Source organism: Strix uralensis, chromosome 21, assembly GCF_047716275.1.
Source record: "Strix uralensis isolate ZFMK-TIS-50842 chromosome 21, bStrUra1, whole genome shotgun sequence".
Classification (NCBI taxonomy): domain Eukaryota; kingdom Metazoa; phylum Chordata; class Aves; order Strigiformes; family Strigidae; genus Strix; species Strix uralensis.
In genome coordinates this window covers 341,367-412,510 of record NC_133992.1, presented here as the reverse complement: position 1 = coordinate 412,510, position 71,144 = coordinate 341,367, and the positions used below count along the sequence as shown (strand labels likewise).

At 45.3% G+C, this 71,144-nt stretch overlaps 1 protein-coding gene across 1 annotated transcript; it reads left to right on the top strand.

Moving 5' to 3' along the window:
* The first annotated feature begins 12,796 nt into the window (after positions 1-12,796).
* LOC141953196 (ankyrin repeat and MYND domain-containing protein 1-like) lies at positions 12,797-45,977 on the top strand. Its single transcript, XM_074891641.1, is given in 23 exon segments — positions 12,797-12,820; positions 13,033-13,179; positions 15,560-15,996; positions 16,709-16,925; positions 17,718-17,882; positions 18,916-18,974; positions 20,423-20,505; positions 20,543-20,622; positions 21,099-21,174; positions 21,177-21,238; positions 23,546-23,705; positions 24,331-24,440; positions 26,235-26,366; positions 27,232-27,345; positions 36,890-36,985; positions 37,769-37,932; positions 38,977-39,056; positions 39,751-39,839; positions 40,174-40,197; positions 41,088-41,261; positions 41,844-41,988; positions 44,718-44,898; positions 45,821-45,977. Coding segments are annotated over 23 exon segments (2,976 nt in total).
* The last annotated feature ends 25,167 nt before the right edge of the window (positions 45,978-71,144 follow it).

Below are 71,144 nucleotides of genomic sequence, written 5' to 3'. Positions count from 1 at the left end.
GAGTAGCAGGAACAGAAGCTGACCATGCATATGACAGGAGGAGGAATGGTATTTGACAGGTTCTGAAATAACTGAAATGACTGAAATAACCATCATGCCCAGTGAGAATTACAACTGAGTCAGTTGTCTCTGGGTAGTAAAGGATCAGACAGATCCATTTGTGGGGAGAAAAATCTCATTTTCTGGAAGGAAGGAGTTCAGAACTCCTTAAAAAAATACTGTAGAGACTTTGAATAACCTGCAGAAGTAGCAGTTTAAATTTCAGCCACAACTCTTGAAAATTTAATTTGATGTTGCTCAATAATCAAGAATCAAAAGACAGATGACACTTTTAGCCATCTGACTCAATAAAGCTCACTCAGGTGCCTGTTGCTCACATTGCAGCGTGCAGACCCCATGTGTGGCTGGAGGAAGATGCGAGAGTCTGTTGTGTGGAAGTGATCAGATTCAGATGTGCAGCAGAATCTGCTCCCACAGAAAGCTCAGAAGATGGGGGAAGTATTAACTTAGTTATCTGCTGTGCCCGAAAAATGTGTTCAGACATAGAAGGAACACACATTCAGTCATAGCACAGGCATGGAGCCAAATAGGAAAATGTAAAAATGCAGATGCAGTATTGCCAGTTGAATTTTCAAGACCAGATTGGACCAAAACCCCATCCAGTAGGAAGCCAAAATCACTTATTTCAAGCAAACATGGACTGCATGAAAATATGTGAATTCTTGAATTGCTCCTGGGTAACTGGGATTTGATCATTCAGTAAAAAAACCCACAACCATTGTACTAAAATTCCTAGCCACAAAAAGAGTTGTGCCATGATGAGGTGTTATGCTGACCCTTTTGGTGTTTCCACTGGGGTACGCTTTTTCTAGGCAGAGGAAAATAAGTGGGTTTAGATCCTTTCTCCTTGATCCTAGGTTAAAAAAGACTTATCTGCCCAGAGACGGGGCTAAATATAGTAGCTTGCAATTCATTCTGACCCTCATTTCCTGATCTTCTCCTTTCAGACAACTATCATCTGCTCACAGCGTTAATTCCTCTCCAGCCCCTGCCATTCATCAGCCAACACAGAAATCCCTCTGGCTTTGCAGGAGGACTTGTTCTGAGAGGAGGGATGAGGTTTCTGTGACAGCCAGTACTAGAAGGTGAGGGAATTTGGGGATGGAAAGAAAAGCAGCATCCATCTCTTGCTCTCTGTTTCCCTCCTCCCTGTTTTTCCCAAGATGAGGATTGGGGAATTCTCCTGGGAGCTGTGCCCACTCCCCTGGCCTCTGCCTTTGGATGCAGTCAGAGAGACAGTGGACACGAATGGCCATTAGCATCCCAGTTCGCCACCATGAACTCCCCTGGTCTCACGGTGGACCTTTTGCAGAGCATTTCAGCAAGGGAAAAGCGTTCATTTTCCTCTATGGCCAGATGTTATGTAGGGAAGCCCACTTGGAAATGGTCATACATCACCAGAGGTAAATAATGTTGTCCTTGAATGAAAAGTCTATCCTGCCTGGAGTGGCTCAGTGGCTCAGCCTGCTGATTCTACTGGATATAGCTCGGCAAGGATTTAAGCAGCTGGGGAAGGGAAGGGAAGGGAAGGGAAGGGAAGGGAAGGGAAGGGAAGGGAAGGGAAGGGAAGGGAAGGGAAGGGAAGGGAAGGGAAGGGAAGGGAAGGGAAGGGAAGGGAAGGGAAGGGAAGGGAAGGGAAGGGAAGGGAAGGGAGGGGAAGGGAGGGGAAGGGAAGGGAAGGGAAGGGAAGGGAAGGGAAGGGAAGGGAAGGGAAGGGAAGGGAAGGGAAGGGAAGGGAAGGGAAGGGAAGGGAAGGGAAGGGAAGGGAAGGGAAGGGAATTCCATTTAAACTGGAATCTGGGGAATCACTGAACCACCAAGCACTTCTGTAGGTTGCTGCACACTGACTTGAGTGAGGATCTTGCTCTCAGTCTTTATTTGAAAATGGATTTGTATTGACTGACAATGAATCCTCCTGTCCCCAGTACAGGACAGGAATCACTGAAGCCAGTCCAGATTTAGTCAGTGAAAGGTACAGCCTTCTCTCACTAATATTGTGCCATTATATCTGGCAGACCATAAATAGATGATTCTGAACTTGGATTTCATTCATCCTCATTATTAACTCATTCTCGCCACCAGCCCTCCCCCCTGCTCCAACATTTGCAGTGTTTGCAAATTTAACTGGGATGATGGAAGGCTGAAACAGTCTTCAGGGCTGATGGTCCCAGTGTATCCTTCAGGAAAAGCAAGTAACTAATTTTGCTCAAGATTCACAGTTTTTACTTCTGGAGACATAAAATGGCCACAGCTCTTGCACAGCCTGCAAATTGTGTATTCTGGAAGGAAGTGTGTTCTACTTCTAAAATCAAGTGGAGTTCCACTGGTCTCGGCTAGTAATGAAGTGATACATGTTGGCTGTGGTCACATGAAAACACAAACCCAGCAAGTTTTGCTTCCTCCCTTTCCAGCCACATCCCAAATATCTTCTCTCTTGCTCCTCCAGCACAGAGCACATAGAGAGGAGTCTTAGAAGCCTCAGCTATGTCCTCCTCCTCCAACAAAGCTGAGGTTTTTTGATCACACTTTTTTGGCTAATCCCATTTGTCCTTTAGTCCATGATTCCATCCTAGACAGACATGAGTTTTAAGAGCTTCCATAGTTAATCCAAAATGTGATTTGCATTTAGACCCAGGAACCAAACCACGTACATGGTCCTGTGAAGGGAGCATTGAACAGATCTTTTTTTCTTTCCCTAAAGGTGCAGATTCAGACAGTCAAGTCAATTTAACAGTGATATGCTGTCAGAGGAAACAGACTCCATTCCCTATTCCCCATCTTTAGCCATGATCATGCTGTTTTCCCTGTACATGAGATCCAGCACTCCTGTGCTCACAGGGTATGTCAGCTCAGTGGGTAAATGCAACAGCAAATTAGAACAGCCAGTGCACTCTCTGGCTGCATGAACACACACGATAGTAAAGGAGAAGCAGGTGAGTGCGTAGCCAACAGCAGAGGGAGATTTAATAAAAAATATCTAAAGTTTTCTGTGACTCTGATGTTCCTGTTGATTTTTGGAGCACTTTGTTACAGAGCTGCCAAGAGCTTTTTTATAAAAGCATATGATCAAGTGCCCCTGAATCGCAACTTCACACTCTCCTAGCAGCTGGCAATAGCATAAAATAATGAAATCAGGTGGTAGGTTTGTAATCAGGGCTAGCCCTCAATCACGACTGCAAGAGCAGCATTACTATAGGCAAAACTGGAGGTACAGACACAAAAGGACATTTCGATGCAATAGGGCTTGAGCTCTCCTCTGGTTCTTGACGTTCTTCTCTGGGCTCTCTAGAGATGGGAACACCCCTCCAAAGGATCCACACAAACTCCTGCCATTGCCCTGCTGTAGATGATGCCCTCTTGCAGAAACAACACCTGACCCCCTCAGCACTGAGATCTAGACACCAGTCCTGGTATTCTGATGACTAATGGCCTACAGTGTTTGCTGGAAACTTTCTGTGCAAATAGTGGATGTAAATAATTTTCCAGTGCGGCAAAATATGAATTCATCAATAATTAGAAAATGTGCTGGTACATGAAGAAACTTGCATGAAGCAACAAGTGGGTTTCCATTCAGTCCTTGACTGTTCCCTGATGGCTTACCCTGGTGAGCTGCTGCAGAGGATGGATGGGAACACGCAAGTATTCATGTTGCAGCTCTGGGGAGCCCCGTCTATGTGCACTATCCATGGCAGTCAAGATTCTTTGTAACCCCAGTAATAACTCAAATTAATCACAAAATGCTGAATACAAACAGTGTGTGGAACCTGTGACTTACCACTGAGAATCTGATTATGCTAGGGGAGTCTGAGAGCTTCGGGGAAGCCAGCCCTGGCAGAGAACACCACGGGCTTGTCATGGAGGTGGAGACACCCATCACCTCTGCAGTGCATTCAGGGTTGAACAGGTCTGGTAAAGTTCTTCAAATCCCACCAGGGAACAAATATGATTTTGGAAACATGATGTTCTATTTCCAAAACTGTTTTTTTTCCTCAGAATCACCATTTTGTAAGGAACTTCAGAACACCTAAGTTTCAAACAACAGATTATTGAAATTCAGCTAGCTCTTTCCTGGGGATGCTTCAAGGTACAGAAGATATTTCAAAATATGGTAGTTTACACCTTCTTTTCCAAATCTACCCACCCATCTGAAGAGCAACCTCCAGTTGGACTGTGGTATGAAATATGTGGTCTGAAGTGTCCTGTGAGCATGAGCTCTCTAGTAGTGTCACGCCATGAACCAAGACATACACCTCTCCAAAACCACAGACTCACTCACCTATGGTCACCGTTTGCTGAGATTCTCCCTCTCAAACACAGGGTTCCTGAGCTCTAATGACCAATTTTAGTAGCAAGCCATCTGTACATAGTCACGTCTTCTCTAAACCAGCATTTCCCTCAAACTTCAGCATAGTCCCAGTTCACCCAAAGGCCTTGCATGTTGCAAATTGGGTCCATCCAAGCCTTCAGTGGACTGCCTCTGCTTTGAGTTTAGGGTGCAGGTTTTTAATCTACTTGTTTGATGATTCCAACCTGATCCCTTGCTATCCCACTGCCATCATACTTCACTCTGTTTGGCTTAACTTAGGCAGAGACAGCAGCCCAGAGACAATGACATCTACTTTGCCAGCTGAAACCTGCATTTCAGCTCTCCAGAGCCACTTTCTGGCTTTCTTCTAGAAGGAGGAGAGCACCTTCTAATGTCTTTTCCATACAGAGGGAGCATATCAAAACCAACTGCAAACATACATAAACTCCTACCTTCCTTGTTTTGACAGTCTGTATTCTCGACTAAAAATCCACCTTGATTTCTTGCCAGATATAGCAAAGACAGACCATTCAATCAACTGTAACAAATTACTCTCTCTGAAATAGCAATCAAACCTGCAGTTACATAAAAGCATAATGATAATTTCTGTTTCAGCTTTAATGCCTTTCCCAGTGCCCTGTTCTACCATGAGCTTCACGTTGTCAATACCTGCCTGGTTGCTCTTAAATTTCTGCTTATTTGAGAAGAAGGATTTTTTGTGCATAAAGAAGTTAAACTGGAGAGTTCAATATGTACAAATCGTAATACTAAGGTATCTTAAAACCAACTGGTAAAAATAAGCAAAATAAAGCAGAGGGGATCATAGCTGAGTCCTCAAGACAATACGACAGTATAAATAAAATGTAAGGAAAAATTATTTTAAACATATCTTACATATGTTAAAATGCAATTAAAAAATTTATTACTGACGAGCAAAATAATGCCTTCTTTCCTGGAAGCTGGCAGTCATGTTGTTGAGGCTTCAGGGCCTTGCAATCCTAACAGTGAAAGTGCTGTGTCAAAATCACCCACTGAAGTGGTCATTTTCTGAAATTAAGGGATTTCAATATGCCAAGCCAGATCAGGATCAGGAGCCTTGAACTGAGAGCTTCCTCCTCTTGAAACCTAACGAGGCGGTCCTGCTGAACATAGGATTTCCAGCCTCATAAAATCCACGCCTGTGTAGACTCATGCCTGTGTCACTCAGGTACAAGCTGCTCCTGTTTGAAGCTTCCCAGCAGGCTGCCATCTACACCCCCTGGCTGTTTTCAAGGATCAGAGGTAAGGACAGCAGTCACCTTCATTAGTGTATGGTCTGTTGCAATATTCATGGAGAAAGTGGCCAATACAATTTTGATTTCATTCAGCAAGGAAGAGCTCATCTCAGAGTATTTATTAGCAATAGCTTCTTAAGAAAAAACATGTTTAAATAATATCCTTAATGTAATGCATGCTCAGGCTAGCCTCTACAAGTACCTTCTGTTCTTCCCACCCAGGCCTCATCCACTACAGGAATGTTCTGGGCTCATTGCTGAAGCTTTCTAGGCAGTTCAGTTATTATTATTCCAAAAGGAAATACATGATGGTGTAGAAAATGTCACATAGTGTTCAAATGTCTCCTTCATCTTCTAGAAAAGAAAAGGTTACTTTTTATATCACAACATGGCTCACTGTTATTCTGTGGAAAGGCGGATTAACCCTTGCACGAATAAGAATGACTTGCCAGGAAATAGAAAATCAAACTATTTCTAGGAGTGCTCACTATCATTAATTTTACTGGTTTATACTGGTGTAAATTCCCAAATTATTCACTTCCAGGGTAACTGCAAGACATATCTCCTCCCTAGATTTTAAAGAGAGAAGTACACTGAGGACAAGGTTTGCTGCTTGCAGTATGTTTTGGAATAAGGTTTTGGTTTTCCTTGACTTTTTGTTATGAAAGCTGCTGTTGTTTAGCAACAGCCCTGCTGAATTCCTCACCCTGGGGACTGGTGGTGGAAACACAAACTTAACCAGACACTCCCCAGCACTCTGGTTGTACTACAGTGCTCAGAAATTACCAGAAGAGGTGGTCTACAGCAGCAAGAATAACTAAAAAATGAGAAATTAATCCCTCTAAATAGTCTAAGTAAGTGTATGGCAGCATCCCTTAATAGCATGGTACAAGACCTCTCACTGGAGAAGATATGTGCTCTCTGGGAGGTGCAGCTAAGCAGAGGAATGCCAGTGAAGAATCTTTTGTCAGTCTGGGGGCATCAGTAAGATTTAGCTTTCATTTGCTCCAGTCTCAGAAGTCCAGCTTGTCAGCCTGGGCAACAAGCTACATGCTGCTTCGTAGTTAGAGGATGTGTGCTTTCTGTTTGGAACACCTGGATTTCTTCTTTAAAATTAGGATAAAAAAAAAAAAGTTATTTCTTTGTGTGGGAGTATTTTATGAAAGATTGCAAAGGGGCTGAAACCAAAATAGCACTTGTCTCCTAGAAGAGTTAACCTTGCAAGCCATGTGCACTCTAAAGGGTCTAAAGGAAGGCTATCTGCTTTATCCTAGCTCAATTTCAGCATAAAGTAGTAATGAAGTATTCAATAAAAATGGTAATTGCAGTTGTCTGAGCAAAACTGGCTTTTGAGATACCGGCTCCTTCTATTTTACAGGATTTAAGCTCCTTGCTTAGGAGCTTTGCTTGTCTTGGCTTTGGAAGGTTTCCTAGTGTTATGAAATGTGGAGAGAACATCTAATATCTCCTTGCAGTACCTGAATGGAAACTTCCAAGCAGCAGCTTGTAATTTTTACTGGAATCACTCTAACTCTTCCTCAGAATACTCTCCTCAATGACCAAAATCCTCTCCTTACAGCCCCTACAATTTCCCACCAGCACTCCCTGTCTCCAAATCCTCCTTGAAATGTTGCTAAATCTCCTCATCCCCAAACCTCTCTACAGTTCATACAACAACCTTCGCAAGCCCTCTACCTGTGTTCCTGGTTCCCATTTATTTGGTTTAGAGCTCTTGGTTAGCTAATTAGTTATTTAGAGCATGTGCTGATAAGACTCTCTGGCCTTCAGAAGACATAAGGGCACAGTTTCATGGTTTCCCTGCAGGCAGCGGTTGTTTGGGTCTATCTCCTATTTTCACAAACCAGCTTTAATTCTTGAGGGATGGGGAAACAGAAGAACTGACAAGGGTTCAAGCAGACACACAGATGGCTGTGCACTCGGAGCTGCTTACTTCATACATACCCAAGACTGCATGATTAGCTGGTCCTTCAGAGTCAGGGAGCTTTACAGATGAAAGAGACTGGCCAGGCAAGAATGGCATGAATACAAGGAGGCATAGGCAGAAACTTGAGGAGAGTCAAACTAGAGAAATTCTGGCCACCTGAGTGGCACAGTGCTGTGAACCGCTGCTGCCTGGTTCCTTGTGCTCGCCCTGGGCAGCTCTGCAGGGTCCTGGCACCCTTGCTGTGTTCCCACATAACTTCTGACTTGTAGAAGGCTAGGAAATGGTTCTTGACTGGAGATATTAACACAAAAATTATCTCTTTCTTGAGGAAGGAGTTTTTTAACGAATGCATACCTAGAACTGCTGATTAGCAAAGAGCTAGTGACCTTACAAAGCTGGAGCACTGGAAGCGGAGGGTGCAGTGTCAACATAGGCTGCGTGCCCTGAGGAGCATTAAGAACCGAAAACGAGCACAAAGTGATGCTTCAACTAATCAAAAGTATAGTTTGCTCCCAGCGGCATTTTGAACTTAGATATCCTTTTCCTTAGACATCTGTGCTGTGCTGTATTTGTTCATTCACCCAGTATCAGTCTTCAAGGATTGGGGAAGGTCCTGCTGACTGAAAGACTGAAAGAAACTTTTAAGAAATGAAAGTTGTTTCAGAGTCCATCGATCAACTGTAAACCAGACTGGATTGGTTCAGTCCCCATGCTGATAACAGTTTGTTACCAAAAAAAGAAACCAACCACCACTTAATTCAGTCTGTTGTTCACTGGAAAACTACTGTTACAGTAAGCACTGACATCACTGATGAAGAGAATGAAATAAAAGAAAAATACAAGAGTGTTACACCTTGCCTAGAACAACTGGACTTTTTGAGAGCTCCCAAAGTTTTCTGAAATGCTGATATTAATCAAAATGCAAAGTATTCATTTTTGGCTTGATATATTGCTTTGAAATCTCACAGGCATTTTGTGATGAAAGTGTCAACTACTTTTACATTTTTTTTGTCACAGAGTTTGTAAAAAAAAAGGTTATTACAGCAACAAATTGTCATATTTGTACAGTGTGTTGATCCTAGAAGTGCCAGGGGTAACCTTTAAAGCTTACCTTAGGACAGGGTTCAGTCTCACCTCTCCCACTCTCAGGCTAATGCAGTTGTCACCAGACTACCAGGTTACTTCTACTGGTTGTACTTGCTGTCACCCCAGCTGCTAGAAAGAGCGTGACTGTCACTGGCAGGTAGGGTTATCTGCAGCGGGATCCTCAACAGGCAGAGGGATTCTTGTTTTTCCTCTTGGGATCCTTCTGTACTTCGCATTTAGCAGTCACTGCTCCATCTACTGGCCTGATTTCAAAAGAACAGACTCTGGCTGCGTTTTATAAGGGTCCTGACCTGCTCTGGTTGTATGGGGAGTATTTTGAAAATGTGATAGATATGACTTCTGTTTATCATGGTACCTTGTGCCAAGTCAGTATCTCTTTTTGACAGGGTAAATGACTCCCTGGAAAAGGGAGATGCAATATTTCTAATCTCTCTGGAATTCAGTAAAAGATTTGGTGCAGGGCAATGGAAAAAAATTATTTCTTTCAGTTAAAGTGGACATTTTTACAAATGCTGTAAGTGCTGGATATGGGGAGGGGGTGAGGAACTGAATAAATCAGAGTAACAAATATCAGTGTTCAAAGGGGTTCTGTATAGCTGACCGCAGGTGATCAGTGAACTCCTTGAGGATGAAGTGTGGGACTGATTTTGAGTAACATTTTCATTTCTACTCTTGACACCAAAAGAGGACCTCACCCAGAACTGTGTGCAGTATTTTCATCAGGCAAGAGGAACTCAGAGGGGAAGAGATGGTAACAGAAGAGAAAATGGATATGAAAGCCATTTATAATTCTGGCTAGACAGTGAGCTTATTGCTTTTTAAAAAAATAATGGTGCAAAAGATCTAACTGCTTTTACAATGCAACATGAACAATGTACTAAAAGAAAAAGACAAAAAAAAATTTATGAAATTCCAGCAGGTCTCTTCCAGTCCTGCATTTTTCTGTTAGGAATAAATTATCCCTAATTTCATTCTAATAAGATATAACCTCCCGTTACAACTTACAGTAGAAAATACTCCATATTTCTTGAAGGTATGTTTGTGATCTGTGTGATTTAAAATTCATACCAGATGATATGTTCAGCAGAAGTTAGCAGATGATGAGTGCCTTTCCACTTGTAAACATCTGAAGCAGACAGTTACTTATTAATTTCACACATTGTATTAATTGGATACATAATTGACTAAATATATAATGAATTATGGCAAGCAATATAGTATGCCTTGTGTTACCTAACAAGGAAAAAAGGGAAAAGAAGAGAGAGAGGTAGAAATAGAGATCACTGGTCCATGTTCCTGTGTCGGTCCTGCCAACGACGGTTCAAAGATGCATCTGTCTTCTTCACTTCACTTCTTCTTCCTTTTCAGTCCTTGCCCCCCCTCAATTTATACACACTTTCCTTGGGCCCCTCCCCTAGGTCGACCTACCTGTCTAGGTATCCCATGTATGGGGAGGAGTAAGGTGCTTCATGGGATGATGTAACTAGCATGATCTTGTTAATTTTCAGTAGCATATGCAGTGGTGTCAACTTTAACATGCATTTTGTGGATAATGAAGCAAAGGTCATTCACCAGACAAATGGCCCTCGAAACTTTACAAGATGCCCCAGAGCAGAGCCGTCCTGTCTCCACAGGGCTCCCCCCTCCAGCTGCATCCCATGCTGTCCAGGCAGCCTCACCAGCTCCAGCCTCCACATTACCCACCCCGTGGCTATAGTTTTATCACTTGTGACTGTTTGAGACATTCCTTGGCTCAGAGGGTCTCCGCTCTCGCCCCATGCCTTATCTTTACCAAGTCTTGTTCCTCTCAAGCTGTTTTTCTCAGTCATTGTTTCAGTGAGTTATAAGGCATCTCTCACATTCTGACATGTGGAATTCTGGAAATTAAACCAGGCACTGTGAAGTTTTTCATAAACAATCAAAAAAAAAAGTAATTACAAAAGCAGATCTAAAGCTTTGAAAGCTAAATTTTTCTTTAAACTCATTTCATGGATTTTGTGTTCAGTGGAGATTAAGGAAAAACTTCCATTTGTTTTACCATGAAATGACTTCACTTCAGATTGGCTGTGCTTTCATAGAAAATGGAGGCTTAAACTGATTAATTGGCTTCTCTAATAATGCTGTAAAATCTGGCACTTTCGAGGGTTTTGGTTAAATACAATTTGTTTTACAAAGACAACCCATAACCTAGCGGCAGGCCAGGGCCGAGTCCCGGCTTAGAGAAGGCTCCGGCTGCCCGGTGATGGGCTGATACCGATTCTGCAGATTTTCATGACGGCGGTTTGCGCTAAAATAATTCAGTCCCGCTCTACTTAACCCTGGGGGCTTGGCGTGCGTCAGGCAGATGGGAAAATTGTACGGGGCCGGCGCAGACAAGGTCGAGCAGTCGGCCAGGAGCGCTCAGCGCCCTGAGGAAGTGCGGGGCGGGCGGCGGCTGGGCGCGGGGGCCGGGGCTGGCAGAGGCGGGTGAGCAGAGCCGGGCACGGGCCGACCCGCCGGCCCTCCCGGGCGGCCTCGCCCGCACAGCCCCGCTGGGGCGGGGTCCTGGCCCTGGGGCCGTGCCTGGGCCGGGACGCGCTGCCCGCGGCGGGGCGGGCGCTGCTCGGGCCTCGAGCGCTGCTCGGGCCTCTGGCTCCGCCGCGCCTTCAGCCGGGCCCGGCGGGGCGGCCGCGCTGCTCGCCCCGGCGCCGCGGAGGGCCCCACCCTGCCCGTTCCGGGCGGGCCCGCCGGGGGACCCACGGCAACGCGCCGCCGGCCGACACGGAGCCTGGGATCACGGCGGCCGCGGCCGGGAGCGCTGCCGGGCGCTGCCATGGAGCTCCGCGCCGGGCCGCTTTCCAGAGGGGCGGCGAGGGCGGGCGGCTGCGGCCCGTGCGCTGGGCAGGGCCCGTCCCGCCGGCCGCCGGGCGCTGAGGTAACGCCCCGCCGGAGGCGCCTCCGCCGCCCGACCACGATCATCCCGCGGGCCCGGCCGCGCCTCCCGCCGCTGCGGGGTCCGGAGGCCGGCGGCGGGTCCTGCCCCCGCCTGTCCCGCCGGCGGCTGCTGGGGGCTTCGCTGCGGAGCCCCGGCCGGCCGCGGCCCGGCGGGAGGCGCTGGGCTCTGAGCGCAGGTTTCCCCGGGTCTGTCCCTCCCCGCCCGCCCTGTGGCGCTGCCGAACCAGGTAGTTCCAGCTTATTCCTGAGCAAGGCAAGCGCTTGCCTAGAGACCCTGTAATGTCCGAGAGCACCAGAGGAATCAGCCTTTGCTGCTTTTCCCAGGGTGTCTGTCACTCCACACCCAGGTTGGCATCACAAACAGTACTAAAACACAAACTGGGACACAAGTTTTCAGGTAATATTTGTCCTCAGTCTCACAGAAAATAGTAAGTGGTTGCTGTGAGTGCTGTCGCTGTTACACCCGTAATGTTCTGGTAGGGTTTTTTTAAGCCAAGGGTAGTCACTGCTTTTATGCCACAAAATAGCTGGACTGTCACAAGGTTCCAAATTTTATTATTATTTTTAATACACCAAGAAGGAGTAAGGAATTGAGATTTTACTTTAAGTGGGATTTTTTTGAATTGCCAAATCTTGATTAATTTATATAAAATATCTTCCAAATGTCTGGTTTTGCTTTAAAATAGTGAACGCCTTAAAGTGTTTGTGACTGAAATAAATGATGATAACATTTCAGTCAAGAACAGTCAGATGAGCAGGTTGGTAGCTAAGGTTTTCTTCACTGAAGAGATGGGGTTATGGACAACCTTTTGACTTGGCATCTGCACTTTCAAATCCAGCACTACGTTTACCTATGATACAAAATTTTGTCAGTGCTTTCTACTCAAGGGTAGTGCGAGTTTTGGAGTAGCAGTGATCTTCTAAGCAAGTGGTGTGTAAAGGTTTAATAATCCAGTCGCTTCACTTGCATCCGACAATTGATAACTTCATGGTTCTGCTGATTTCAAAACAAAATTGAATGCAGAATGCTAAATGTGTATTGGCATACTGCTCTGTATGAAAGCGGCTGAACTAGATGTTGGTTTAGCCTGTGTCATTTGGCAATGAATCCGAGGATATGAACGCTGAGATAAATCTGCTGAAGTAATCTGAAGTACTGATTGCTATGTGATGGAAGAGCTTCTAGAGAAATTGGTAAAATCCTGTCTGAGTTTTGAAGACAGTGACAAAAATGGGAGTTGAGACTGTGCCCAGTCTTTCTTAACTGTGTAACAGATTCCCCCTCTTCATGTGCCAGTTTCCTGCACATTGTTAGTCCCGCTCTGTTGCCGTAAGGAGGCGATTTCACTTACTTCTGTCCTGTCAGTTGTATCATTCTTGTTGTCTCACCCTCTTTTGGATTACAGAGATACGTGGGACAGTTCTATGTGGACCGCTGCCACGGCAAGGGGATTTGCTACTGGCCCAATGGTTCCAAATTGACAGGTGCTTTTTATCTTGGCCATATAGAAGGCTATGGGACCCTGGAATGGAAGGATGGCAAAAAATTTCAGGTAACTGGAAAAATGCTGTGCTAATACTGTGATTTCCTTGCCTTTCAAAGTCAGAATAAGTACAGGAGAACTTGAGTGTGGGTTTTTTCAAGCAACTCACTTAATATTTTGATTCTTTAGAGCAAAATCATCATGCTTTGATCTCCAGTGAGTTAGGGTGCTCTTTTCAACAGTGTAGCTTCTGCTGTACTCAACTTTTGCATGAGGAAATATTGAAAATAATCATAGAATCATTTAGGTTGGAAAAGACCCTTAAGATCATCAGGTCCAACTGTTAACCTAACACTACCAACTCCACCACTAAACCATGTCCCTAAATGCCACATCTACACTCTTTTAAATACTTCCAGCCACTCCTCCCCAAGCCTGTAGCGCTGCTGGGGGTTGTTGTGGCCCAAGGGCAGCACCCGGCATTTGGCCTTACTGAAACTCCTCCAGTTGGCCTCAGCCCATCGCTCCAGCCTGTCCAGGTCTCTCTGCAGAGCCTCCCTACCCTTGAGCAGATCAACACTCCCACCCAACTGGGTGTCGTCTGCAAACTGACTGAGGGGGCCCTCGATCCCCTTGTCCAGATCATTAAGATCTAGAACTGAACTGGCTCCAGTACTGAGCCCTGGGGTACACCAGCTGTGACTGGCTGCCAACTAGGTTTAACTCCATTCACCACCACTCTTTGGGCTCAGCCATCCAGTGAAGAGTACACCCATCCAAGCCATTAGCAGCCAATTTCTCCAGGAGAATGCTGAGGGCAATGGTGTCAAAGACATTACCTGAAGTCCAGGTAAACACCATCCACAGCCTTTCCTTCATCCACTAAGCAAGTCATCTTGTCACAGGAGATCAGGTTAGTCAAGCAGGACCTGCCTTTTCATAAACCTATGCTGACTGGGCCTGATTTGTCCTGTATGTGCGGTGTGATGGCACTCAGGATGATCCACTCCATAACTGACCCCGGCACTGAGGTCAGACTTGACAAGCCTGTAATTCCTCAGATCCTCCTTCCAGCTCTGTGATGTGATACCATCTGTCCAGAACTAAAAATCTGATGCCTGGAAAAGCTTCTTATTCTAGTACCTAACATACAAGATTTCAGTATTTATTCTCCTTTGATGAAGATCTTATTAGTTAGACAGTACTCTCAAAGGGCATATTAGGATGCCAGCTTCATTTTAAGAAACTGTGGAGATAGCAACCTGAAGTGTCCACGTAGTTGTCTGTTCTTCATCATTTTCCAACCTGATGTTGCTAGTAGAAGCTGGAAATCTTGTTTTCTAAGAGCTTGCAGTGTTCTGTTTTCTTAGAAGGTATATCCGAAGAGTCCTCAGCGTAGGGGAACACTGCTCACCCATTCCTACTGATCCCTGGTTATCTCTGCAATTCATCAAATAATCTAAAACATATAGAGAAACAACATAACAGTCTTTGCATTGAGGAGGTGATCAACAAGAACATAGCATTCTTGCTGAATGTTGACAATGTGGCACTAATTATGGATTTAGGAGAGTTTTAATCTGGGCATATGATGTATAATCTGGAGCTAGGGGAAAAATAGAGAAGCTTCAGATCATAACCATACTCAGAATTTTATTCTCACCAGTGGTAGCACTAGTTTGTCCCACTCCTTTATCTTTGTAGCTGAACAGCTCAATGTGAATTTGCTAATTTTTGCTCCAAATAGGTGTTTTGAGGTTGTGATAGCTTAGTGTGAACCTGTCTTGGACCATATGTGTGATCCAGATATGCATGAATCTGCTTAAATTTGGTATTGCTCATACCTTACCTACCATGGCTAAACTAGGATACCCTTATAGGAAGACTAAAACTCCTGTCCTGTAGTGCTTTATTTGCTACTGAGACTCTTCTGTTGGCACATCTTGTCATGCTTGCAAGGCTGAAGATATCCTAAATCTAGTTACCATTGTAAGAAAAGAAATAATCTGCCTTTTCCAGATTCTGTGTTTGTGTGTCAGATATGTTTGTTTTGATTAGGTAGGAAAATCTAACCAAAAATCTGTCCTGGCCTGAAAGACAGCAGCATGGCTAATGAATCTAATACTGGTCACACTAAAATGAAAAGAGAATCTTGCTCAGGCCCTAAAATCATCAGGAAGTTTCATCTGAACATTACATCCCACCGTAGTTAAATTTAGGGCCTTTCATTGTTCTTGTGCTGGAAGGTTTGTGTTTGCTATTATATGGACCAAAGTGAATAAATAGAAAGCTTTGCTGTTCAGATTGGCTTCAGCAATTATTGCTCTGTTAATAGAGTGTGGACCAGTAAGTCCAGAACCAGCCAGATTAGTTTAAATAGAAACTACACTTTAATTGTACAACTTGTTTGATCTCTGACTGATACTAATGAGTTTACTTGTTTCTTAAGGGGCTGTACAAACCTGATGAGTGATTTGGACCAGGGATTGAGAGCTGTCCAGATGGCTGTCAGGACGTTGGCTTGTGGCTCAGGGATCATCTAATTAAACCGTGTACTGAAGTACCTGTTTGGTTTTCTCTCTTGGATTATCCAGCACACTACAGATACTTTGATGACAATTCTCGAAAGAAGTATATTTCAGTTGAGGAAGACCCTTTTCTCCGTAGCTATAAACGTCTCCCTTTTGATGATAAGGATATTTTCCCTGAAGGAATGGTTGCATATTCTTGTAACACAGATGATCTTACTTTGACTCGCTCCTTCCTGGAAGAGTGTGATGCTTTGTATTTTCAGAACACCCCAAAGCTGCCTGAGGAGGACCATTGGCCTGTTGCAAATGTAACCCCTCTGCTAGTTAGAATGCAGATGCATGTTTATAAGCACAGGTAACTGTTGATGATTTGTTTATTATGTATGGATTTTTAGAAATTGTTATCCATGGGTGTTCGTTATTTTCAGGTTTATGTTGCAGGATAAAAGCTGCACTCCAGACTGGTTTTTATGGCCTTGAAATTACAAGTTGCCAGTGAGGATTTTTTTTTTTTTTTAAAAGAAACAAACAACATATTCATCTCTCAATTCACAAATTTTACTCCTTTAAGTTAAACATCGGTTTTGTTCTGATTACACCTATTAAAATAGTCTTATTACTCATTAACATGTCAGAGTTTCTGCAAGTCCAGTTTTTAAAGAAATTAGGCAAGGGCTGTAGAGACCTGTTCAGACCTTCCCTATTCTGAGAGTGTAGTGTCTTGTGTAGAGGTAGAAATATGGAGAAGCATAGTGCCAGATTTCTGAATGCACTGAAAATCTGGCAAGTGATCCCTTATTGTGCTTGTCTTGACTCTTGTTCTCTTTCAAGGCTATACAAAACATGCTGCAGCAAGTCTACAGCTAGTGGAACTGCCACCTGCACGTCAGTTTTTATGTAGCTCAGCATTTGTATGTGGAGATGCTCTTTGGGCCTGCAGAGTATTTCCTTATTTGCTGTCTTGATAGGAACACAAGCTACATATGCATATTTTATAGTCATAGTTAAAGCAGGTGATGGAAATTAAACCATAAACAAATGTGCTGCACTTCTTACTCCTTTTCTAGGCACTGTCAAATGGAGTTCGCTTCAGATGTCAACCTCATTCTCAGTGGAGCCCGCAGTACTTATGGGCCTCCAGGCCCCAGGGAACTTGCCTCAGAGCAGCTAATTCAGAAGGCAGCAAGAGGAGACTGTGATGGGGTCTCTGCAGTTCTGAGGAGTGGGCTTGCTCATCCAGACATAGCTGACAAACATGGATACACAGCACTTGCTGCTGCTGCTGCTGCTGTAAGACTCTAAGCATGACTCTTTACCACATGATGAGAACATTCCTGCTATAGTGGGCTGAATTAAATTTTTCTCTTGTTTCATTACATAGTGTGAAAGATATGTTAGTAAACAGGAAAAACAGAAAAGTGGTGTGGCATGAGTAGTGTCTGTAATGACTGGTAACATGCCAAACCCCACAGTAAATAAATATCTAAAAGAAGCTCTTCAGTAAATATTAGAGATTATTTCAAATGTCAGGTCTGATTTCAGGTTATGATTATGCAGTGGACTAGATCTATGTTCCTGGCTGTGACTGTGCCCTTACTATTTTTCCTCCTAGCTGAAATCAGATTCAGAGAGAGTTGTTTCGTTGCTGCTGAAAAGTGGTGGTGGCTAGAAACAACTTCAGTTTCTGTAGGAGGGGGGTGAAGTCCTGTCCCCCTCTGCCTTTTTATTCATGCCCTTTTCAGCTACCTCAGTACTTGGCATTCATTGTAAATAGCTAGCAAAATCTAGATAATAATTTAGAACACTGTATTTCTCCTGTAGCCATCTCAGTCACTTTTAGTCTCTTTCTGTGAACTCCTGAACTCCTGTGAAATCCAGTAGTTAAAAATTAGCTGAAAACTGCATGTTCTGAACCCAGTAAGTCATGGTTCAGTATTGTGTTCCTATTTTGTGTGAAATACAAATTTGAATTAGCTAAACAGTGTAGAGCTTTAAAACTGTGTTGTTAATTCTTTCTATGTCAAAAGCTAGAGGTGTGTACATATATGTGCAAGTATGGATGTTTCCCCTCTACAGGTTCATTCCCACAATGATGTTGTCAATCTTCTTCTTGATAATGGAGCTGATGTGAATAAGTGTAGTGATGAAGGATTATCTGCTCTCTCCATGTGCTTTATTCTCTTTTATCCTGAAGAATCCTTTAAGGGTAATATTGCTGAGAGAAGCTTGCACAGTTACAAGGTTCGTTTACTTCTAATCTAAAATGACAGGCTCATAATGTATTATTTCCTCAAGCTGTAAGCTTGCTTTTTAAATTTACTGTGTATACTCCCTAGGAAAAAGTCAGAACTTTTATGCATTTTGCACTCTGAGGGTGCAGCATGATCTCTGCTCTCAATCTCTCTGACTCAAAGGACCAAGCTCCAGTGCAGTTACAAGCTTACTCTGCAATTGAAATAAGGCACTGCATCAATAGCAGAGATGTGGGGCTGTGCTGGCCAGGTGTTTAGCACAATGAAGATGCAGTGGAACAGTTGATGGGACGTACAAAAGCATAAGTAGAACAATAGGATGTAGGTGATTCTCCTGGTACTGTGCAATCCTGCTGGCGTCATGGATGTGGCTTACTCACCATTGTACAAAGCAATTGTACTGTCAGAAGTCTGCTGACCCTTGGGGAGTGCTCTCAAAGGAAGAGTCATATCCCTGGCCTTCCTCCTGCCACAAAGAGAAACACCTGCTCTGGACTTCCTATGCAGGGACACAATATACATTTTGTAGAGAGGGGATCTTTCTGTGTTGGTTTGTGTCTGTCACAGCCTCTGAGGTTCCACAAGAGAAGTGTACATTGCTTTCATTTCTCCTCTGAGTTGAATATGCACCCAGATTTGGAAACATCAGCCTTGTAGATCCTAGTTCCATATTCTCATGCAAACTAATGCAGGTTGAAAATCTGTAACTGTCTTATTTCAGCATTTTTTTTTCTTCTAAATTAGGTGAAGTATACTGGAAGAAACTTTTAACTTTTCTAAACATGTTTTAGACAGGATGGAAATAGAACAAGAAAAATATTCTCTTATTTTAAGATTAAAAAACCCCCCACAAAACCTTAGTTACAAATGACTTCTAAATTATTGCCCTAACAGTTGTTAACAAAATTTCATTATCATTTTATGCTGTGCTGTGTTACTGCTCTGATGTGTTAATATTCTGAGTCATGCATTGGAAGATTTTTTAGTTTTTGTAACCTCTTTTTTTTTTTTAAATCTTTAAGTGGAATGAACAATCAGAATCCTCAGAAACAGTCAGTGTGGCTGAAGGCATAATCTCAGAGTAAGTCTCATGCACTATAAATGGGAGACCAACTCTCATAAACCCTTTTGTATAAAGAAGGTAACAGTATTTCACATATTTCACAGAATTGTGCATCCATTGCAGGGAAAGATATTTTTGTGTTTAACTGGCCAAATCTTGTTTTCATGCCAGTAGAAGCCACTCATTGTTTATACACTCCAAGGTAACTCATGTCAGCAGTGGGCAAAGGTTGCAGCTGAAAAGTGCAGTTCAAGCAAAGGTTGTCATGCTTGAACAACACAAGATTTCTTGTTAGCAGAGTATGAAAAGCTGCTAAATATGCAATGGACACTTGGAGTGTAGTGTAGTCATGAGGAAGGAGAATATATTCACTTTATTTCTTGAAGTCTTGACTACATATGAACTTGATAGTTGTCTTCTGCAAGTGTCTGTTTGGCAGTGGCAACTGAAATGTAGTCCAACTATTTTGCCTTTGTGGCTCTGAAAGGGCCACATTTTGCTTTTGGCTTTGCTTACAGAGCAGTCACCAAAGATGATGAAATTTTTGTGTTGGGTTTTATGGCAGTGTTGGTCATTTTGATATCTTAAAACTCTCAAACTGGAAGTTTTTGGCTGGCCTTCTTGCCTTCATCCCTTACATTTTACTTTTGTGGCACATCCTCCCGCCTCCCATGATTCTTGTCTGAAATATTGTGCATATTGCATGTTGTTCATTGGAATATAATGATCCATTGAATGCAGGGCTTGTGGGTAAAGCTGAGTTAATACCGTGTGTGAAAATGTGAGTGTCTGCTGAGAACACTTCGTGATGGAGTTCATGGGTGATTTCCAACTACTGTTTACCCTTTTTCTTTTTTCTGTTTTTTTGGTGGTGACAGATATTTTTTTAGGGGGTGTGTATGGATAGTTTGCCTCCATGGAAATGCAGATGGCACATGGAATATACTGTCCTAGTCTAGCATAGCTCATGTTCCAGCTTTTGTTTAAGGAAAATACTGCCTTTGGTTTTGTGGGATTGCATGAATGAGATGTGATTGAGGAAAGAACCTTCCAAGGAGTCTTCGATGGCAGGAGGAAGGAGTCTGTTTCTTTCACTAAACAAGTCTAAGACTAAATGTTTGCAAGTTGCACACGAGTGACTGGTGGAGATGCAGGGAACCTTGCCTAGCTTTGCCTGTCTGTTACCATGCAAGGGCTTTTCATAACAACAGGGACTGGTTTTGAGTGACACTCCTTTAGTTTAGAGGGCTGAGATACAGTGGCAGTGCTGTCCCCTCTTCAGGTCATAATGTTGTTGCCGTGGTGGTGTAGGGCAGTTGTGATGCAGCCCTAAAGACTGCCATGTCTTCCCTCTGCTAAGTGAGTTTTCATGTCTGTTACCTGGGAGTCATTTTAGTCCACCAGCTTTTAGAGTTTCCTTGGAAGGTGCTAATATGATATTCTGATATTTTCCATGTCAATTCTAGACGACAGAAGAGATGGGAAACAATCCAACTGCTGCTTCGTAGAGGTGCAGATGCCAATGCGTCATGGGTCCCACCACACCTCTGTTCTTTGCTGTTGACCAGCTTGACCAGCTTGACCAGCTTGACCAGCTGTGGATGCAGAAGCAGTGAAACTCCTCTTAGAAAGGGGAGCCAGGACTGATGTGCGGCTTCCATCCAAGGTTTTACTGGATTATAATTCATAATGTGGGATTCTAGATGTGTACTGCAGCTTCAGTGCCCTACTGTAAAATATCCTGCATGTCAGCATCAGCTTTAGAATGGCCAGAAAGCTGTTTAAAGCAATTATCCTGTTCAAAGATACTATTTTTTAATAGAAAGAGCTCAAGGCTCCTTACTCTCCAAGTATTTTTTTTCTTACCATGTTTCCTGGTTGCCAAGCTTGTGAGTGACTGGGGAATACTTGTGAAGCTGCTCCTCAAGCTGGTAATAGCTGTTGTGATATTTAGTAGGTTTGGTGTCCGGGACCTTTAGTGTTTCACAATCCTGTAACTCTATACTCTAGGTTTATGGTGGCTGTTTGTGAGGCACAGCATGTGGGAAGAGCGAGCTTGGATTATGCTTTGAAAAATATTTAGCACTATTTAAGTGTTGCTTGTGATAAACAGGAGTCTTAATGCTATGTTTATGTTTTCAGTTAGGGGGGTTAACTCCTCTCCACATAGCTGTGTCAATTCCTGGGGAGGAAGGAGTCCAGATAACACAATACTTCCTGATTCTGTCCCAGATCTTAATGCAAGGGCAGAAGATGGAAATGAGATATATGGTCCAGACAAGGTATGTTGCTTTTTGAGCTCATCTTCTTTCAACTGTTGAAATTCAGATTCCACGGAACCTAAGCAGGAAGTTGAGATTCCTGTCTGCTTGATTTCACAGTGAAATCTTTGCATTCCACTGAAAGCTTCTTTAAAAAAAAAAAAAAAAAAACAACCCAGCAGCCACTTGAGGGCTGTAGTATTGGGTTGCAGTAAACATACCCATCTGGGTTTGGTGCTCCACAACATTTGGCTATCATGCCTTATATAAGGCAGAGTTTAGAAGTCTCTTGTGTGTAGTCCACTGAAATGCCTGAAGATATGACTGCAGAAACAGATTCATCTGTGGTGGAACTTGCTTGTTTCATCCCCACGGACTTGGCCTAATACTTCCTTTCTTTCTTTATTTCTCTTTTCCTTGAACCTGGCTGTCTCTGCTAGATTCCTGCAGCATTTGCTGTGCCTCCAGGTTGCAGAAGATCAGCCTAGCAGTAGACTTTTTTGGTAGTATAGCACTTTCTAGTTAGAGTTGCCATTTTTGCTGATAATTCGCTACCGCTGATAGAGCTATACCAGCCATATGTGCTTCTTCTGGCATTTGTTACCTGAGAAATTACTTTAAGTTGTAGTAACAAAATCATGTAGCCACAGAACAGTTGAAAGATTGGAAAGGACCTCTGATGATTGTGTAGTACAATACCCCTGCTGAAAGCAGGATCAGTTATAACAGGTTGCTCAGGATCTAGGCCAATTAGGTTTTGAGTATCTCTAAGGGTGGAGACTTCACAACTTCCCTGGGCAACCTGTTCCAGTGGCAACACTTCTCCTAATGCAACCCAATGCTGTTGACCTTCTTTGCTGCAGGGGCACACCGCTGGTTTATGTTCAACTTGTCCACCAAGACCTCCAGGTCCTGTTCTAGAAGTTTTTTCCCGTCTGCATGTACTGGTGCCTGGAGTTATTCTTCCCTAGGTGCAGGGAATACAACAATTTCCTTTTGTTGAATTTAATAAAATTCCTCTCTGTCCAGTTCTCCAGCCTGTCCAGGTCTCTCTGAAAAGCAGCACAACCATGTGGTGCATTAAACCACACTTCCCCATTTTCTATCGTCTGTGTACTTGCTGAGGGTGTGCTGTGTCCCAGCATTGAGGTCATTAGTGAAGACATTAAATATTATTGGCCCCAGTGTCTGCCCCTGTGGTACAGCACAGCTGGACTTTGTGCTGCTGGTCACAACCCATGATCCTCCTCACTGTCCATTTGTTTAGTCCAAACTTCTTCAGCTTGTCTATGAGGGTGTTATGGGAGACAGCATTGAAAGCCTTGCTAAAGTCAAGGTAAACTACATTCACTGCTTTCCCATCTTTCACCAAACTGGCCATCTTATGCTAGAAGGCTATCAGGTTTGTCAGGCATGATTTCTCCTTTGCAAATACATGCTGACTGCTTCCAGTCACCTTCTCATCTGTAGTATGTCTGGAGACGGCTTCTCAGAAGATTTTTCCATCAGTTCCATAAGCTGAGGTGAGGCTGACCAGCTTGTAGTTCCCTGGTTCTTCCTTCCATTTTGCCAGAAATGCAAAGAAATTCCTCAGAAACCTCCCCTGCTCACCATGACCATTCAGAGGTAACCAGAGTGGTCTTGCAATGATACTGGCTGGCTCCCCAGCATACCATCAGGTCCTAATCAGTTAAAAAAGAAGTTGGCTTATGTAACTAGACTGATGAAATTTATCTGGTCATGACAAGGACTAAGGTGATTGCAGGACAGGGAGATTTAGATGGCTTTATCAGTTTGTATTTTAGTACTTTGTCCTTAAGTATTAAACAGGAGAACTTAAAAACTATTTATCAACAGGACTTAGTTACAGAATGCCCAGACACAGATTTACGTTCTCAAATATCACTTCTGTTTTTTATATTGATCTGGTGGCCCTATATTCATAGACATAAATGAATGACGTGAATGAGCTTGACTCAAGGCAAGCCCTTTGTATCTGAAAGCTTGCTTCTTCCCTCCACTCCCTTCACTGTATCGTTTGGCCCAGTAAAAGTTATTAGCATATATCTCTCAAATTTGACTTCCATAGATTTCTCCAGTGGTTTTATTAAACTTCTTAGTGTGCAGTGTGAAAGCAGTCTGGCAGATGAGACCTGAATGTAGAGAAGAAAGTAGAAAAAGGGTGGCAGTTGCTTTTGTGGGGCTGAACAACAAGTCTTGTCCATGATTGAGATCCAGATCAATGGGTGACCAGGCAGGTTTATTTTCTGTTAACTTGTCTTTAAGCTGTGTTGTAAATGTGGACATCATTTTGCTTAGATTCCTCAGCATCAAGCCAGAGGAGCCAACTTGAGAGGTGCTGTCACTCTGCAACTGAGAAATGAAGCAGGACCACCACAAGAGTACTTTTCCTCCTATAGTGGTCCTGTCACTGAAGAAGGTGGAAGGAGTGCGTTGCATATTGCATGCGAAAGAGAGGATAACAGTGAGGTAAAGATGATAGCACCTGAGGCTCTGCTCACAGGGAGTAGTTCTAAGATAATCTCAAATGACATAACTTGGTGGTGAAGACATTTCATTCCTCTAAGCAGCTGATTGAATACCAGAAATAAACTCTTTTTCTACTGACCTATTAGTGTTGTAGTGATTAAAAATCTATGAGCACTCGAGGAAAAAATGTTTCTTAAATCTTTGGAGTTCTGTTTGACAAGAGAAGCTCCTTTAGTCGAGTTTCCATTGGTTAATTGGCCATTAACTTAATCATCCACAAGGCCAATTTGAAGTTAGATGGTCTTAGTTTTGGCATGCACTAACCTCTGTGCACTTGATTTTGTACTATAGTAACATTCTTCTAGCAGATTTGGGATGTATACAGTTGGAGAAAAGTATTTGAGAGAGGAGACCTACTTCTTCAGAAGACACCACTATGCTTGGGGTTTTCAGTCATGAGGGAGTAGATGTCTATTTTTACTATTAATATAGTTTAGGTGAAAGGTTTGAATGTCTTTTATGCTGCTCATTTTATTAATTATACTGTTATTATTACATTTAATATTAAAAAGTTAACTTTATTGTGATCTAACTCTACCTTTTTCCACTGCCCTTGCCTACAAAACATGCCAGGGATGTTATCCGCCTCCTTTTAATGCATCACGCAAACCCAAACACATTGTGGAGTGGCCATTCACCACTTTCCTTAGCAATTGCCAGTGGGAATGACTTGGTGAGCATCTTTAAGTTCCTTCATATTTTGGGATGTACTTCTTCATTCATGTCTGCCTTCTCTGATGACAGCCAAATGACATAATGTATGGTTCTTGCAATCATACACTCTTAGTGAAAATAATAAAGTTTTTACTTTTATTTCAAACCTATGAATGTTTCATGAGCCGAACTAGAGGAGTACTAAAGGACAATAGTATGAGGTAGCCAGAAATATTTGTGTGGGACTCAGAAAGGACTAACATTTGGAGAACTGTGTTCATTTTATGAATCACAAGAACATTCAGTTCTCTTACAGGCTGCCTCCCTACCTGGAGCAACCCAACCAAACACCAGAAGACTTGCTTCTGGGTATAAGACAAAAGTGTAGCCATTGATGGTAAGAATTATGCTGTTCTGTGAAAAGATTAATGATCAGTCGTAGAAAGGATTTGGTTGTAACGAGGCTCAGCACTCCACAGATGAGGCTTATAGGTCACACAGTAGAATTCAGTGTGTGAAGTTAGCACCTGTCTTCCTGAGCAGGGGATGGGCTCCCTTCTGCCCACACTGGGCCCATAAGAGCAGGTCCACAGAAGATATGCAGCCAAAGCAGGTGATGAAGCAGATATGTCTGCAGTACTCCTGAATAGAGCTCGGTGTGGCCAGGCTCCTGGCTCATCTTTGTGGAAAGCAAGGCAGGAGAATAATGGGGTGAGAGTGGCACCCTGACTCCCCATGGAGCTCAGCTCTTGTGCAGCCAGCACACCAGGCCATGGCAAGAACACTTGTAAGGGGCAAATGTGACTGATTGCAGCCTAGCGGTCCAGATAGACTGAAAGGGGCAGGGTTGGAGTGTGATTTCTGCTTCCCTGTTTCCTTTTCTCCAGTACAAAAGCACACAAATAATCCAGAGAAGCATTGCTTTGGAAACACAGCTATGTGCAAAGCTAGGGGGAAACCCTTTTTAGTATCTTTGATGAAATCAACATTCGACCTTTTGTTCTGTCACTACAAAATTTATACTTTTCATAGGACAAATGGTAGGACATAATAGGAAATACCTGTTATGTGTTGCTATTCTTTAACTATATTCCTTCACTGAAAGGATATCAAATATCTATTAAAAAAACCCTGGATGCAATATAATATGGAGCTAGAGTGTGGCCTATGAAAGGGATTATAATAGAAGTGGCTACAACTGTATACAAAATTAAATAGATTCGGTATCAAGTGTTTGAACCTGAACCTTTTTCCTTACACCATCTTCATAATTTTTAAGACAGTTTTGGTATTTTTCAGGGCAAAAGTGGGGTTTTGCAACACAAAAAAATTTAAATTTCATGGTGTTGAATGATATGAAAAATCCTATATCCAACATCTTCTACTGCTTCTCCCACTTTCTCAGAGGCTAATGTCTGATGAACTAATGATCTAACAGGCTGCAATTGATCAACAACTAATCCTTATCTTTGTGGTAAAACATTTTTTTAAAAAAATACACTGTATGAATCAGACCAGGTGATTTTTAAAGCTACCCTCTCATGTCTTTGATACTGCTGTTTGGTCAAGTATTCCATGGTGACATTATGATTCATGCTAAAAGAAGTGAAAACTACTGTCCGATGGACTAAATTTTTGTGTGCAACTGAAGCTATGACAAATACTAGCAGATACTCCAAGTGTGCTGTGGTAAATACTGTAAAGCTCTAGGGTCTTGACTGATCTGGCTATGGTCCCACTTTCCTGCTGTAGAACAGTCAATAATGGCTTCTCTGGTCCCTAATTTGTCACATTTGTGTATGCACGTTTGCAGGCAGTGGTTGAACTCCTCAAACATGGGGCTGACCCAAATCTGCCGTTAAGTGGAGCAGTAAGAAGTGCCCTCTGTGCAGCTGTCAGTACAGCGTATGAACAGCAGAGAACGACAGCACAAAGGATTGCTTTGGTGAGATAACATCTGGCTGTCTGTTGGTTTTTTAAACTTCAGAAAAACAGTGATTTTTGTCAGATGCATTGAGTCCCCTTTCTCTTTAATGGATAAGCTGATTTTTTTTCCCAGAACAGTTAATTCATGTCTATTCTAAAAACTATTTGTTTCTGTCTTGAGAAACAGGGGTTTTGTGTGAAAATTAATTTTCATGTTTGAGTAAAGAGGATGATAACCTGCTTGTGTAGAAGAGGAAAAACTACATTAAAGTCAAATGGGATGGTTGTAGTGGCCATAGCCCTGTCAAATCTGACTGTTATGTTTATAAACACAAGCAGGGAAGGGAGATGCATTGTGTTTGGTTGTTATTGTAAAGTGGTCAGTACCACTTGTGACGAGTGCACTTTCTCATCTGTGATGAGGTCAATGGCAGCGTTTGGCCTTGTGAAAATTGGAGCTTTTCTCCTTAAGCCAGGGAGCACAGGGCTGATCTCATTCAGAGTGCAGGTGAAGAAGGCTGTAGCTGCGGGGTCTGGGAGCAATTTCCCCAGCTGGGTTCTGTTCTGCCCCCTCCCTCACTAGCTGTCCCTGCTTCACTTGTTGCTGCAAGATATCCAGAATATTCACTTGTTGCTGAGATATCCAGAAACAAATAGCAATTGCTTGCAAGAAGGTTTTACTTACAAAATGCATTTAGATTTGACAATTCATCATCACCTCTAAAGGGACAGAAGAAATGTATGGTTTGGTGCACAAAACAGAGGTTCTCACAAATAGAGGTTAAGCTCTGATGCTCAGTCCTGTCTCTCTAGCTGTGGTGTAAATGCAATTTTCTGGGAAGGTTTTCTTTTTGCTTGGATGTGTAATGATTTGATTTCTTCAGGTTGATAAGGTGCTTGAAGCTGGCGCAGATATCCTTGCACCAGTTACTCTTAGAGAAGGACAGAGAAAAGCTGTGGGAACAGTTGTTGACTATGCCTATTATAAATATTATCAGGTATGACTTCACTTCCCATATCTGAAAGTACTGTGCATTTGCATCCATTGAAATACATGGCCTGTTGCATCCTTATGAATTGTCTAGGGCCTTCTTCAGAAACTTTCATGGAAAACTGCTTTTTCTCTTCATTTGTTGTGAGACTCAGTTCAGTACCAAATGAAACATTAATCACTTAAAGTCTGAATACCTCTAATAGTTTTGCCTGTGAAGGCAATCCTTGCTGTCACATATTATAGTAAGGTTCCAATCATAGCCAGATTGGAAAGAGTTCCTCATAATCTTAAACCCAGGCATTAAAACTGAAAGTAATATGTGTTTCCATGAGGCTTCAATCAAATCAGGAGAAGTTATTATGGGTTATATATTATGGTAATTTTAGATCAATCTAGCTATGATTTAGATCCAATCAAGCTATGATTGGATATTATTGATCAAACTTTAAAACAATGGATTTCCTAAATAAAATATATATTTAAATAAAACACGCATTAAAATATGTATAATGTATTGTATATTATATATTGTATATAAACCAACTAAAATATGTATTTACTAAACAAATACATGGATTTACTAAAGTAGTCTTTAATCATTTATTAATCCCTTATAAAAAGAATCTTACTGTGAAATATAACTAATAAATTTCTGCCTGATGCTTTTTTTTCTGGATATATTTTTTTAAAAAAACTTCTAAAAGGCCTGGGATTTTGTGACAGTTCTAATTAGAACTAATGTAAGATTCTTTTTTTTTATAGCTTTCTTATTAACAAGAAAATTTACATGATAAGCAGATTGTTTATCTCTGGAACATAAACAGTAGTTCTTCTGAAAAGAAAAAAGTAGTGGTGCACCTTGTTCATGGAGCAGCCTGCTTAGAGCTGATGAGGGTTATTGCATCCCACGCTAATGTTCTATGTAGACATTAAGTTGTGATTTCTTTGCTTGCAATCGCAGCTGATCCTCAAACAGGAAAACAAATTAAGCAGTTTATAGCTGTAATCACAGGTCAAACTTGATTACCACACTCCAGGTACCTTCCTTACTTTCCTGCCTTGCTCTGGACTTTTGTCTGTACTCTCCTTGCTGGCACTCGCTACAGGAAAGCAGTATGGGGAACTGAGGAACATAATAGTGGACAAGCAGTGCCCCCTAGCTGTCTTTTCATTTCCAAGAAACTTTTTGGTGCTTCCAGAAGTGCTGGGAGAGAAGCACTCTGCAAGATGAGGACAGCTTCTAAGTACAAGGTCCTGCACCAGGGTCAGGGTAACCCCCAGTATTGATACAGGCTGGGGGTGAAGGGATTGAGGGCAGCCCTGTGGAGAAGAACTTGGTGGATGAAAAGCTGGACATGAACTGACAATGTGTGCTCGCAGCCCAGAAAGCCAGCTGTACCCTGGGCTGCATCAAGAGCAGTGTGGCCAGCAGGTCCAGGGAGGGGATTCTGCCCTCTCCTCTGCCTCATGAGACCCCCCTGCAGTGCTGTGGCCCGCTCTGGGGCCCCCAGCACAGGAAAGGCAAGGACCTGTGCGATGGTTTAGGCCCTGCCGGGGTCTGAGACCACGCGGCCGCTGCCCCTCCCCCACAAAGGGAGTGAAATACAAAGCCCCAAGACTGAAATAAGGAAAGGTTTAATACAACAGTGCAATAGCAACACAACAAACAACAACAGTAATAGTGATAGCAATTAACAGAGCAAAATAGCTACCAAATACAGCAGTGAGAGGAGCAGATGTACAAAACCCACACGTGCACCGCGCTCCCGCGCCAGGAAAAATGTGACCTGCCAGAATGTGACGTCCGCATGGTATCTGAATAACCCGGCTAGAGCTCCCCCCCCCCACTGCTGGGGAAACTTAACCCTATCCTGGTTAAACCAGGACATAATCCACCCCTTTATTCTATACCATGTGCGTCACATCCAGCTGCCACTTAGCAATTAGCATTGACAAGGAAAAATTAACAAAAACACAGTATAACTCACGGTGTGTTTTCACCCACAATCAAGTCCCCTTGTGGCACGCATCGGACCTCTCCTTCCTTCTGCATCACCCACCAGGTGCACCCAGGTCCTTGAGCAAAAACAATCCCGTGGATGAGTTTGCCTTTGCCCGGCACAGGACTAACCCAGACCATTTTTCCCAGCAGGTCCCTCATGCGCACCACAGGGACTCTATCCCCGTCCACAACACGTGGAAGTTTTGACTGAGCCGGGCCAGCTCGATTGGCAGATCCTCTTGTGTTGACTAACCAAGTGGCCTTTGTCAGATGTGTGTCCCAGTGTTTGAAGGTTCCACCCCCCATTGCTCTCAATGTAGTTTTTAACAGTCCATTGTAGCGCTCGATCTTCCCAGAGGCTGGTGTGTGGTAGGGGATGTGGTAGACCCACTCGATGCCATGTTCTTCTGCCCAGGCATCTATGAGGTTATTTCGGAAGTGAGTCCCGTTGTCCGACTCAATCCTCTCTGGGGTGCCGTGTTAACACAGGACTCGCTCTTCAAGGCCCAGGATGGTATTTCGGGCGGTGGCGTGGGACACTGGATAAGTTTCGAGCCACCCAGTGGTTGCTTCCACCATTGTGAGCACGTGGCGCTTGCCTCGGCGGGTCTGTGGCAGTGTGATGTAGTCGATCTGCCAGGCCTCTCCATATTTATATTTCATCCATCGATCTTCATTCCGCTGGGGCTTCACCCGTTTGGCTTGTTTGATTGCAGCACATGTCTCACATCCGTGGATGATCTCTGCGATGGTGTCAATGGTGAGGTCCACCCCTCAATCTCGAGCCCACCTATATGTTGCATCTCTGCCTTGGTGGCCCGAGGTCTCATGGGCCCACCGGGCTATGAACAGTTCACCTTTACGCTGCCAGTCCAAGTCCACCTGAGCCACCTCGATCTTAGCAGCTTGGTCCGCCTGGTGGTTATGTTGATATTCATCAGTGGCTCGACTCTTGGGTATATGGGCGTCCACATGGCGCACCTTCACAACAAGGTTCTCCACCCAGGCTGCAATGTCCTACCATACTTCAGCGGCCCAGATGGGTCTGCCCTTGCGTTGCCAGTTGTTCTGTTTCCATTGCTGCAACCACATCCACAGGGCACTTGCCATCACCCACGAGTCAGTGTAGATATAGAGCCTCGGCCACTTTTCTCGCTCAGCAATCTCCAAAGCCAATTGGATGGCTTTCACCTCTGTGAACTGGCTCGATTCACCTTGTCCCTCAACAGCTTCAGTGGTTTCTCGTGTGGGATGCCACACTGCAGCCTTCCATCGTTGATGTTTTCCCACAATGCGGCAAGACCCATCAGTGAACAGGGCATATTGTTTTTCTTCCTCTGGCAGCTCGTTATATGGTGGGGCCTCCTCAGCACGTTTCAGTTCCTGTTCTGGTGACATCCCAGAATCTTTGCTCTCTGGCCAGTTTGTGATCACCTCCACTATTCCTGGGTGGTTGGGGTTCCCTGTTCGAGACCGTTGTGTTATCAACGCAACCCATTTACTCCACGTGGCATCTGTTCGTGGTGTGTAGAGGAAACCTTTCCTTTGAACGTCCATCCCAGCACCGGCAGTCGGGGTGCCAGGAGGAGCTGTGTCTCAGTGCCAACCACTTCTGAGGCAGCCCAAACTCCTTCGTACGCTGCCAGTAGCTCCTTCTCAGTCAGGGTATAGTTAGCTTCAGAGCCTTTGTATCCCTGGCTCCAAAAGCCTAGAGGTCGGCCTTGGGATTCCCCAGGTGCTCTCTGCCAAAGGCTCCAGGAAGGGCCATTCTCCCTGGCTGCAGTGTAGAGCACGTTCTTAACCTCCTGCCCTGCCCGAGGGCCACTGCCTGGGTAACCTGCTTAATTTGTTCAAAGGCTTGTTGTTGCTCAGGGCCCCATTCAAAATCGTTCCTATTGCGGGTTACGTGGTAGAGAGGGCTCACAATCAGGGTGTGGTTTGGGATGTGCATCCTCCAGAACCCCACAGCGCCCAGGAAAGACTGAGTCTCCTTTTTAGTGGTTGGTGGGGCCATGGCTGTTATCTTGTTTATCACCTCCATTGGGATGTGGTGACGCCCATCTTGCCATTTTATTCCTAGGAACTGAATCTCCCTTCCAGGCCCCTTAACTTTCTGTCACTTGATGGCAAAACCAGCCTTCAGGAGGATTTCGATTATCTTCTTTCCTTTCTCAAAGACTTCCTCAGCTGTGTCCCCCCATACAATGATATCGTCAATGAACTGCAGGTGTTCCGGAGCCCCACCTTTCTCCAGGGCAGTATGGACCAGTCTATGGCAAATGGTGGAGCTGTGTTTCCACCCCTGGGGCAATCGATTCCAGGTGTACTGGATACCCCTCCAAGTGAACGCAAACTGTGGCCTGCACTCTGGTGCTATTGGGATGGAGAAGAACACGTTAGCGATGTCAGTCGTGGCGTACCACTTGGCTGCCTTCGACTCCAGCTCCTACTGGAGCTCTAGCATGTCCGGCACTGCAGCACTCATCGCTGGCGTAACTTCATTCAGGCCACGGTAGTCCACGGTCAGTCTCCATTCGCCATTAGGCTTTCTCACTGGCCATATAGGGCTGTTGAAAGGTGAATGAGTCTTGCTGATCACCTTCTGGCTTTCTAGTCGACGGATCAGCTGATGGATGGGGAGCACGGAATCTCGGTTAGTGCGGTACTGCCACCGGTGCACCGTCTTTGTAGCAGTTGGCACTCGCTGCTCTTCAACCTTAAGCAACCCCACCACCGAGGGGTCCTCTGAGAGGTCAGGTAAGGTGGACTATTGCTCAACCTCCTCCAGGGCAGCTATACCAAAGGCCCACGGGTACCCTTTTGGGTCTTTAAAGTACCGTCTCCTGAGGTAGTCTATACCTAGGATGCACGGGGCATCTGGGCCAGTCACAATGGGGTGCTTATGCCAGTCCTTCCCAGTTAAGCTTACTTCAGCTTCTAATAGGGTCAGCTGTTGGGATCCCCCTGTCACTCCGGAGATGCAGATGGGTTCAACCCCACTGTGGCTTGATGGCATCAGGGTGCACTGTGCACCAGTATCTACCAAGGCCTTATATTCTTGTGGGTCTGATGTGCCAGGCCATCGGATCCACACCTTCCAGTAAATCCGATTATCCCTTTCCTCCACCTGGCTGGAGGCAGGGCCCCTCTAATCCTGCTCAGCATCACTCACTTGTTCTAAGAGTGACTCCTGCAAGAATGACTCACTGGTCCCCTCAAGAGGGTCAGGCATAACGTTGGCCATTCTATTCTGTCTGGGGGATTTCCGACTGGACACTGGAGCCGCGTTTGTCTTGGAAGACTCCCCTTTCATGGTGGTCTTCCCTTTCAGCTGCTGTACTCGTGCAGCTAGGGCGGGAGTGGGCTGTCCATCCCACCTCCCCATGTTCTCCCCATGGTCGCGGAGGAAGAACCACAGGTGTGTACCTTCCACTGCCCTTCTCTTGGGTGGGGAAATGTCTGCTCCTAATGGCTGAGACATCGGCCCATGCAGGTGGAATGTAGGACATGTCCTCTTCCACTTTCTGGAGCCTCTGAGACAGTTCCTCTACAGCTGAAACCCAGGCATGTTGGGAGGAAGGGAGACTTCCCTCATATTGCCAGAACTGGCCAATCACTTCGTCCATTGTTTGAGTCTGGGTGTCTCACCACCAGGACGCTACTGCTAATGCTTTGGAATGTGCTTCTGGTGCACTTTGCAGGAACTTCTGCCACATCAACTGTGTGCAAGGGGCCTGATCTGGATGCATTGGTGACCGCTCATCATTCAGATCACCATAAACCGTATCAAACACAGCCAATTCCCTGAGGTTCTGAATGCCATTCTCCATGTTGGTCCACTTGCCTAACCGACATAGGACATCATCCTTGTAGGGGTACCTCTCCCTCACACTGAGCAGGAGTCGCCTCCAAAGGCTGAGGGTTTGAGTCTGTTTCCCTAGCGCTTTGTCAATGCCAGCCTCCCTGGACAAAGATCCCAGCTGCTTGGCCTCTCTCCCTTCCAGTTCCAAAACACCAGCTCCACTATCCCAGCATCGGAGCAGCCAGGTGAAAATCTGCTTGCCTGGAAGGCGGCTGAAATCCTTCCGCATATCTCGCAACTCACTCAGGGATAGAGATCGGATGATTACCTCCGGCTCTTCCTCCTGCGCTCGCGATGGGCCTGGCTCATCATCACCCTGTACACTGCAAGGGGATTTTTTGGTATATTTGGTTTTCCATATCAGGGCGACTGGTACTGGCACTGCTTGTCCCTCTGGCCCAGCTGCTGGGCTGGTGGAGGTGACTGGTACTGGCACTGCCTGTCCCCCTGGCCCAGCTGCTGTACCAGTAGGTTCACTTCCAGATCCTGCAGCCCTTTCTCCCCCTTGAGGGCAGTGAACAGCGTTAAAGATGACACGGGAGACATGGGCAAGCCCCCAGCACATCGCAGCAATTTGTGTCTCCCAGGGTTTGTCAGATTGGCAACACACCTTTTCCAAACACTCCACCTATCAGGAGGCCTATCAGGACTCTGCATTTGTTCAGGAGTGAAATCCCAAAACGTTGGGGGTGACCACTGACTCAGGCACTTGCCCATCTTTTCCCACACACCTTGCCACTCATAACTATCTGCCCTCGGGGCAGGTTTCCAGGTGGTGCTATTGTTGGAGAAGTACCACATGGCCCAAAACAAGATCTGGCAGACATTGAGAAAGCATTGTGCTGCAAGCACACTGGCCTGGGTGCTCCAGGGATAGCTGAAACTCTCAAAAACCGAGAGAATCTCTTCCCCTGGCTCACCCGTAGAGGGGATGAGACCCCTAACAAAGGCCCAGGCAGCAAACAGGTACTGGTTCACCCCCACAAGCAGTGATACAAGCACATTATAAGCAGTCTGCAGCCAGTACAGCAAAACAAGACCCTTGAGACATTTCCCACCAGTAACAAACCCCAGACTGGGAGCACACAGTGGGTATAAGGATTAATCCAGCCCCACCACACAAGCAAGCTGGCCAGCATTGCAAATGTTCCTTATCAAACAATACAAGTCAAACCAGAAAAAATGCACCTAACAGATTGCTCTAACACACCTTCTCCTTTTGTCCTTATCTCAACCCTCTCGTGCCCCACGTTGGGCGCCAAAAAGGCTGTGGTGGTTTAGGCCCTGCCGGGACCCGAGACCACACTGCCGCTGCCCCTCCCCCACCCTTGGACCGGACGGGGCAGGGAGTGAAATACAAACCCCGGGGTTGAGATAAGGAGAGGTTTAATACAACAGTGTAACAGCAACAAACCGAACAACAACAAGAACAAGAACAATAACAGTGATAACAATGAACAGAACAAGAGATATACTGCACAGATACAGCAGTGAGGGGACCGACCGAACAAAGGACGTCTCTGCTCTTCCCGCACTTGGGCGCCCGGACCTGACGTCAGCATGGTATTGAATAACCCGGCTAGAGCTCCCTCCCCACTGCTGGGGAAACTTAACCCTATCCTAGCTGAGCCAGGACAACTTTTCAGTGAGATTGAGAGTAAATCCATCTTGCAGGGTTTGGAAGAACTGTGGAATATCATCCATCAGGAATGCTTGACCAGAAGGAAGTGGGTTAGAGAAATGGATGAATCCCTCCTGAAGGTTGAAAAGAGTTGAGCTGATAAAGTGAGCTGTAGTCTTAATAGCTGTTAATTAAGCATAAGGTGATTATTTTCTGATAATTCTGGGTGCAGAGAGTAGCTTGCTTCCACAGGAGTGGAAACTCTGGTGGGGCAACTGAGGCACAGACTCTCCAGAAGTCCAGAAGGAAAAAGAGATTTTATTGTTACAACAGTACATACTTATGCTCTCAGATGCTGTCGGTAAAGCTCTTAGTTCATAGTCAACAAATCAGCAATTAGACAGCTATCAACCTTTTCTCCTATCAGCATCAGACCACTCTAACACGCGCTGTGCAGACCAATCACCCTCTCGTTCACGCGCTGTTCTCACAGCAGTAACTTCTCACAGTTCAGTACTTTTCCACAGCTCAGTGTTGCAGCTGTCCATTGTTTTTCCCTGCCACCTTGGCACAACACAGCAGTTTCTGATCTTTCTTCCAAGGCCTGTTTTTCATCAAAGCCTAGCTATTTCTCAGAGGCTGTGCGAGGCTGACAGGCCAATGTCTCCCACACATTGGACATCACAGTAAATGTTCAGATAAAAAAATAAGGATTTCCATGAGGAAATCCTTGCTGCTTTGTCCTTGCAGGCAAACAAAATCTGTCTGTGATACTTGTGTCAGTTTGTCCTGTCTTTGTAACGTAGACATGATGATAGGTCCAACCGTATCACCAGTAACTTTTCTGTTTGAGTAGTTATGAATGTGAGAGACGAGAAACCAGGCCTGTGAGAAACTAAGAAAAACAGCCTGAGAAAGCAAAAGTTGAGGCTGATCAAAGAAATGCCTCAAACACTCGCAAGACAAAACTATGAGTCACAGGGTGCATTCTGTGGAGGTCGAAGCTGATAAGGCTGCCCGAATAACACAAGATGGGACTGGAGGAGGGAGCCCTGTGAAGACAGGACAGCTCTGCTCTGGTGCACCTGGCCAAAACTTCAAGGGCCATCTGTCCGGTGAATGACCTTTGCTTCATTATCCACGAAATGCATATTAAAGTTAACACCCCTCAATATGCTAACAAGGGCTAACATGATCATGTTAATTACATCATCCCATGAAACACCTCACCCCTCCCCGTACATGGGATACGTAGGTATGGGGGTCGACCTAGGGGATGGACCCAAGGAAAGTGGGTATAAATCAAGAAGGGAAGGGGGGGGGGGCGCGGCCTGGGGAGAGAGAGTACAGGGAAGCGAAGAAGACAGATGCCAGCAAAAAAGACGGATGTCTCCCGTGCCTCCCGGAACCCTCGTCGGCAGGAGCAGCGCAGAAACCCAGACCGGTGATCTGTATTTCCCCATTCCCTCTATCTCCCTCTTTTCCCTTTCCTATTAAGCAATGCAAGGCATATTATATTGCTTGCCACAACTTGCTATATACTTAGCCAACTATCGTGTGTTCAATTAGTACATTGTGAGTAGTTAATAAATGTTTAGACTTGGAGACTTGTTGTCCGCTCCATTGGGGATTTGCGAATCTGAGTCATTTGTCCCCCTCGTCTGAGCGGGACGTGACAATGAAAAATACCAGAAATGACCACATCTGCTTAAATTTCGTGTCTGCTTGAAACAACCGCTGGTGGATTCACTACAGATATCTGACAGACAGTTGGTTTCATTTCTAAATTCAGATTGCAGGCTGTCTGCAGAGCAGTTATCACAGATATTAAAGAGAAATCAGTTGAGTGGTAACAAAGTGGAATGTTTTAGTTACTATTTTTATGAATGATTAAAAATTCAGTATTTAAGATAGGTGTTTTAATATTCACTTCTCAATCTGTCTATCAGCCAATTGAATTTATTTCAATGGGAAAAAATTGCCTTGTTCATATCAGTGCTTAGTTTAGGGAATTGACATTTGAGCTATACAGATTTTTTTTTTAAAATTCTCTTATTGCACAGATAACAGCTGTACTGAGGAAGTATGCTGTGATACTGGAGGAGATTGCCGCCTTCTTGTCAGATGACGTTTACAGGTTCATGAATTATGAGGCCATGGTGAATCTTTCATATCGAGAGTCTCTTTCTACCTGTGAGAAGATAGCAATCTGAACATTCCCAGAATGTCTTTTTTTCCAACTGAAATTCATTATTTCTACCTGCAATATATGAGCGATTTCTATTTTGCATGCCATTCTGTTACGGAGGCTCCCAAATGAGCAACCAACCACCAAAAATAAAAAATTAATTATTAACACACTTAACTAGCTCTCCGTAAATTACAGGTTCAAATGTCTGTGAGAGGAGAACAGCACAACTTTCTAGGGTTTAACGGCAACCCAAAGCGCATAACAAAGAACTCTATGGGGTTTAACAGCAACCCAAAACGCTCTATCACTCACCTAACAAGTGAGGGCTCTCAACCTCGAGGACCTGCTCAGGGCAGCGTCCTGACCCAAGGCACCTCGAGGAGTTTCCTTGGGCAGCGTCCTGACCCAAGAGGAGAGTCTTCGACCGCAGCGTGCTGCTCCAGGGGCAGAGCACAAAATGGCTCCCCCAGGGGACTCCATTTATACCGAGGCCGAATCTGATCTGTAGTCAAGAGCGGCTCCCATTGGCCAAAGGCCCCAATTACCGCGAAGCCCTGAGAACAAAGGCAGCCAGGAGCTGCTGTACTTCAGCAGCCAAGAAGCTCTGCTTTCATTGGGCGGATGCACCTGCCACACATTCTTTATCTTCTGTATTCTTTTTCCCTCATTTTACATAGATCAGGCAATTTATGGGGTTTTTTTTGCATGTTCTATGCTGCTTTTATTCCTGTTTTTATTGTTTAATATGCAGATGATTACCAGAGCCCTGCTGGCTAACCAGAGGGCAATTGCCAAGCTGTTCTTCAATCTAATGAAATCAGAGATGATGAAGGAATTATCACATCGATTGAAATGGCAAGACAGAGTCAAGGTCTGGAAGCTCATCCAAAAGAACTCTGTAGTTCACAGTTTCAGGTCAGAAATATTACAATTTTGGACTATGAATAACACAAAGTGACTAGTGTTCACTTGTGTTTTCTATAAGCAGTAGTATTTGATCATTTTTCCATTATAAAACTAAAAGGCTAAAAGAACTTGGCCTTCTTTTTTTTACCTGGTATGTGTAAAACCTCCTTTGTATTTGTGTTTCAAACATGAAGTTTTCCCAAACAGCTATTTACTTGAACATGTTCTTCCATCCTAAGAGAATTTATGGAAATTAAGAAATACTGAATCCCCCAACTGTGAAAACAGAAATGGAAAATATGATAACGCATCAGATTTTACTTAGTCAAAGGAGACTGGAGCTTTTGCAGCACCTTGGGTATGACAAAAGAGAGAAGAGGAACAAGGGAAAATAGAATTCTTTCTAGAGTTAATGAGGGAGTTGACTACAAAATGCACTTTGCTCCCTTTCAGTGTGTGACTGTACACTGCAGCAGTAAGGCTAAAGAAGAGCCTAAACTTCTTTAGTAAAGCTCTTTTTAATGGAAAAAATACATTCTTGGTTTTCAGTGCACTAGTTACGCTCAGTAGAGGCGATCAAAGGCTCGCAATGCAGAAACACAAAAGTAAATCTTACTAACAATTGAAATGTAGTAGAAAGGGGCAGACAAGGATGGGTAGTGAGATAAAAACTGGTGATCTTGCCAAGGCATTATTTGTGTGTGTGAGTTTAATTTGTATAATAAATTAAGAAAGGAGTCTTGATAGAAATCTAACGCTGCCATGTTTGGATGTCCATCCTAACAAGAAGATGATGATTTGGGTGCAATGCATTACAGTATTTACAGTTTTTCTTTTACAGTGTATGTAGCAAAAAGACAGATCACCGTTAGTTCCTTGTCAGTAAACAGGGACATTGAAAAACAGCAGCCATCTTGTTTTATTTTCATTGCTGATATGGCTGTAAATAAAATAAAGCACAGTAGTATGGTTACTCTGATTCATAATTTTATCCTTTAAGAACCGACTGGATTATACTTGAAGATATCTGACTTTTGTTTCCTGTTTCGATAGTGATTTGTTGCCTCCAACACACACGAAAGCTGACGTGGACGAATGGTATAGATCTTTGGTGAATGTAAACAAAAGTATGGGTAAGTTGGGAAATCATAAAAGCAGTCTGGAATACAAGCAATTCTTCCTTTCTTTTTTCCAGGCAGTAATGAATCTGACGGTTGCTTTGAAAGTACATGTTTGCTATATTCCTTGTTCCATCTGTTTCCATGTCCCTTCTAAGCCGCTCAGAGCTGGCAACACGACCAAAACAAGCTGGCTGCTGCCCCACCTGCCCTTTGGCAGCACAAGCCTTTTTGCATGATGAGATCCAGCAGGAACTGACTTGGTTAGAATTAACCTGGGGAAAACAGAAGGTTCATTTTAATGCAGATCAGTTCTCAGTCATCAAAAATACTCCTTTTTACCTCTTGGAGAATGAGAGGGGAAGAATTTGAGATGCTTCCTGTCTCCAGGTCCCATAGCGTGACTTCCCTCCGTGTGTCTACCTTCTCTTTCTCCAGAGCGCATCCTGTCTTAATGTTTGTAGCCTGTATAGTAGCAAAGAAGTTGATTGCAGTTGTAAATAACTCACTACTTTGAAACATAATGATAAAAAGATTTGGATTAAAACATCTTATTTTATTGGTTGATAGTGTCATACAAGTGTGAAGACACTACTGGGATGTATTACTTGTGCTGGGACTCAGCACAGGTCCTCTGTATGTTTCCATTTCACATTCCACTGTGAAATACAGAAATCTTTACAATGGCTTGTTCTTCCATATCCTTCAGATACCCACCATGCGCAGTCTGTGATGAAAATACGCCTCCAGTACGAGATGGTCCAGCAAAAATGTTTGGCGGAATTGCAGTTATGCAAGGTTAGTATCACAGCTTTGCAGATTCTTGGAAGGATTGTTGGTAACGGTATACAATGTGTTGTTTGAGGTTTGAGCATCCACCAAACATGGAGATAACAAGTGAAATTGCTTTTTAACCTCTGTCTTATTCTGTTAGAAAACTTACTGTCCGTTTTCTTTCACAGTAGCATGTGGTATTTGTACTAGGAACAAATGCCAGTAATGAAAGGAGTACTGTTCTGCGTTTAGGTAGAGGATTCAGGGTCACAACCCTCAGCCTTTGTGCTGAGTCTGCTGTATTTTGGGAAACAAATTCCACCTCTCTGCTTCAGTTTCTCCCTTTGTGTCCAAATAGAATTGTACTGCTTACTACCAGAATGTGAGGTCTGGCAGGTTGAATCTTTCTCTACACATTCACAAGAAAAGAAGAAACACTATGTTTAGCTACAGTCTCTAACAGCCACACAGTATTTGATGTTATATTATGTTCATGTCAGTAACTTAGAATTCTTTTCATTTAGAATAACCTGCTGAATCTGAATGTTTGCACAAAAAAAAAGAGGCTGAAGAAATTGTGAATTCTGAGTTATTTCATTTGGCTGAGAAACTTTTGAAGAAAGGTTTGAAGAAGAACTGGAACACATGGACAATTGTTTCTTACACCTACTTTTATTACTCTCTGGGAGTAGTCTGTTCTTCCTGCGCTGCTGCCTGAAATGCCGTCTGCATCTTAGGCTATTGGTGTCGTCTTAGAAAGAGGTTCACAGTGTGACTGAACACCTGACCCACGACTAAAAAATCTTTGGCGTGCCTCAAGGAGAACAGTTCATAATTGTTTGGTTTATATTTATGATGGGTTGTCAGGGATGAATTAGGTATAGCTCATCCGGCCTGGAGGCAGAGGAATAGATTGAAATGATCTCCCAAATTTCTTTCAGTCCTATCTCTTATAATTCTGTACGTGAAAACAGCTGGGCAGTTGTTCCTGAAATGATAGATGGCCAGAGACTTCAGGGCATATGCAGGATTTAGTGCTTTGCAGAACTAGAAGAATAGATGGAGTTTTGATAGCTCAGCTTCTAGAACAAAAATGTGCGTTCGTATCCAGTTTACTTGGACTATTTTTTCCTCTCCAAGTAGAAGAGACCATGTTGAGCACTGATAGCATACTTCTAGACAGCCTTTTAGCATGTCATATGTCCCCTTACTCAGTTATTTCACCTTCCAGTGAACAGTTTAATACTAACCATCTCACTTTCGTGTATTTAGAGAGACTTCAAGAAGCTGGCTAAACAGAATGAGCAGAGCTGTAGAGACTTGTACAGCTATTTTCAGGAGGCCATGGGTCTCTGGGACATCCATCAAGAGAAACTGTCCCAGCAGGAAGGTGAACTTCAGAAGAAGTTAGATGAATGCAGATGGAAACGGGATAACATAACACAGGTGTAAACCTAAAACCAAGGATGTGGTATGATGTAAAGAAAGGACTTCCTCATGCAGAGAACCCTCTGGAATTCAGAATACCTGGTATAAAATTTAAAATGTAATCTTTGACATTTATACTGGAATTTCTACAGGGTAGTTTCATTCTGTCAGGTACATATTTTGCTAACAGCTGGATTCACACTGAATGAGTGTTTGTATCTTACTCGTGACATGACAATGGTGATAGAGGTTATATTTTCTGTATTAAGTGGCTGCAAGTTTCTGTTGCTCATAAGGTCTTGTGCAGGTCTATATAGAGTCTTGTTTGTATGTCACATTCTCCTATTATGGGTATATCATGCAACTGGGGGTGGCAACGTCAAAGATGTTCATTATCTATGGAAGATCTTCATTATCTATGGAAGATCTTCATAACAGATGAGTTTTGGTAAGGTAGCTTCCCTTCTCGGTGTAGAATATATGTGCATCATTAAATTATTTGAATCCTAAATAGCTATGAGGCATCTTAGTAATTACTAAACCATTTTTACTGTTTTTTTTTTTTTGGGTTTTTTTGGGGTTTTTTTTATGTGGCCTTAGAGGATGGAAGCTAATCTGGATAGAATTTTGAATAAAATGAGAACAGCGAGCTCTGAGGAAAAGCTGAAGACTTATTTCAAGAAGGCCCTTTCTTCTTTAGATGACATTAGAGCTAGGTATGAATTTTGTAGTGCAAACTTAACAAGTAAAGCATGTTTGAATGTTGGTTGTACTACTTAGGTCTTGTTTATGCTGAAACGTGGAAGTGTGGAAAAACACTGCTTGCTACTTCACGTAAGAATGTAAAAGAAAATAATTTCCACATTGAACAAGATTAATGCAAATAATACCCATGGTAGTAGTTCAGATTCGTGAATCACTAGGATCAGAAAGTAGATCTGTGCTACCACCTGTGCTCTGGGCTCACCAGTTTGATCTCTTTCAAAGTCGCAAGGACTAGAAGTTACTAAAAACTTTCAGATAGCCAAAGTATATATTTGGGTAATATTTCCATTACATTTGTCATGATCAGGCATTTGTATCTTTAAAAATCACATCAAAATTGGCACATACCAAGGTTGGAGGATTAAATAGCCAGAGGGGAAGCAGTTGTATTTTCACACGTGGATGGTCTTTTCTGTCTGTCAGATCAGAGACGTATTAGAAAAGCCATGTGGACCTGAGAGGCAGATCCACACATGTGCACACACCTCACGCTGTAATTGTGTTTAGAACCAACTTGAATTCCATAATTTGTACATACACAATTTGTGTAATTTGTGTTGGTTCAGTACTCTTTATATTCATTAGGACAATTCTAAATTATCCAGAGGTAATGTACCTTTTTAGGTGAGTGGAGAATACAGTGAGACGTTGCAGAGATGGAATGTAATCTGTCTGAACACCTGAATGCTTACATAAATTCCCCATAATTCTCTTTGTATAAGAGACAAAGCAAATGTCAATGAAAACAGGTGTGAACATTGATTTTTCTTGAATTGAGACTCAGCTTGAACCATTAGTTTTCATTTCCAAGTAAAATGAAAATGAACCAGAAAAGCTTCAGTCACAGCTGAGCATGACACAGAATTAACCTGAAAGACAGTAATTTGACCTCCCACTTCTACTATTGCTTATGTAAGCACAGGTCTTGGATGGTTTCCCATCCAAAATGGAAGATCTAAAACACTTTAATATGAATAGTGCTTAACTTTTATGTATTTGTATGTTTGCAATGAACTAATCTCTACTAATAAACCAGGATGTGATTGTAGTCAGGCTAAACAGATACAGTACAATGTTTAGCCTAAAGGTTTTATAAGATTGGTCGAAAAGTTTGATTTGGATTTAAAGACATTGTAGTCATATTTCATTTTATTTCAAAACATACCTGAGTCTCTTAAACAGTGGCCTTAAATTTGACAGGTACGGGACATTCAGCCAAGTTCTAATGGATGAAGTAATGGCTTACTTCAGCTAAAAGCTATTCTGCAGGCATTGATTTCCTATAGTATATCCATCAGCCAGTATTTTAATGTAAAGGAAATCTTCGAACAGGTATAAAGAAAACAAACTTCTTCTGGTTTAAAATCTTCCTGGTGTATTCATTTTTCACTTTGGGGAAAATTTACATTAGCTTTGAAGTTTAGATGATATAAACTTGTGGTGGTTTGACCTTGGCTAAATGCCAGGTACCCACCAAGTCGCTCTATTACTTCCCTCCCCCTTCCCCTTTTTCTTCTCAACAGGGCAAAGAGGGGAAAGAAAATAAGATAGGAAAAAAATCCCAACCCTTGTGGGTAAAACAAAAGCAGTTTTAATATAAGCAAAGCGAAGCAAAGGTCCGCGCACGGAAGCAACAAAAGAAAAGAGATTTATTCTCTACTTCCCATGAACAGGCGATGTCGGGCCTTCTCAGGAAGCAGGGCTCCAATACGTGTAGTGGTTGGGTCGAAGGACCAAGGGTGACCCCACCCGCTTCCTCCTTTTTCCCAGCTTTATACTTGAGCAGACGTCATATGGTCTGGAATATCCCTTTGGTCAGTTCGGGTCAGCTGTCCTGGTTGTGTCCCCTCCCAAGATCTTGCCCACCCCGTCCCACTGGGGGGGGGGGGGGGGGAATGTCGGAAAGAGCCTTGGTGCTGTGTAAGCACCACTCAGCAGTAGCCACAACACCAGTGTGCTATCAACACCCTGCCAGCTCCCAACATAAAACACAGCACCATGAGGGCTGCTACAGGGGAAGACCAATTCTGGCTCAGCCAGACACAGTACACACTGAGAGGCTACAGATTGGCCACTAATCAGAACTCTCTTTTAGTATGAGAAGTGTCAGGTTTTTCTGGTGGAAAAAAACTACTTGAGACAGGTTTGTTGGTCTTTAACATATAAAGTAAAAAATTCTCTTTTTTTTAGGGAACAAGCAAATCATTTCTCAATTCCGCTCTTTCCTGCAAAGAGGATAGGTGCCTTTTCTGGCAGTTTTCTTGAGGTTGATTGGCAGGTTCTTGATTTATCCAGGTATCATTCCAGAAGGGAGACCCAAAAATGTTTTGGGTTTTGTTTTACACAAAACCAGGGAGAAGTGTATTTTCCATTAAAAATAAAAAATCCTTTACCTTTATCTTTGCCACAAGACTGAGAACAGAGAGATAATGTCAGCAGTGACCGAAAAATAAAGGAAAAAGAGGGCTTGGAGCAAACCAAAGGCATTTTGCAATTTGAATGGATTAGGAGCTGCCAGGGATATGTGTCAAACACAGGAGAAAAGTCAAAGAAAAAGAATCAGATGTATTTTATTTGTATGTTTTAGCCACTCCAAGATGTGGCTCGGTTTATTTTACCAATGATTCTGACAAGAGGTTGGCTGCTGGTTGTGATAGTCATTATTCTCGTTTACTGTGGACTATCCTGTAAAATTTCTTTTCTTATCAGTGGAACTGGTGCTTCACAAAGAGCGTCTGGAGCACCACTGTGCAGGGGTGGTGGAAGCTCTGAAAAAGGAGGAAGCTGAGTTTCTCAAATTCTGTCATCAGCAAAATAACCTCATCAAAAACTTACATTCGCAAATCCGTGACATGGAGACTGTCTTCCTCAATGCTCCTCGGACTGAGAAGTAAGTGTGCCACAGGTATTGCTGGTTGTGACGTTCCATAGTTGAATACTCCTGATTGCTGAGATGTTTGTGGTTTGCATTCTGAATCTACGTTCCTCTTTAACGAAGACTGCTTCGTGCAACTTTCAAGAGATGTAAAGAATTTTTGTTTCTTTTATCTCTCCTGGAAGGAATTAAAATCAGTACTGAGTGGATGACAATTTTCATCTATTTTGAAACCGCTGGCAGCCTTAAAGTAGAAAAGATGTTTCCTGTGTTGAGGTTCCGTCCAGTTCACTGAACCTGCATGATAATAGCAATTGACTAATTGGTTTTGAAGGACACTCTTCAGTAGCATCAACTGTTTGCTGATATCTTCTGAATGTTTATCAAAACAACCACAGTTCAGCGAGTTGCTTTCAGAATACTAAACCACTCTTGAGTTTGCAGATGTGGTTTGTGCTTTACAGCCAGCAGTCTCTGAATCATAATATGTGCTCCTCTTGCTACGTGTTTTCCCTGTCTTCTATTGTTTACTGTTAGGTCAGCTTCGTTCAGCAAGAGCGTGTACTCAGAGCTACAGAATCATCTGGAAGTGATCTAGGTTGCCCTGAGGAGTTACCGGAAGGATTTGGAGGAAGCTTTAGGAAATTTAAGGGATTCAAATGTGGAATTTCTCAAAGCTTGAAGGTATAGAGGTTTTATTGGAGTGTTGTTTATAAATAGTTACCTATTTCTGGGCATCAGTGTTTGCTGCATAGGCAGAACAGTAAAATTAAAGTTTATTTTTTTATTCATGTAGTTTGCTATTTAAAAAGAACCCCAATTTATTTTGTTAAGCCACAATTATTATACTGTTTTCATCTTATCTGTGTTGATGTTTTAGTCTTTGAGAAAAGGAAGACTCATAATCGATTCCTTTTACTTTGCTGGTTGCTTTCAGACTATCTTTGGAGGGAGGTAACATTCCTCCCAAGGAGGTCAAGTCTGTCAGCATGCATCTTCAGAAAGAAAGTAAGCGTATTGACGTTTTTGAAAGTTTAATCAAGACAGATATGGAGAAAGTGGAATCAAGTTGCTTGGAGCAGGTGTGCATGTAGGAGTCTGGGCCACGCTGGAGGGAAGTTAGTGCAGGCAGAAGAATGCAAGGACGAAGACAAGGCCAGCAAAATAAGGCTGGCAAAAACACACAAGATAGCAGATAAGTGAGAGACATCTGTGGTCAGCAAAAGCACACAAGTCTGAGCAAAACAGGGTATGAGATAAGGGAGTTTTTGGCAAGTTTTGGGCTTTACATACTAATTGCAATTAACCAATGCAAATGCTTGTAGAGGTGCATGAACAGTGCATGCAGATAACCTGTAGCCTATTAGAAGACAGATGAGTGCATGTATGAAACTTAGTAGAATATAAATGTAACCAGGATTGGGAAATAAATGGATAACGATCTGATAATCATATTGGTGTTGTGTCGTTCCTGTTCCCGCACGGAGAAGTAAGGACCCCGGTAAATGGTGACCCCGACAGGGGTTTGGTGTTAGGATTAAGGCTTGCGGGGTTGGAGTTGGTATTAAGGCTTGGGGATTTGGTGTTGCAATTAAGTCTTGGGGGTTTGGTGTTGGGATTAAGGTTTGGGGGTTTGATGTTGGGATTCAGGCTTGGGGTTGTGGTGTTGGGATTAAGGCTTGGGTGTTTGGTGTTGGGTGAAGGCTTGGGGTTTTGGTGTTAGGATTAAATTTTAGGGATTTGGTGTTAGGATTAAGGCTTGGGGGTTTGGTGTTAGGATAGGGGTTGGGGGTTTGCAGTTCGATTTAAGGCTTGGGGGTTTGGTGTTAGGATTAAGTCTTGGGGGTTTGGTGTTAGGATTAATGCTTGGTGGTGTGGTGTTAGGATTTAGGCTTGGTGGTTTGGTGTTAGGATTAAGGTTTGTCGGTTTGGTGTTTGGATTAAGTCTTTCAGGATAAGGTTAGGTGTTTCTTGTTAGGATTAAGATTTGGGATTTGGTGTTGGGATTAAATCTTGAGGGTTTCGTGTTGGGATTAAGTCTTGGGGATATGTGTTGGGATTAAGGTTTGGTGGATTGGAGTTGTGATTAAGGCTTGGAGGATAAGGTTTGGGGTTTGGTGTTAGGATTAAGGCTTGGGGGGTTGGTGTTAGGATAAGTGTTGGGGTTTTGGTGTTGAGATTAAGGCTTGGGGGGTTTTATTAGGATTAACGCTTGGGGGTTTATTGTTAGGATTAATGCTTGGCGGTGTGGTGTTAGGATTTAGGCTTGGGGTTTGGCATTAGGATTAAGTTTTAGGGGATAAGGTTAGGGGTTTGGTGTTAGGTTTGAGGCTTGGGGTTTGGTGTTGGGATTGAGGCTTGGGGGTTTGATGTTAGGATTAAATCTTGGGCATTTGGTGTTAGGATTAAGCTTGGGGTTTTGGTGTTAGGATAAAGGCTTGGGGGTTTGTGTTGGGATTAATGCTTGGGGATTTAGTGTTGAAATTAAGGCTTGGTTGGTGTTGGTATTAAGGCTTGCGGTTTTGGTGTTGGGAATAAGGTTTGGGTGTTTGCTGTTTGGGTTAAGTCTGGGAGGATAAGGTTAAGTGTTTGGTGTTAGGATTAAGGTTTAGAGGTATGGTGCTGGGATTAATGCTTGGGGGTTTGGTGTTGCGATTAAGGATTGGGGGTTTAGTGCAGAGATTAATGTATGGGTGATTAGAGCTGGGATTAAGGTTTGGAGGATAAGGTTAGAGATTTGGTGTTAGAAAGGGTTCTCTGCAGAGACAAGATTCTGCGCAACAATGTGAACACTTGTGCTTCCCAGGCACAGAGAAGGTGCTAGCAGGGAATTCTCTGCCTGCCTTTCCCCAGTTCTCTGCAAGCTCTCCAGGACAACATAAAATCTGGGGTTCTGTGCTTTCTTTCATTCTGAACAAGTGTTACTGTTTTCTGCACAAAAGCGATTCTGCGAAGCAATGTGAACACTTCTGCTTCCCAGGCACAGAGAAGGTGCTAGCAGGGAATTCTCTGCCTGCCTTTCCCCAGTGCTCTGCAAGCTCTCCAGGACAACATAAAATCTGGGGCTCTGTGCTTTCTTTCGTTCTGAACAAGTGTTACTGTTTTCTGCACAAAAGCGATTCTGCGAAGCAATGTGAACAGGCACAGAGAAGGTGCTAGCAGGGAATTCTCTGCCTGCCTTTCCCCAGTGCTCTGCAAGCTCTCCAGGACAACATAAAATCTGGGGCTCTGTGCTTTCTTTCGTTCTGAACAAGTGTTAGTGTTTTCTGCAAAAAGCGATTCTGCGAAGCAATGTGAACACTTCTGCTTCCCAGGCACAGAGAAGGTGCTAGCAGGGAATTCTCTGCCTGCCTTTCCCCAGTGCTCTGCAAGCTCTCCAGGACAACATAAAATCTGGGGCTCTGTGCTTTCTTTCGCTCTGAACAAGTGTTACTGTTTTCTGCACAAAAGCGATTCTGCGAAGCAATGTGAACACTTGTGCTTCCCAGGCACAGAGAAGGTGCTAGCAGGGAATTCTCTGCCTGCCTTTCCCCAGTGCTCTGCAAGCTCTCCAGGACAACATAAAATCTGGGGCTCTGTGCTTTCTTTTGTTCTGAACAAGTGTGAATGTTTTCTGCAAAAAGCGATTCTGCGAAGCAATGTGAACACTTGTGCTTCCCAGGCACAGAGAAGGTGCTAGCAGGGAATTCTCTGCCTGCCTTTCCCCAGTGCTCTGCAAGCTCTCCAGGACAACAGCAAATCTGGGGCTCTGTGCTTTCTTTCGTTCTGAACAAGTTTTACTGTTTTCTGCACAAAAGCGATTCTGCGAAGCAATGTGAACACTTCTGCTTCCCAGGCACAGAGAAGGTGCTAGCAGGGAATTCTCTGCCTGCCTTTCCCCAGTGCTCTGCAAGCTCTCCAGGACAACATAAAATCTGGGGCTCTGTGCTTTCTTTCGTTCTGAACAAGTGTTACTGTTTTCTGCACAAAAGCGATTCTGCGAAGCAATGTGAACAGGCACAGAGAAGGTGCTAGCAGGGAATTCTCTGCCTGCCTTTCCTCAGTGCTCTGCAAGCTCTCCAGGACAACATAAAATCTGGGGCTCTGTGCTTTCTTTCGTTCTGAACAAGTGTTACTGTTTTCTGCACAAAAGCGATTCTGCGAAGCAATGTGAACAGGCACAGAGAAGGTGCTAGCAGGGAATTCTCTGCCTGCCTTTCCCCAGTGCTCTGCAAGCTCTCCAGGACAACAGCAAATCTGGGGTTCTGTGCTTTCTTTTGTTCTGAACAAGTGTTAGTGTTTTCTGCACAAAAGCGATTCTGCGAAGCAATGTGAACACTTGTGCTTCCCAGGCACAGAGAAGGTGCTAGCAGGGAATTCTCTGCCTGCCTTTCCTCAGTGCTCTGCAAGCTCTCCAGGACAACATAAAATCTGGGGCTCTGTGCTTTCTTTCGTTCTGAACAAGTGTTACTGTTTTCTGCACAAAAGCGATTTTGCGAAGCAATGTGAACACTTCTGCTTCCCAGGCACAGAGAAGGTGCTAGCAGGGAATTCTCTGCCTGCCTTTCCCCAGTGCTCTGCAAGCTCTCCAGGACAACATAAAATCTGGGGCTCTGTGCTTTCTTTCGTTCTGAACAAGTGTTACTGTTTTCTGCACAAAAGCGATTCTGCCAAGCAATGTGAACACTTGTGCTTCCCAGGCACAGAGAAGGTGCTAGCAGGGAATTCTCTGCCTGCCTTTCCCCAGTGCTCTGCAAGCTCTCCAGGACAACATAAAATCTGGGGCTCTGTGCTTTCTTTCATTCTGAACAAGTGTTACTGTTTTCTGCACAAAAGCGATTCTGCCAAGCAATGTGAACAGGCACAGAGAAGGTGCTAGCAGGGAATTCTCTGCCTGCCTTTCCCCAGTGCTCTGCAAGCTCTCCAGGACAACAGCAAATCTGGGGTTCTGTGCTTTCTTTTGTTCTGAACAAGTGTTAGTGTTTTCTGCACAAAAGCGATTCTGCGAAGCAATGTGAACACTTGTGCTTCCCAGGCACAGAGAAGGTGCTAGCAGGGAATTCTCTGCCTGCCTTTCCTCAGTGCTCTGCAAGCTCTCCAGGACAACATAAAATCTGGGGCTCTGTGCTTTCTTTCGTTCTGAACAAGTGTTACTGTTTTCTGCACAAAAGCGATTTTGCGAAGCAATGTGAACACTTCTGCTTCCCAGGCACAGAGAAGGTGCTAGCAGGGAATTCTCTGCCTGCCTTTCCCCAGTGCTCTGCAAGCTCTCCAGGACAACATAAAATCTGGGGCTCTGTGCTTTCTTTCGTTCTGAACAAGTGTTACTGTTTTCTGCACAAAAGCGATTCTGCCAAGCAATGTGAACACTTCTGCTTCCCAGGCACAGAGAAGGTGCTAGCAGGGAATTCTCTGCCTGCCTTTCCCCAGTGCTCTGCAAGCTCTCCAGGACAACATAAAATCTGGGGCTCTGTGCTTTCTTTCGTTCTGAACAAGTGTTACTGTTTTCTGCACAAAAGCGATTCTGCGAAGCAATGTGAACACTTGTGCTTCCCAGGCACAGAGAAGGTGCTAGCAGGGAATTCTCTGCCTGCCTTTCCCCAGTGCTCTGCAAGCTCTCCAGGACAACATAAAATCCGGGGCTCTGTGCTTTCTTTCGTTCTGAACAAGTCTTACTGTTTTCTGCACAAAAGCAATTCTGCCAAGCAATGTGAACTCTTGTGCTTCCAGGCACAGAGAAGGTGCTAGCAGGGAATTCTCTGCCTGCCTTTCCCCAGTGCTCTGCAAGCTCTCCAGGACAACATAAAATCTGGGGCTCTGTGCTTTCTTTCGTTCTGAACAAGTGTTACTGTTTTCTGCACAAAAGCGATTCTGCGAAGCAATGTGAACAGGCACAGAGAAGGTGCTAGCAGGGAATTCTCTGCCTGCCTTTCCCCAGTGCTCTGCAAGCTCTCCAGGACAACAGCAAATCTGGGGCTCTGTGCTTTCTTTCGTTCTGAACAAGTGTTACTGTTTTCTGCACAAAAGCGATTCTGCGAAGCAATGTGAACACTTGTGCTTCCCAGGCACAGAGAAGGTGCTAGCAGGGAATTCTCTGCCTGCCTTTCCCCAGTGCTCTGCAAGCTCTCCAGGACAACATAAAATCTGGGGCTCTGTGCTTTCTTTCGTTCTGAACAAGTGTTACTGTTTTCTGCACAAAAGCGATTCTGCCAAGCAATGTGAACACTTGTGCTTCCCAGGCACAGAGAAGGTGCTAGCAGGGAATTCTCTGCCTGCCTTTCCCCAGTGCTCTGCAAGCTCTCCAGGACAACATAAAATCTGGGGCTCTGTGCTTTCTTTCGTTCTGAACAAGTGTTACTGTTTTCTGCACAAAAGCGATTCTGCCAAGCAATGTGAACAGGCACAGAGAAGGTGCTAGCAGGGAATTCTCTGCCTGCCTTTCCCCAGTGCTCTGCAAGCTCTCCAGGACAACATAAAATCTGGGGCTCTGTGCTTTCTTTCGTTCTGAACAAGTGTTACTGTTTTCTGCACAAAAGCGATTCTGCGAAGCAATGTGAACACTTGTGCTTCCCAGGCACAGAGAAGGTGCTAGCAGGGAATTCTCTGCCTGCCTTTCCCCAGTGCTCTGCAAGCTCTCCAGGACAACATAAAATCTGGGGCTCTGTGCTTTCTTTCGTTCTGAACAAGTGTTACTGTTTTCTGCACAAAAGCGATTCTGCCAAGCAATGTGAACACTTGTGCTTCCCAGGCACAGAGAAGGTGCTAGCAGGGAATTCTCTGCCTGCCTTTCCCCAGTGCTCTGCAAGCTCTCCAGGACAACAGCAAATCTGGGGCTCTGTGCTTTCTTTCGTTCTGAACAAGTGTTACTGTTTTCTGCACAAAAGCGATTCTGCGAAGCAATGTGAACACTTGTGCTTCCCAGGCACAGAGAAGGTGCTAGCAGGGAATTCTCTGCCTGCCTTTCCCCAGTGCTCTGCAAGCTCTCCAGGACAACATAAAATCTGGGGCTCTGTGATTTCTTTCGTTCTGAACAAGTGTTACTGTTTTCTGCACAAAAGCGATTCTGCGAAGCAATGTGAACACTTGTGCTTCCCAGGCACAGAGAAGGTGCTAGCAGGGAATTCTCTGCCTGCCTTTCCCCAGTGCTCTGCAAGCTCTCCAGGACAACATAAAATCTGGGGCTCTGTGATTTCTTTCGTTCTGAACAAGTGTTACTGTTTTCTGCACAAAAGCGATTCTGCGAAGCAATGTGAACACTTGTGCTTCCCAGGCACAGAGAAGGTGCTAGCAGGGAATTCTCTGCCTGCCTTTCCCCAGTGCTCTGCAAGCTCTCCAGGACAACAGCAAATCTGGGGCTCTGTGCTTTCTTTCGTTCTGAACAAGTGTTACTGTTTTCTGCACAAAAGCGATTCTGCCAAGCAATGTGAACACTTGTGCTTCCCAGGCACAGAGAAGGTGCTAGCAGGGAATTCTCTGCCTGCCTTTCCCCAGTGCTCTGCAAGCTCTCCAGGACAACATAAAATCTGGGGCTCTGTGATTTCTTTCGTTCTGAACAAGTGTTACTGTTTTCTGCACAAAAGCGATTCTGCGAAGCAATGTGAACACTTGTGCTTCCCAGGCACAGAGAAGGTGCTAGCAGGGAATTCTCTGCCTGCCTTTCCCCAGTGCTCTGCAAGCTCTCCAGGACAACATAAAATCTGGGGCTCTGTGCTTTCTTTCGTTCTGAACAAGTGTTACTGTTTTCTGCACAAAAGCGATTCTGCGAAGCAATGTGAACACTTGTGCTTCCCAGGCACAGAGAAGGTGCTAGCAGGGAATTCTCTGCCTGCCTTTCCCCAGTGCTCTGCAAGCTCTCCAGGACAACAGCAAATCTGGGGCTCTGTGATTTCTTTTGTTCTGAACAAGTGTTACTGTTTTCTGCACAAAAGCGGTTCTGCGAAGCAATGTGAACACTTGTGCTTCCCAGGCACAGAGAAGGTGCTAGCAGGGAATTCTCTGCCTGCCTTTCCCCAGTGCTCTGCAAGCTCTCCAGGACAACAGCAAATCTGGGGCTCTGTGATTTCTTTTGTTCTGAACAAGTGTTACTGTTTTCTGCACAAAAGCGGTTCTGCGAAGCAATGTGAACACTTGTGCTTCCCAGGCACAGAGAAGGTGCTAGCAGGGAATTCTCTGCCTGCCTTTCCCCAGTGCTCTGCAAGCTCTCCAGGACAACATAAAATCTGGGGCTCTGTGCTTTCTTTCGTTCTGAACAAGTGTTACTGTTTTCTGCACAAAAGCGGTTCTGCGAAGCAATGTGAACACTTGTGCTTCCCAGGCACAGAGAAGGTGCTAGCAGGGAATTCTCTGCCTGCCTTTCCCCAGTGCTCTGCAAGCTCTCCAGGACAACATAAAATCTGGGGCTCTGTGCTTTCTTTCGTTCTGAACAAGTGTTACTGTTTTCTGCACAAAAGCGATTCTGCGAAGCAATGTGAACAGGCACAGAGAAGGTGCTAGCAGGGAATTCTCTGCCTGCCTTTCCCCAGTGCTCTGCAAGCTCTCCAGGACAACATAAAATCTGGGGCTCTGTGCTTTCTTTCGTTCTGAACAAGTGTTACTGTTTTCTGCACAAAAGCGATTCTGCCAAGCAATGTGAACACTTCTGCTTCCCAGGCACAGAGAAGGTGCTAGCAGGGAATTCTCTGCCTGCCTTTCCCCAGTGCTCTGCAAGCTCTCCAGGACAACATAAAATCTGGGGCTCTGTGCTTTCTTTCGTTCTGAACAAGTGTTACTGTTTTCTGCACAAAAGCGGTTCTGCGAAGCAATGTGAACACTTGTGCTTCCCAGGCACAGAGAAGGTGCTAGCAGGGAATTCTCTGCCTGCCTTTCCCCAGTGCTCTGCAAGCTCTCCAGGACAACATAAAATCTGGGGCTCTGTGCTTTCTTTCGTTCTGAACAAGTGTTACTGTTTTCTGCACAAAAGCGGTTCTGCGAAGCAACGTGAACACTTGTGCTTCCCAGGCACAGAGAAGGTGCTAGCAGGGAATTCTCTGCCTGCCTTTCCCCAGTGCTCTGCAAGCTCTCCAGGACAACATAAAATCTGGGGCTCTGTGCTTTCTTTCGTTCTGAACAAGTGTTACTGTTTTCTGCACAAAAGCGATTCTGCGAAGCAATGTGAACAGGCACAGAGAAGGTGCTAGCAGGGAATTCTCTGCCTGCCTTTCCCCAGTGCTCTGCAAGCTCTCCAGGACAACATAAAATCTGGGGCTCTGTGCTTTCTTTCGTTCTGAACAAGTGTTACTGTTTTCTGCACAAAAGCGATTCTGCGAAGCAATGTGAACACTTGTGCTTCCCAGGCACAGAGAAGGTGCTAGCAGGGAATTCTCTGCCTGCCTTTCCCCAGTGCTCTGCAAGCTCTCCAGGACAACATAAAATCTGGGGCTCTGTGCTTTCTTTCGTTCTGAACAAGTGTTACTGTTTTCTGCACAAAAGCGATTCTGCGAAGCAATGTGAACACTTGTGCTTCCCAGGCACAGAGAAGGTGCTAGCAGGGAATTCTCTGCCTGCCTTTCCCCAGTGCTCTGCAAGCTCTCCAGGACAACAGCAAATCTGGGGCTCTGTGCTTTCTTTCGTTCTGAACAAGTGTTACTGTTTTCTGCACAAAAGCGATTCTGCGAAGCAATGTGAACACTTGTGCTTCCCAGGCACAGAGAAGGTGCTAGCAGGGAATTCTCTGCCTGCCTTTCCCCAGTGCTCTGCAAGCTCTCCAGGACAACATAAAATCTGGGGCTCTGTGATTTCTTTCGTTCTGAACAAGTGTTACTGTTTTCTGCACAAAAGCGATTCTGCGAAGCAATGTGAACACTTGTGCTTCCCAGGCACAGAGAAGGTGCTAGCAGGGAATTCTCTGCCTGCCTTTCCCCAGTGCTCTGCAAGCTCTCCAGGACAACAGCAAATCTGGGGCTCTGTGATTTCTTTTGTTCTGAACAAGTGTTACTGTTTTCTGCACAAAAGCGGTTCTGCGAAGCAATGTGAACACTTGTGCTTCCCAGGCACAGAGAAGGTGCTAGCAGGGAATTCTCTGCCTGCCTTTCCCCAGTGCTCTGCAAGCTCTCCAGGACAACAGCAAATCTGGGGCTCTGTGATTTCTTTTGTTCTGAACAAGTGTTACTGTTTTCTGCACAAAAGCGGTTCTGCGAAGCAATGTGAACACTTGTGCTTCCCAGGCACAGAGAAGGTGCTAGCAGGGAATTCTCTGCCTGCCTTTCCCCAGTGCTCTGCAAGCTCTCCAGGACAACATAAAATCTGGGGCTCTGTGCTTTCTTTCGTTCTGAACAAGTGTTACTGTTTTCTGCACAAAAGCGGTTCTGCGAAGCAATGTGAACACTTGTGCTTCCCAGGCACAGAGAAGGTGCTAGCAGGGAATTCTCTGCCTGCCTTTCCCCAGTGCTCTGCAAGCTCTCCAGGACAACATAAAATCTGGGGCTCTGTGCTTTCTTTCGTTCTGAACAAGTGTTACTGTTTTCTGCACAAAAGCGATTCTGCGAAGCAATGTGAACAGGCACAGAGAAGGTGCTAGCAGGGAATTCTCTGCCTGCCTTTCCCCAGTGCTCTGCAAGCTCTCCAGGACAACATAAAATCTGGGGCTCTGTGCTTTCTTTCGTTCTGAACAAGTGTTACTGTTTTCTGCACAAAAGCGATTCTGCCAAGCAATGTGAACACTTCTGCTTCCCAGGCACAGAGAAGGTGCTAGCAGGGAATTCTCTGCCTGCCTTTCCCCAGTGCTCTGCAAGCTCTCCAGGACAACATAAAATCTGGGGCTCTGTGCTTTCTTTCGTTCTGAACAAGTGTTACTGTTTTCTGCACAAAAGCGGTTCTGCGAAGCAATGTGAACACTTGTGCTTCCCAGGCACAGAGAAGGTGCTAGCAGGGAATTCTCTGCCTGCCTTTCCCCAGTGCTCTGCAAGCTCTCCAGGACAACATAAAATCTGGGGCTCTGTGCTTTCTTTCGTTCTGAACAAGTGTTACTGTTTTCTGCACAAAAGCGATTCTGCGAAGCAATGTGAACAGGCACAGAGAAGGTGCTAGCAGGGAATTCTCTGCCTGCCTTTCCCCAGTGCTCTGCAAGCTCTCCAGGACAACATAAAATCTGGGGCTCTGTGCTTTCTTTCGTTCTGAACAAGTGTTACTGTTTTCTGCACAAAAGCGATTCTGCGAAGCAATGTGAACACTTGTGCTTCCCAGGCACAGAGAAGGTGCTAGCAGGGAATTCTCTGCCTGCCTTTCCCCAGTGCTCTGCAAGCTCTCCAGGACAACATAAAATCTGGGGCTCTGTGCTTTCTTTCGTTCTGAACAAGTGTTACTGTTTTCTGCACAAAAGCGATTCTGCCAAGCAAAGTGAACAGGCACAGAGAAGGTGCTAGCAGGGAATTCTCTGCCTGCCTTTCCTCAGTGCTCTGCAAGCTCTCCAGGACAACATAAAATCTGGGGCTCTGTGCTTTCTTTCGTTCTGAACAAGTGTTACTGTTTTCTGCACAAAAGCGATTCTGCCAAGCAATGTGAACACTTGTGCTTCCCAGGCACAGAGAAGGTGCTAGCAGGGAATTCTCTGCCTGCCTTTCCCCAGTGCTCTGCAAGCTCTCCAGGACAACAGCAAATCTGGGGCTCTGTGCTTTCTTTCGTTCTGAACAAGTGTTACTGTTTTCTGCACAAAAGCGATTCTGCGAAGCAATGTGAACAGGCACAGAGAAGGTGCTAGCAGGGAATTCTCTGCCTGCCTTTCCCCAGTGCTCTGCAAGCTCTCCAGGACAACATAAAATCTGGGGCTCTGTGCTTTCTTTCATTCGGAACAAGTGTTACTGTTTTCTGCACAAAAGCGATTCTGCGAAGCAATGTGAACAGGCACAGAGAAGGTGCTAGCAGGGAATTCTCTGCCTGCCTTTCCTCAGTGCTCTGCAAGCTCTCCAGGACAACATAAAATCTGGGGCTCTGTGCTTTCTTTCATTCTGAACAAGTGTTACTGTTTTCTGCACAAAAGCGATTCTGCGAAGCAATGTGAACACTTCTGCTTCCCAGGCACAGAGAAGGTGCTAGCAGGGAATTCTCTGCCTGCCTTTCCCCAGTGCTCTGCAAGCTCTCCAGGACAACAGCAAATCTGGGGCTCTGTGCTTTCTTTCGTTCTGAACAAGTGTTACTGTTTTCTGCACAAAAGCGATTCTGCGAAGCAAAGTGAACAGGCACAGAGAAGGTGCTAGCAGGGAATTCTCTGCCTGCCTTTCCCCAGTGCTCTGCAAGCTCTCCAGGACAACATAAAATCTGGGGCTCTGTGCTTTCTTTCATTCTGAACAAGTGTTACTGTTTTCTGCACAAAAGCGATTCTGCGAAGCAATGTGAACACTTGTGCTTCCCAGGCACAGAGAAGGTGCTAGCAGGGAATTCTCTGCCTGCCTTTCCCCAGTGCTCTGCAAGCTCTCCAGGACAACATAAAATCTGGGGCTCTGTGCTTTCTTTCGTTCTGAACAAGTGTTACTGTTTTCTGCACAAAAGCGATTCTGCCAAGCAATGTGAACACTTGTGCTTCCCAGGCACAGAGAAGGTGCTAGCAGGGAATTCTCTGCCTGCCTTTCCCCAGTGCTCTGCAAGCTCTCCAGGACAACATAAAATCTGGGGCTCTGTGCTTTCTTTCGTTCTGAACAAGTGTTACTGTTTTCTGCACAAAAGCGATTCTGCGAAGCAATGTGAACACTTGTGCTTCCCAGGCACAGAGAAGGTGCTAGCAGGGAATTCTCTGCCTGCCTTTCCCCAGTGCTCTGCAAGCTCTCCAGGACAACATAAAATCTGGGGCTCTGTGATTTCTTTCGTTCTGAACAAGTGTTACTGTTTTCTGCACAAAAGCGGTTCTGCGAAGCAATGTGAACACTTGTGCTTCCCAGGCACAGAGAAGGTGCTAGCAGGGAATTCTCTGCCTGCCTTTCCCCAGTGCTCTGCAAGCTCTCCAGGACAACATAAAATCTGGGGCTCTGTGCTTTCTTTCGTTCTGAACAAGTGTTACTGTTTTCTGCACAAAAGCGATTCTGCGAAGCAATGTGAACAGGCACAGAGAAGGTGCTAGCAGGGAATTCTCTGCCTGCCTTTCCTCAGTGCTCTGCAAGCTCTCCAGGACAACATAAAATCTGGGGCTCTGTGCTTTCTTTCGTTCTGAACAAGTGTTACTGTTTTCTGCACAAAAGCGATTCTGCGAAGCAATGTGAACAGGCACAGAGAAGGTGCTAGCAGGGAATTCTCTGCCTGCCTTTCCCCAGTGCTCTGCAAGCTCTCCAGGACAACAGCAAATCTGGGGCTCTGTGCTTTCTTTCGTTCTGAACAAGTGTTACTGTTTTCTGCACAAAAGCGATTTTGCGAAGCAATGTGAACACTTGTGCTTCCCAGGCACAGAGAAGGTGCTAGCAGGGAATTCTCTGCCTGCCTTTCCCCAGTGCTCTGCAAGCTCTCCAGGACAACAGCAAATCTGGGGCTCTGTGCTTTCTTTCGTTCTGAACAAGTGTTACTGTTTTCTGCACAAAAGCGATTCTGCCAAGCAATGTGAACACTTGTGCTTCCCAGGCACAGAGAAGGTGCTAGCAGGGAATTCTCTGCCTGCCTTTCCCCAGTGCTCTGCAAGCTCTCCAGGACAACATAAAATCTGGGGCTCTGTGCTTTCTTTCGTTCTGAACAAGTGTTACTGTTTTCTGCACAAAAGCGGTTCTGCGAAGCAATGTGAACAGGCACAGAGAAGGTGCTAGCAGGGAATTCTCTGCCTGCCTTTCCCCAGTGCTCTGCAAGCTCTCCAGGACAACATAAAATCTGGGGTTCTGTGCTTTCTTTTGTTCTGAACAAGTGTTAGTGTTTTCTGCAGAAAAGCGATTTTGCGAAGCAATGTGAACACTTGTGCTTCCCAGGCACAGAGAAGGTGCTAGCAGGGAATTCTCTGCCTGCCTTTCCCCAGTGCTCTGCAAGCTCTCCAGGACAACATAAAATCTGGGGCTCTGTGCTTTCTTTCGTTCTGAACAAGTGTTACTGTTTTCTGCACAAAAGCGATTCTGCCAAGCAATGTGAACACTTGTGCTTCCCAGGCACAGAGAAGGTGCTAGCAGGGAATTCTCTGCCTGCCTTTCCCCAGTGCTCTGCAAGCTCTCCAGGACAACATAAAATCCGGGGCTCTGTGCTTTCTTTCGTTCTGAACAAGTCTTACTGTTTTCTGCACAAAAGCAATTCTGCCAAGCAATGTGAACTCTTGTGCTTCCCAGGCACAGAGAAGGTGCTAGCAGGGAATTCTCTGCCTGCCTTTCCCCAGTGCTCTGCAAGCTCTCCAGGACAACATAAAATCTGGGGCTCTGTGCTTTCTTTCGTTCTGAACAAGTGTTACTGTTTTCTGCACAAAAGCGATTCTGCGAAGCAATGTGAACAGGCACAGAGAAGGTGCTAGCAGGGAATTCTCTGCCTGCCTTTCCCCAGTGCTCTGCAAGCTCTCCAGGACAACAGCAAATCTGGGGCTCTGTGCTTTCTTTCGTTCTGAACATGTGTTACTGTTTTCTGCACAAAAGCGATTCTGCGAAGCAATGTGAACAGGCACAGAGAAGGTGCTAGCAGGGAATTCTCTGCCTGCCTTTCCCCAGTGCTCTGCAAGCTCTCCAGGACAACAGCAAATCTGGGGCTCTGTGCTTTCTTTCATTCTGAACAAGTGTTACTGTTTTCTGCACAAAAGCGATTCTGCGAAGCAATGTGAACACTTGTGCTTCCCAGGCACAGAGAAGGTGCTAGCAGGGAATTCTCTGCCTGCCTTTCCCCAGTGCTCTGCAAGCTCTCCAGGACAACATAAAATCTGGGGCTCTGTGCTTTCTTTCGTTCTGAACAAGTGTTACTGTTTTCTGCACAAAAGCGATTCTGCCAAGCAATGTGAACACTTCTGCTTCCCAGGCACAGAGAAGGTGCTAGCAGGGAATTCTCTGCCTGCCTTTCCCCAGTGCTCTGCAAGCTCTCCAGGACAACAGCAAATCTGGGGCTCTGTGCTTTCTTTCGTTCTGAACAAGTGTTACTGTTTTCTGCACAAAAGCGATTCTGCGAAGCAATGTGAACACTTGTGCTTCCCAGGCACAGAGAAGGTGCTAGCAGGGAATTCTCTGCCTGCCTTTCCCCAGTGCTCTGCAAGCTCTCCAGGACAACATAAAATCTGGGGCTCTGTGCTTTCTTTCGTTCTGAACAAGTGTTACTGTTTTCTGCACAAAAGCGATTCTGCCAAGCAATGTGAACACTTCTGCTTCCCAGGCACAGAGAAGGTGCTAGCAGGGAATTCTCTGCCTGCCTTTCCCCAGTGCTCTGCAAGCTCTCCAGGACAACAGCAAATCTGGGGCTCTGTGCTTTCTTTCGTTCTGAACAAGTGTTACTGTTTTCTGCACAAAAGCGATTCTGCGAAGCAATGTGAACACTTGTGCTTCCCAGGCACAGAGAAGGTGCTAGCAGGGAATTCTCTGCCTGCCTTTCCCCAGTGCTCTGCAAGCTCTCCAGGACAACATAAAATCTGGGGCTCTGTGATTTCTTTCGTTCTGAACAAGTGTTACTGTTTTCTGCACAAAAGCGATTCTGCGAAGCAATGTGAACACTTCTGCTTCCCAGGCACAGAGAAGGTGCTAGCAGGGAATTCTCTGCCTGCCTTTCCCCAGTGCTCTGCAAGCTCTCCAGGACAACAGCAAATCTGGGGCTCTGTGCTTTCTTTCGTTCTGAACAAGTGTTACTGTTTTCTGCACAAAAGCGATTCTGCGAAGCAATGTGAACACTTGTGCTTCCCAGGCACAGAGAAGGTGCTAGCAGGGAATTCTCTGCCTGCCTTTCCCCAGTGCTCTGCAAGCTCTCCAGGACAACATAAAATCTGGGGCTCTGTGATTTCTTTCGTTCTGAACAAGTGTTACTGTTTTCTGCACAAAAGCGATTCTGCGAAGCAATGTGAACACTTGTGCTTCCCAGGCACAGAGAAGGTGCTAGCAGGGAATTCTCTGCCTGCCTTTCCCCAGTGCTCTGCAAGCTCTCCAGGACAACAGCAAATCTGGGGCTCTGTGATTTCTTTTGTTCTGAACAAGTGTTACTGTTTTCTGCACAAAAGCGGTTCTGCGAAGCAATGTGAACACTTGTGCTTCCCAGGCACAGAGAAGGTGCTAGCAGGGAATTCTCTGCCTGCCTTTCCCCAGTGCTCTGCAAGCTCTCCAGGACAACATAAAATCTGGGGCTCTGTGCTTTCTTTCGTTCTGAACAAGTGTTACTGTTTTCTGCACAAAAGCGATTCTGCCAAGCAATGTGAACAGGCACAGAGAAGGTGCTAGCAGGGAATTCTCTGCCTGCCTTTCCTCAGTGCTCTGCAAGCTCTCCAGGACAACATAAAATCTGGGGCTCTGTGCTTTCTTTCGTTCTGAACAAGTGTTACTGTTTTCTGCACAAAAGCGATTTTGCGAAGCAATGTGAACACTTGTGCTTCCCAGGCACAGAGAAGGTGCTAGCAGGGAATTCTCTGCCTGCCTTTCCCCAGTGCTCTGCAAGCTCTCCAGGACAACATAAAATCTGGGGCTCTGTGCTTTCTTTCGTTCTGAACAAGTGTTACTGTTTTCTGCACAAAAGCGATTCTGCCAAGCAATGTGAACACTTGTGCTTCCCAGGCACAGAGAAGGTGCTAGCAGGGAATTCTCTGCCTGCCTTTCCCCAGTGCTCTGCAAGCTCTCCAGGACAACATAAAATCTGGGGCTCTGTGATTTCTTTCGTTCTGAACAAGTGTTACTGTTTTCTGCACAAAAGCGATTCTGCCAAGCAATGTGAACACTTGTGCTTCCCAGGCACAGAGAAGGTGCTAGCAGGGAATTCTCTGCCTGCCTTTCCCCAGTGCTCTGCAAGCTCTCCAGGACAACATAAAATCTGGGGCTCTGTGCTTTCTTTCATTCTGAACAAGTGTTACTGTTTTCTGCACAAAAGCGATTCTGCGAAGCAATGTGAACAGGCACAGAGAAGGTGCTAGCAGGGAATTCTCTGCCTGCCTTTCCCCAGTGCTCTGCAAGCTCTCCAGGACAACATAAAATCTGGGGCTCTGTGATTTCTTTCGTTCTGAACAAGTGTTACTGTTTTCTGCACAAAAGCGATTCTGCGAAGCAATGTGAACACTTGTGCTTCCCAGGCACAGAGAAGGTGCTAGCAGGGAATTCTCTGCCTGCCTTTCCCCAGTGCTCTGCAAGCTCTCCAGGACAACATAAAATCTGGGGCTCTGTGATTTCTTTCGTTCTGAACAAGTGTTACTGTTTTCTGCACAAAAGCGATTCTGCGAAGCAATGTGAACACTTGTGCTTCCCAGGCACAGAGAAGGTGCTAGCAGGGAATTCTCTGCCTGCCTTTCCCCAGTGCTCTGCAAGCTCTCCAGGACAACAGCAAATCTGGGGCTCTGTGCTTTCTTTCGTTCTGAACAAGTGTTACTGTTTTCTGCACAAAAGCGATTCTGCCAAGCAATGTGAACACTTGTGCTTCCCAGGCACAGAGAAGGTGCTAGCAGGGAATTCTCTGCCTGCCTTTCCCCAGTGCTCTGCAAGCTCTCCAGGACAACATAAAATCTGGGGCTCTGTGATTTCTTTCGTTCTGAACAAGTGTTACTGTTTTCTGCACAAAAGCGATTCTGCGAAGCAATGTGAACACTTGTGCTTCCCAGGCACAGAGAAGGTGCTAGCAGGGAATTCTCTGCCTGCCTTTCCTCAGTGCTCTGCAAGCTCTCCAGGACAACATAAAATCTGGGGCTCTGTGCTTTCTTTCGTTCTGAACAAGTGTTACTGTTTTCTGCACAAAAGCGATTCTGCGAAGCAATGTGAACAGGCACAGAGAAGGTGCTAGCAGGGAATTCTCTGCCTGCCTTTCCTCAGTGCTCTGCAAGCTCTCCAGGACAACATAAAATCTGGGGCTCTGTGCTTTCTTTCGTTCTGAACAAGTGTTACTGTTTTCTGCACAAAAGCGATTTTGCGAAGCAATGTGAACACTTCTGCTTCCCAGGCACAGAGAAGGTGCTAGCAGGGAATTCTCTGCCTGCCTTTCCCCAGTGCTCTGCAAGCTCTCCAGGACAACATAAAATCTGGGGCTCTGTGCTTTCTTTCGTTCTGAACAAGTGTTACTGTTTTCTGCACAAAAGCGATTCTGCCAAGCAATGTGAACACTTGTGCTTCCCAGGCACAGAGAAGGTGCTAGCAGGGAATTCTCTGCCTGCCTTTCCCCAGTGCTCTGCAAGCTCTCCAGGACAACATAAAATCTGGGGCTCTGTGCTTTCTTTCGTTCTGAACAAGTGTTACTGTTTTCTGCACAAAAGCGATTCTGCCAAGCAATGTGAACACTTGTGCTTCCCAGGCACAGAGAAGGTGCTAGCAGGGAATTCTCTGCCTGCCTTTCCCCAGTGCTCTGCAAGCTCTCCAGGACAACAGCAAATCTGGGGCTCTGTGATTTCTTTTGTTCTGAACAAGTGTTACTGTTTTCTGCACAAAAGCGGTTCTGCGAAGCAATGTGAACACTTGTGCTTCCCAGGCACAGAGAAGGTGCTAGCAGGGAATTCTCTGCCTGCCTTTCCCCAGTGCTCTGCAAGCTCTCCAGGACAACATAAAATCTGGGGCTCTGTGCTTTCTTTCGTTCTGAACAAGTGTTACTGTTTTCTGCACAAAAGCGATTCTGCGAAGCAATGTGAACAGGCACAGAGAAGGTGCTAGCAGGGAATTCTCTGCCTGCCTTTCCTCAGTGCTCTGCAAGCTCTCCAGGACAACATAAAATCTGGGGCTCTGTGCTTTCTTTCGTTCTGAACAAGTGTTACTGTTTTCTGCACAAAAGCGATTTTGCGAAGCAATGTGAACACTTGTGCTTCCCAGGCACAGAGAAGGTGCTAGCAGGGAATTCTCTGCCTGCCTTTCCCCAGTGCTCTGCAAGCTCTCCAGGACAACATAAAATCTGGGGCTCTGTGCTTTCTTTCGTTCTGAACAAGTGTTACTGTTTTCTGCACAAAAGCGATTCTGCCAAGCAATGTGAACACTTGTGCTTCCCAGGCACAGAGAAGGTGCTAGCAGGGAATTCTCTGCCTGCCTTTCCCCAGTGCTCTGCAAGCTCTCCAGGACAACATAAAATCTGGGGCTCTGTGATTTCTTTCGTTCTGAACAAGTGTTACTGTTTTCTGCACAAAAGCGATTCTGCGAAGCAATGTGAACACTTGTGCTTCCCAGGCACAGAGAAGGTGCTAGCAGGGAATTCTCTGCCTGCCTTTCCCCAGTGCTCTGCAAGCTCTCCAGGACAACATAAAATCTGGGGCTCTGTGATTTCTTTCGTTCTGAACAAGTGTTACTGTTTTCTGCACAAAAGCGATTCTGCGAAGCAATGTGAACACTTGTGCTTCCCAGGCACAGAGAAGGTGCTAGCAGGGAATTCTCTGCCTGCCTTTCCCCAGTGCTCTGCAAGCTCTCCAGGACAACAGCAAATCTGGGGCTCTGTGCTTTCTTTCGTTCTGAACAAGTGTTACTGTTTTCTGCACAAAAGCGATTCTGCCAAGCAATGTGAACACTTGTGCTTCCCAGGCACAGAGAAGGTGCTAGCAGGGAATTCTCTGCCTGCCTTTCCCCAGTGCTCTGCAAGCTCTCCAGGACAACATAAAATCTGGGGCTCTGTGATTTCTTTCGTTCTGAACAAGTGTTACTGTTTTCTGCACAAAAGCGATTCTGCCAAGCAATGTGAACACTTGTGCTTCCCAGGCACAGAGAAGGTGCTAGCAGGGAATTCTCTGCCTGCCTTTCCTCAGTGCTCTGCAAGCTCTCCAGGACAACATAAAATCTGGGGCTCTGTGCTTTCTTTCGTTCTGAACAAGTGTTACTGTTTTCTGCACAAAAGCGATTTTGCGAAGCAATGTGAACACTTGTGCTTCCCAGGCACAGAGAAGGTGCTAGCAGGGAATTCTCTGCCTGCCTTTCCCCAGTGCTCTGCAAGCTCTCCAGGACAACATAAAATCTGGGGCTCTGTGCTTTCTTTCGTTCTGAACAAGTGTTACTGTTTTCTGCACAAAAGCGATTCTGCCAAGCAATGTGAACACTTGTGCTTCCCAGGCACAGAGAAGGTGCTAGCAGGGAATTCTCTGCCTGCCTTTCCTCAGTGCCCTGCAAGCTCTCCAGGACAACATAAAATCTGGGGCTCTGTGCTTTCTTTCGTTCTGAACAAGTGTTACTGTTTTCTGCACAAAAGCGATTCTGCGAAGCAATGTGAACAGGCACAGAGAAGGTGCTAGCAGGGAATTCTCTGCCTGCCTTTCCCCAGTGCTCTGCAAGCTCTCCAGGACAACAGCAAATCTGGGGCTCTGTGCTTTCTTTCGTTCTGAACAAGTGTTACTGTTTTCTGCACAAAAGCGATTCTGCGAAGCAATGTGAACACTTGTGCTTCCCAGGCACAGAGAAGGTGCTAGCAGGGAATTCTCTGCCTGCCTTTCCCCAGTGCTCTGCAAGCTCTCCAGGACAACATAAAATCTGGGGCTCTGTGATTTCTTTCGTTCTGAACAAGTGTTACTGTTTTCTGCACAAAAGCGATTCTGCGAAGCAATGTGAACACTTGTGCTTCCCAGGCACAGAGAAGGTGCTAGCAGGGAATTCTCTGCCTGCCTTTCCTCAGTGCTCTGCAAGCTCTCCAGGACAACATAAAATCTGGGGCTCTGTGCTTTCTTTCGTTCTGAACAAGTGTTACTGTTTTCTGCACAAAAGCGATTCTGCGAAGCAATGTGAACACTTGTGCTTCCCAGGCACAGAGAAGGTGCTAGCAGGGAATTCTCTGCCTGCCTTTCCCCAGTGCTCTGCAAGCTCTCCAGGACAACAGCAAATCTGGGGCTCTGTGATTTCTTTTGTTCTGAACAAGTGTTACTGTTTTCTGCACAAAAGCGGTTCTGCGAAGCAATGTGAACACTTGTGCTTCCCAGGCACAGAGAAGGTGCTAGCAGGGAATTCTCTGCCTGCCTTTCCCCAGTGCTCTGCAAGCTCTCCAGGACAACATAAAATCTGGGGCTCTGTGCTTTCTTTCGTTCTGAACAAGTGTTACTGTTTTCTGCACAAAAGCGATTTTGCGAAGCAATGTGAACACTTGTGCTTCCCAGGCACAGAGAAGGTGCTAGCAGGGAATTCTCTGCCTGCCTTTCCCCAGTGCTCTGCAAGCTCTCCAGGACAACATAAAATCTGGGGCTCTGTGCTTTCTTTCGTTCTGAACAAGTGTTACTGTTTTCTGCACAAAAGCGATTCTGCGAAGCAATGAGAACACTTGTGCTTCCCAGGCACAGAGAAGGTGCTAGCAGGGAATTCTCTGCCTGCCTTTCCCCAGTGCTCTGCAAGCTCTCCAGGACAACATAAAATCTGGGGCTCTGTGATTTCTTTCGTTCTGAACAAGTGTTACTGTTTTCTGCACAAAAGCGATTCTGCGAAGCAATGTGAACACTTGTGCTTCCCAGGCACAGAGAAGGTGCTAGCAGGGAATTCTCTGCCTGCCTTTCCCCAGTGCTCTGCAAGCTCTCCAGGACAACAGCAAATCTGGGGCTCTGTGATTTCTTTCGTTCTGAACAAGTGTTACTGTTTTCTGCACAAAAGCGATTTTGCGAAGCAATGTGAACACTTGTGCTTCCCAGGCACAGAGAAGGTGCTAGCAGGGAATTCTCTGCCTGCCTTTCCCCAGTGCTCTGCAAGCTCTCCAGGACAACATAAAATCTGGGGCTCTGTGCTTTCTTTCGTTCTGAACAAGTGTTACTGTTTTCTGCACAAAAGCGATTCTGCCAAGCAATGTGAACACTTGTGCTTCCCAGGCACAGAGAAGGTGCTAGCAGGGAATTCTCTGCCTGCCTTTCCCCAGTGCTCTGCAAGCTCTCCAGGACAACATAAAATCTGGGGCTCTGTGATTTCTTTCGTTCTGAACAAGTGTTACTGTTTTCTGCACAAAAGCGATTCTGCCAAGCAATGTGAACACTTGTGCTTCCCAGGCACAGAGAAGGTGCTAGCAGGGAATTCTCTGCCTGCCTTTCCCCAGTGCTCTGCAAGCTCTCCAGGACAACATAAAATCTGGGGCTCTGTGCTTTCTTTCATTCTGAACAAGTGTTACTGTTTTCTGCACAAAAGCGATTCTGCGAAGCAATGTGAACAGGCACAGAGAAGGTGCTAGCAGGGAATTCTCTGCCTGCCTTTCCCCAGTGCTCTGCAAGCTCTCCAGGACAACATAAAATCTGGGGCTCTGTGCTTTCTTTTGTTCTGAACAAGTGTTACTGTTTTCTGCACAAAAGCGATTTTGCGAAGCAATGTGAACACTTGTGCTTCCCAGGCACAGAGAAGGTGCTAGCAGGGAATTCTCTGCCTGCCTTTCCCCAGTGCTCTGCAAGCTCTCCAGGACAACATAAAATCTGGGGCTCTGTGCTTTCTTTCGTTCTGAACAAGTGTTACTGTTTTCTGCACAAAAGCGATTCTGCCAAGCAATGTGAACACTTCTGCTTCCCAGGCACAGAGAAGGTGCTAGCAGGGAATTCTCTGCCTGCCTTTCCCCAGTGCTCTGCAAGCTCTCCAGGACAACATAAAATCTGGGGCTCTGTGCTTTCTTTCGTTCTGAACAAGTGTTACTGTTTTCTGCACAAAAGCGATTCTGCCAAGCAATGTGAACACTTCTGCTTCCCAGGCACAGAGAAGGTGCTAGCAGGGAATTCTCTGCCTGCCTTTCCCCAGTGCTCTGCAAGCTCTCCAGGACAACATAAAATCTGGGGCTCTGTGATTTCTTTCGTTCTGAACAAGTGTTACTGTTTTCTGCACAAAAGCGGTTCTGCGAAGCAATGTGAACACTTGTGCTTCCCAGGCACAGAGAAGGTGCTAGCAGGGAATTCTCTGCCTGCCTTTCCCCAGTGCTCTGCAAGCTCTCCAGGACAACATAAAATCTGGGGCTCTGTGCTTTCTTTCGTTCTGAACAAGTGTTACTGTTTTCTGCACAAAAGCGATTCTGCGAAGCAATGTGAACAGGCACAGAGAAGGTGCTAGCAGGGAATTCTCTGCCTGCCTTTCCTCAGTGCTCTGCAAGCTCTCCAGGACAACAGCAAATCTGGGGCTCTGTGCTTTCTTTCGTTCTGAACAAGTGTTACTGTTTTCTGCACAAAAGCGATTCTGCGAAGCAATGTGAACAGGCACAGAGAAGGTGCTAGCAGGGAATTCTCTGCCTGCCTTTCCCCAGTGCTCTGCAAGCTCTCCAGGACAACAGCAAATCTGGGGCTCTGTGCTTTCTTTCGTTCTGAACAAGTGTTACTGTTTTCTGCACAAAAGCGATTCTGCGAAGCAATGTGAACACTTGTGCTTCCCAGGCACAGAGAAGGTGCTAGCAGGGAATTCTCTGCCTGCCTTTCCCCAGTGCTCTGCAAGCTCTCCAGGACAACATAAAATCTGGGGCTCTGTGCTTTCTTTCGTTCTGAACAAGTGTTACTGTTTTCTGCACAAAAGCGGTTCTGCGAAGCAATGTGAACACTTCTGCTTCCCAGGCACAGAGAAGGTGCTAGCAGGGAATTCTCTGCCTGCCTTTCCCCAGTGCTCTGCAAGCTCTCCAGGACAACAGCAAATCTGGGGCTCTGTGCTTTCTTTCGTTCTGAACAAATGTTACTGTTTTCTGCACAAAAGCGATTCTGCCAAGCAATGTGAACAGGCACAGAGAAGGTGCTAGCAGGGAATTCTCTGCCTGCCTTTCCCCAGTGCTCTGCAAGCTCTCCAGGACAACATAAAATCTGGGGCTCTGTGCTTTCTTTCATTCTGAACAAGTGTTACTGTTTTCTGCACAAAAGCGATTCTGCGAAGCAATGTGAACACTTGTGCTTCCCAGGCACAGAGAAGGTGCTAGCAGGGAATTCTCTGCCTGCCTTTCCCCAGTGCTCTGCAAGCTCTCCAGGACAACATAAAATCTGGGGCTCTGTGCTTTCTTTCGTTCTGAACAAGTGTTACTGTTTTCTGCACAAAAGCGATTCTGCGAAGCAAAGTGAACAGGCACAGAGAAGGTGCTAGCAGGGAATTCTCTGCCTGCCTTTCCTCAGTGCTCTGCAAGCTCTCCAGGACAACATAAAATCTGGGGCTCTGTGCTTTCTTTCGTTCTGAACAAGTGTTACTGTTTTCTGCACAAAAGCGATTCTGCGAAGCAATGTGAACACTTGTGCTTCCCAGGCACAGAGAAGGTGCTAGCAGGGAATTCTCTGCCTGCCTTTCCCCAGTGCTCTGCAAGCTCTCCAGGACAACAGCAAATCTGGGGCTCTGTGCTTTCTTTCGTTCTGAACAAGTGTTACTGTTTTCTGCACAAAAGCGATTCTGCGAAGCAATGTGAACAGGCACAGAGAAGGTGCTAGCAGGGAATTCTCTGCCTGCCTTTCCCCAGTGCTCTGCAAGCTCTCCAGGACAACGTAAAATCTGGGGCTCTGTGCTTTCTTTCATTCGGAACAAGTGTTACTGTTTTCTGCACAAAAGCGATTCTGCGAAGCAATGTGAACAGGCACAGAGAAGGTGCTAGCAGGGAATTCTCTGCCTGCCTTTCCTCAGTGCTCTGCAAGCTCTCCAGGACAACATAAAATCTGGGGCTCTGTGCTTTCTTTCATTCTGAACAAGTGTTACTGTTTTCTGCACAAAAGCGATTCTGCGAAGCAATGTGAACACTTGTGCTTCCCAGGCACAGAGAAGGTGCTAGCAGGGAATTCTCTGCCTGCCTTTCCCCAGTGCTCTGCAAGCTCTCCAGGACAACAGCAAATCTGGGGCTCTGTGCTTTCTTTCGTTCTGAACAAGTGTTACTGTTTTCTGCACAAAAGCGATTCTGCGAAGCAAAGTGAACAGGCACAGAGAAGGTGCTAGCAGGGAATTCTCTGCCTGCCTTTCCCCAGTGCTCTGCAAGCTCTCCAGGACAACATAAAATCTGGGGCTCTGTGCTTTCTTTCGTTCTGAACAAGTGTTACTGTTTTCTGCACAAAAGCGATTCTGCGAAGCAATGTGAACAGGCACAGAGAAGGTGCTAGCAGGGAATTCTCTGCCTGCCTTTCCTCAGTGCTCTGCAAGCTCTCCAGGACAACATAAAATCTGGGGCTCTGTGCTTTCTTTCGTTCTGAACAAGTGTTACTGTTTTCTGCACAAAAGCGATTCTGCCAAGCAATGTGAACACTTGTGCTTCCCAGGCACAGAGAAGGTGCTAGCAGGGAATTCTCTGCCTGCCTTTCCCCAGTGCTCTGTAAGCTCTCCAGGACAACATAAAATCTGGGGCTCTGTGCTTTCTTTCGTTCTGAACAAGTGTTACTGTTTTCTGCACAAAAGCGATTTTGCGAAGCAATGTGAACAGGCACAGAGAAGGTGCTAGCAGGGAATTCTCTGCCTGCCTTTCCCCAGTGCTCTGCAAGCTCTCCAGGACAACAGCAAATCTGGGGCTCTGTGCTTTCTTTCGTTCTGAACAACTGTTACTGTTTTCTGCACAAAAGCGATTCTGCGAAGCAATGTGAACACTTCTGCTTCCCAGGCACAGAGAAGGTGCTAGCAGGGAATTCTCTGCCTGCCTTTCCCCAGTGCTCTGCAAGCTCTCCAGGACAACATAAAATCTGGGGCTCTGTGCTTTCTTTCGTTCTGAACAAGTGTTACTGTTTTCTGCACAAAAGCGATTCTGCCAAGCAATGTGAACACTTGTGCTTCCCAGGCACAGAGAAGGTGCTAGCAGGGAATTCTCTGCCTGCCTTTCCCCAGTGCTCTGCAAGCTCTCCAGGACAACATAAAATCTGGGGCTCTGTGCTTTCTTTCGTTCTGAACAAGTGTTACTGTTTTCTGCACAAAAGCGATTCTGCCAAGCAAAGTGAACAGGCACAGAGAAGGTGCTAGCAGGGAATTCTCTGCCTGCCTTTCCTCAGTGCTCTGCAAGCTCTCCAGGACAACATAAAATCTGGGGTTCTGTGCTTTCTTTCATTCTGAACAAGTGTTACTGTTTTCTGCACAAAAGCGATTCTGCGAAGCAATGTGAACACTTGTGCTTCCCAGGCACAGAGAAGGTGCTAGCAGGGAATTCTCTGCCTGCCTTTCCCCAGTGCTCTGCAAGCTCTCCAGGACAACAGCAAATCTGGGGCTCTGTGCTTTCTTTCGTTCTGAACAAGTGTTACTGTTTTCTGCACAAAAGCGATTCTGCGAAGCAATGTGAACACTTGTGCTTCCCAGGCACAGAGAAGGTGCTAGCAGGGAATTCTCTGCCTGCCTTTCCCCAGTGCTCTGTAAGCTCTCCAGGACAACATA